This window comes from Jatropha curcas, chromosome 6, assembly GCF_041381405.1.
Source record: "Jatropha curcas cultivar XTBG-Jc1 chromosome 6, XTBG_Jcur_1.0, whole genome shotgun sequence".
NCBI lineage: Eukaryota > Viridiplantae > Streptophyta > Magnoliopsida > Malpighiales > Euphorbiaceae > Jatropha > Jatropha curcas.
This window is the reverse complement of record NC_143156.1, coordinates 18,779,077-18,851,165: the sequence shown is the minus strand read 5'-3', so window position 1 is coordinate 18,851,165 and position 72,089 is coordinate 18,779,077. Positions and strand designations below refer to the sequence as shown.

The 72,089-nt window shown below is 30.9% G+C and overlaps 5 protein-coding genes, 1 long non-coding RNA gene and 1 pseudogene across 7 annotated transcripts; 2 read left to right on the top strand and 5 right to left on the bottom strand.

Annotated features, from left to right (window-relative positions):
• Positions 1-4,769: 4,769 nt before the first annotated feature.
• LOC105628627 (putative glutathione S-transferase parC) lies at positions 4,770-5,715 on the bottom strand. Its single transcript, XM_012210070.4, has 2 exons — positions 5,289-5,715; positions 4,770-5,204 (listed from the first exon to the last, which is right to left on the bottom strand). Exons 1-2 carry the CDS (start codon positions 5,607-5,609, stop codon positions 4,860-4,862), a joined length of 666 nt encoding a protein of 221 aa, XP_012065460.3. The 5' UTR covers positions 5,610-5,715; the 3' UTR covers positions 4,770-4,859.
• Positions 5,716-9,099: 3,384 nt separating this feature from the next.
• On the bottom strand, positions 9,100-13,094 carry LOC149495664 (ferric reduction oxidase 6-like; annotated as a pseudogene).
• Positions 13,095-17,617: 4,523 nt separating this feature from the next.
• On the bottom strand, positions 17,618-18,571 carry LOC149495663 (putative glutathione S-transferase). Its single transcript, XM_089723330.1, has 2 exons — positions 18,137-18,571; positions 17,618-18,052 (listed from the first exon to the last, which is right to left on the bottom strand). Exons 1-2 carry the CDS (start codon positions 18,455-18,457, stop codon positions 17,708-17,710), a joined length of 666 nt encoding a protein of 221 aa, XP_089579456.1. The 5' UTR covers positions 18,458-18,571; the 3' UTR covers positions 17,618-17,707.
• A 2,817-nt stretch (positions 18,572-21,388) lies between these two features.
• On the top strand, positions 21,389-22,597 carry LOC110008889 (uncharacterized). Its single transcript, XR_002283693.3, has 2 exons — positions 21,389-21,527; positions 22,288-22,597. It is a non-coding gene; the product is annotated as an uncharacterized LOC110008889 (long non-coding RNA).
• Positions 22,598-34,036: 11,439 nt separating this feature from the next.
• LOC105628625 (ferric reduction oxidase 7, chloroplastic) lies at positions 34,037-44,517 on the bottom strand. Its single transcript, XM_089722192.1, has 9 exons — positions 44,263-44,517; positions 44,080-44,176; positions 42,352-42,552; positions 39,188-39,422; positions 38,637-38,751; positions 35,621-36,092; positions 34,938-35,193; positions 34,414-34,828; positions 34,037-34,331 (listed from the first exon to the last, which is right to left on the bottom strand). Exons 1-9 carry the CDS (start codon positions 44,498-44,500, stop codon positions 34,162-34,164), a joined length of 2,199 nt encoding a protein of 732 aa, XP_089578318.1. The 5' UTR covers positions 44,501-44,517; the 3' UTR covers positions 34,037-34,161.
• A 13,342-nt stretch (positions 44,518-57,859) lies between these two features.
• LOC149495662 (pentatricopeptide repeat-containing protein At5g04780, mitochondrial-like) lies at positions 57,860-59,574 on the top strand. The gene is given in 2 exon segments (XM_089723229.1): positions 57,860-58,808; positions 58,811-59,574. Coding segments are annotated over 2 exon segments (1,395 nt in total). The 3' UTR covers positions 59,257-59,574.
• A 107-nt stretch (positions 59,575-59,681) lies between these two features.
• LOC149495661 (ferric reduction oxidase 7, chloroplastic-like) lies at positions 59,682-66,067 on the bottom strand. Of its 2 annotated transcripts, XM_089723497.1 has the most exons (7): positions 65,774-66,067; positions 65,608-65,704; positions 63,666-63,866; positions 61,671-61,829; positions 60,980-61,235; positions 60,453-60,867; positions 59,682-60,370 (listed from the first exon to the last, which is right to left on the bottom strand). In XM_089723497.1, exons 1-7 carry the CDS (start codon positions 66,009-66,011, stop codon positions 60,201-60,203), a joined length of 1,536 nt encoding a protein of 511 aa, XP_089579623.1. In that variant the 5' UTR covers positions 66,012-66,067; the 3' UTR covers positions 59,682-60,200. The 2 variants fall into 2 exon arrangements, with proteins under 2 accessions (XP_089579623.1, XP_089579624.1); XM_089723498.1 differs by lacking the exon at positions 61,671-61,829 and having other exon boundaries at positions 65,774-66,064.
• Positions 66,068-72,089: the final 6,022 nt, after the last annotated feature.

Sequence of the window (72,089 nt, the reverse complement as noted above, 5' to 3'; positions counted from 1 at the left end):
CAACTTCTGTGCCATCTCCCAGAAAAATGCTTACATCTCCTTTATTTAGCTGACGAGTTACCTGAAACCCCTGCAATGAATTGCAGACATGATTAGTGGCTCCAGAATCTACACACCATTGGAGTATAGTCAACACCGCTAAACAAGTTTCAACTATCAGCACATAAAACAAAGACATACCTTGCTTCTTCTTGGCTAACCATGTTGGACATTGTGACTTCCAGTGCCCAGGTTGCTTGTAGTGAAAACACTTACCCTTAGGCTTTTTCACAGTAACACTTGCACTAGTAGATGCACCACTTGTTTTAGGCTTAGCCTTGTGAGCATTTTTCTTCTTCTTACCCTTATTCTGGGCAGAAGAAGAACCTCGCTCAACATTAAGCACAACAGGTGCAGCTCCTTGCTTAATGATAGTCTCAGCAGCCACCAGCTCATTCAGCAACTTAAACAGAGTGAAATCCATCTTATTCATGTTATAGTTCAAACGAAACTACTGAAAACTGGCTGGCAAAGTGTTCAAGATCATTTCTATCTGTGTAGCATTGTCAACCTCAGCACCAAGAACCTCCATGTCATTCAGAAGACTCATCATCTTCAAGACATGAGTTCTAACTGGAGTTCCCTCCTCCATTTTGGAAGTAAGAATCTCCCTCAGTGCATTTTGCCTTGCTGCACTAGTTTGATCTCCAAACATCTCCTTGAGATTTTCGAGCATGTCAAAAGCTGTGTCCATCTTCTGATGCTGATGTTGCAAAACATTTGACACAGAAGCCAAAATGTAACATCGCGCCATCTCATCAGCTTTAACCCATTTCTGGTAAGCTCTGGTGACCTCCTCAGAGGCACCCTCACCGGGTTTTTCAGGACAAACTTCAGTAAGCACAAACTTATACTCCTCAGCAGTAAGCAAAATGTCCAAATTCCTCTTCCAGTCAATATAGTTTGGACCCTCAAGTTTGTTTTGGGTTAAGATGTTTGCAAGGGGACTGAATGATGCCATTTCTATATCATGCATTAAACAAAAATAGCATATCAATAATAAACATTGAATAAATCAAAATTGCAAATATACAACATTGATATCACAATTCAAAAAAAAAAATACACATTCGCAACATTCATGAATAGCAACCTCGATGGGAGAATTCAACCAATCACATGTTTTGCATATTATAATTAGATAAGACCGGCACATACTACTCGATGGGAGATAACATGCCTCTTAAATTAACATTAATGTGTGAGAAAATATTACATCTGATTCATGTCACTAATTAATTTACTCAGATGGAGAGTTAAATCAATACAGACAAATTAAACTAGTTCAGTAATTATATTAAAACATGACATCTTCCGATGGGGAAGAAATGCAAATAATTACAACTAGAAAGTAATAAAAAACCACTCACAAATTAATTCATATAATTAAAATAAATTAATTATAATCAAAATTGCAAAATAATATATTTTTAAGACAATTTTGCAAATAAAATTAACAGTTTTGGTTGAAAATGTTAAAAATTTAGTGTTCTGGTCTATTTATGGAAAAAAAAATAAAACATTCTGGGTTTATCTTGCAAAAGCAGAAAAATTCTGGGCCATTTCGCAAATTTCAGAACTTGTTTGGACTATTTTGCATAAAACAGAAACTATTGGGCCAAAATTGCAAAACCGAAAATAGTCTAGACAATTTTAATAAAACCAGAAACAATCAGGGTCACTTTATAATTTAAAATAACTCTAGGGGGCCAAAACGGAATAATTGATACTTTCTGGGTCAAAATTTAAAAAATTAAAGTCCAGGGGTTAAAATATAATAAACAGAAAGATTCAGGAAAAAAAATAAAAACTTAAAGATCAGGGGTCAAAAATATAAAATTTTAAAAAAAATTGAGGGACCAGACGGGAATTTTGGCAAGCAGCAGCTTCTTCTTCACGAAGAAGCCCTAGCCGCCGCTGCCCCTTTTCCCTTCAACCTCCATTAACGCCTATGCTCGAGCTCCCGCCGCCACCGGCTCCCCGTCCGGATGCAGCAAGCTCGCTGACGAGCTTGAGTTTCGAAAAACAAAAATCAAAACAGAAACACAAAATTTTATCTTTTCTTGCCCCTCTACTGATCTTCAAAACAAAAAACAAAATATATATATATATATATATATATATATATATATATATATATATATATATATATATATATATATATATATTTTAATGCCCATTAAAAACCACAGTTTCAAAAACAAAGGTTGTATCAGGTACTGCACTTTTGTGCTACTGTCCTTCAAAAACTCTTGAAGCTCTTGTAACCATGTACCAATCAAACAATCAAAACAGATTATAGATACACGATTGAAACATGACAAAATAGCCACCATCATACAGTTTTGTATGGCTCTGATACCAATTGATGGGAGCAGGTATAAAGCGGAAACAACCCTTATCGAAACCATATGAGGCAAACTAAAAACATTATCGAATAAATCAATAAACTGACCTCTTGAAGCGCAAAATCGCTCACCGGTCTTCTTTCCAGATATCTTGGAGTCACCCACGATCTTCTGCAGTAATCCCTAACTATCTCTCTTTTGGAACTCTCTCAGTGGCAGAGAATAGAATAACGTGCGTCTCTTTATTCTTAGGGTTTTGCAATCTTATATTAAAAAACCTCTCTTCGATAGGAAGATATTTTTTTAATATAAAATAAATTAAATAAAAAATTATTTAATTAAAATAATTATCAATTATTTTAAAACTAAATAATTTATCTATTATTTAATACACCCTTAACTTTCCAAATAATTAGGGCACTACAGGGACCGCAGGAATAAAATAAATCAGGCTACTAATTATAATAAGAACCTATGTAGACCAACATATTCTTATTATAATTAATCATGAATTATTCCACTAAAAACTCATGACTGAACTCCTTATTTATTTTACAATTCCACAACATAATAAAATAATGTTCCCCACGTTAAGATTACAGATGCTGTCATTTAAATAACTTACTGACAATTTATTTAAATCACAATATAACTTTAAGATTGTCGCTCAACTTATTTCATGTGTCGGATTCAATATCCACCTGCAGGGTTTACACTATGAAACCTTATAAGCTTACTTAAAGTGCATCATCAATCTCTAAACCGAGACATGGATTCTATCATTAATTAATATTTCACAAACACAAAATATCTTTGCCCAATTCACTGAGAATATTATTCCAATAATGAAACTCACCCTTTAATGAATCAAAGCACAAGACAATCAATGTTTGCTCATATTAAAATAAATCAAGATTAAGAACAATAAACATTATTTCTAATGTCCTAGAGAATATGTTTAACAGTCAGTACTAAACATCCATTCTCTACTTGGTCCAATTAAATATATACAAAATGTACTAATCACAATTATTGTTCATATGCTAATAACATTTATTTAATGCAAATTTCCAATTAAATACAAAGAAATAATTGTCAATAGAAAATCATTCATAGCTATACTATTACATATGCATGGTTAATAGTATATCTCTATCAGTACTGTACACTGCATTTATTGGTATATTCAGATTACTATTCCAAAAACCCAGACTTTTTAATTGAGATGGATTTTCTTGTCATTTGTTCTATTTATATTTGAATTTATTATTTTTTTATTAAAAATTTATTTTATTGACTCGACCTTATATTTTTATAGCAAAAATAAAGTGACATTAATATTATAGCAAAAATAAAGTGACATTAATAAACTAAATAAAAGAAGTTACTTAAATATTAAAAACTATTTTTTACATATATTAATTAAAGAATAGAAATAGTAATTTGATTAAATTTATAGGTTATTTTTTAATGTATTAAAGAGATGTAATGAAAAGCTATGTATATAATATTTATCTTTTGAAAATTTTACATTTTTTCTTTCCTTTTTCTATATCTCTATTTCATTTTTCAAATTTTTCTATATCTCTTTAGTTTTTTATTAGAAATTTTACATTTCTTTAAGATAATTAGGCTTTAAAATACTTTAAATTATTGATTATTTATATCTCTCTACTTAACTCTATTTTTAAAATCATATAAGTTATATATGTCAAATTTGAACTAAATTATTTTTTATTTGAGATTAATATATATTAGTATAGGAATTTTTTATTTTTCTTTGTTTTTCTATGTTTCATAGAATTGATATTCAATATAAATAACTAAATTATATTTTATTATTAAATAATTAAATAATAAATTTTATTTACACTAATATTATCCATATTGAATGATTTGAATCTTAAAATTTTATCTTATAAGATGTTGTTTGAATTATAAACTTTAACTTAAAATCTAGACATTATTTATCAAATTTTATAATTATTTAAAATAAATTAATGACATTATAATTTCTATAATATGAGAATTTATTAAAATTTCTATATCACGATAATTTAATAAAATAATTCATGGAAAAAATAAATCTTTCATATATTAATATATTAAATATAATTTATAATATAAAATATTTAATATTAAAGTAATTGGCTAGAAAAATAAATTTTTAATATATATTTATAAATTATAAACTATCAAAGCAATTACCTAGTTATATATATATATATATATATATCGGTGAATATTTTGAATGCAAAAGAAAAGATTACTCTCAAATGCTTTTGTTGGAGTAGGGTCATTCGGTGGAAATTTGAATTTGAAGATTTTCTCTCGTTTTTGTACAAAAGAGAAAATAGGCAATCTCGCTTCTGTTCCCAAACATTATGCGTAGAAAAGAATAACCTTCTTTATTACAAAGAAAAAGCACATCACATTCTAATGATAAAACATAAAAGACTGACCCCAACTTTTCTAATCTATTCCATAGGCCTTTTTCAGCTCTAAAACGAAGCCATAGATCTTTTTCTGGTCGGGAAGAGAATTCGAGACAGTCTCCTTCTCTAAGCATCTTTTAACCCAAGCAATAAGCTTAGGACATTCAGCTTCTATACTGAAATTTCCAGACACTTCATAGGCATAAAACCAAGAATAGAATGGGATAAATGCCACATCCACATAGCCAAAACATTCTCCTCCAAAGTATGGTTTATCTCCAAGCTCTCCTTCCAAAATCTTGAGGGACTCCATAAATTCCTTCTTAGCTGCCTCTTGCTCTTCTCCTTTTGTCGCCCATGTCTTCCTGCCAAGGTCATATATCTGCATCACCAATTAACACTTTTAGATATAACGCAAATGCCACATATAGAATAATATATGCAACAGAAATTCAATGAAAATCACCTTCTTGTCAACAAAATCAGCCCAGAATTTAGCTTGTGCTCTCTGATAAGGATCGGAAGGAAGCAATGGAGTTTTGTCCTTCCAAACTTCATCAATGTACTCAACAGCAATAAGCGACTCCACAACTGGTTTGCCATTGTGGATTAGAACTGGGATTTTCTTATGAACTGGGTTCATTTGTAGAAGCAGAGCACTTTTGTTCCTCAAGTTCTCTTCTCTGAATTCATGTTTGATCCCCTTTTCTGCCAAAGCAATCCTAACCCTCATGCCAAAAGGGCTTGGCCAGAAATCTAGCAGAACCACCTCATCATCTATGGCCATTCTTCAACTGCTTGTTTAAAAGATTTATAACTAAAGAAAATGTATTTGATGCAAAAATGGGTCTATTGTTTAAAGATTTATAGCAAATGGGTTGCTGAGTAGTCGGTGCTCAGTACGCTAACCGGTCAATTGGTTTGCGCAAATAGGTGGGTCGTACAAATAAAAAATCCTTCCCATGGGGCTAGGGGCCGAAACCATGACGTAAGTGCATCCGTCACCAACACTAAACCCAACAGATATCAACTTGCATATCTAATTTATGGCATCCCATGTCAATTATAAATCATTTTAATAACTTTCTAAATTTCTTTTTATTTTATTTTTTTTGGGAGACTAAAACAATATGATAAGGTTGAATCATGAAAGAAAATAGAAAATAAAAAGAAATGATTTATTTTCTAATTTAATGGGAAAGAAAATAGACTAAAACAATATGATGGGAAAGAAAAGAAAGGTTTCTAAAAGATTAGTGAATTAGGTGAATTGACCAATTTATCAAATAGAAAATAAAAAGCTAAATAACAGGCATAAAAAATTGAGCAAACTTAAAATATTATTAGGATCATTAATTTTATTCTAATTTAATAAAAAAATTTCTTCAAAAGAGTTAATAAAATTATGTAAGAATTGATTTCCTTTTTTCATTTATTAATCAAGAAATAATGCAATTAGCCTTGATATTAGCATAATTTCTTGCACGATATTATAGTAAATTAGTATTAAAATCCACGTGATGTACAGAGTAATATTAAAGGATAAAATAATTTTTTATAATATCATTCAAAACTAATAAAATTGTATAATAAAATAATAGTTCACTAAGATATGCAATCGGAAAAACCATATATGGTATGACCTGCATCAAACAATAATACTTAATATCCAAAATGTTATAAAAATATACAAACACATATCACAGAGTTAATACATTGCTATTAAAAAAGATATCAATGGAAAGACTGGGTTGACAACTAACATTTTTGTTAACATAGTTGATAACTGTGTTGGGCAGTATGGTATATGACAGGTTTATAACTATAATAAATTGTTATAGCAAAATCATCTACATTGTGTTGAAAAAAAGCTTTAAAATATGGCATGAATCACAATGAACCAAACTCGGTTGAAAAAAAGCTTTAAAATCAATCGTACAACTCATGAAATAAAAATATATAGAATAATTTCCCACATAATGATTAACCCTTCGGTAATTAAATGGTCCTACACATAAATTACTTTTTTTAACTGCATAAATATCATTGAATTATAGTATTCAAATTCCATTCAATTCAAATATAATATTAAATACTCTTGTAAAATATCAAAAGATAACATGTAAAATATTAAAAGAGATTTAGTTAAAAACCATTTCGTCTGTAGCACTATCTCAAGAGAGAATGACTGCTTGGGTTATCGCATTCTGGAACCTGCCACAAACACATTTTCAGATTTCACTGTATCTTTTTTTGTTTCACCTCATTGATGAAATCAATTTGTGAAGTCATGATTTAAGGCAACCAAATTTTATGCAATTACTTAAAGTAGACAAAATTTTTGCACTTAAGAGTCATATTTAGAGATTTGAATCTTAAATTATGTTTTTACACACAACTAATAAAAGCATCTAGAGAAATGAACAAACACATTGATAAAATACAAAAATACAGTTTTTTTTTATTCATTTTACTTATTTACTACTTGTTCAATGACATTGTGGTGATGGAAATAGATTTCCTACAACTGAGATTACAAATATATATATATATATATATATATATGCACACAGACTGTCCCCGCAAATGTTAGTAAGACTTAACTAAAAATCATTTTGAGACGAATGAAATATAAAAATCATTGGACAATAATGCTGCAAGATCAAATAGAGAATAATTATATATATTTTTCGAATTAAAATGCATAAAAAATATAATTAAAAGGATATTCAAAATGATAAATGGAATATATTTCTCGACCTAAAAGGCATAAAAAAATATAAATAACACGATTTTCAAAAAAATAAATGGACTTATTTTTCTCCAATTAGAATGCATTAAAAATCTAACTAAAATGATATATTTAGAAATTTTAAATTAAACTAAGGTTAGTATAGAAAATTTCATTATTCCCATTTTTCCACATTTATATATACTAATATTTTTTAAAAAATTTAAAAACTAGATTTCTAAAAAGAAAAAATCTAAGCAATATAATATTTATTCCGTTACAATAGTATATATATGTATTTTTTTATAAAGTTTCAAACTGAAAATGTAGTTTATTCCATTTATTTATTTATTTTGAGTTTGACTTTGTTTCAAATATATGTATTGCCTCTTACGGGTCTCTCACAAAGATCCAAAATAATTATTTTTTCTAATACATTCTTTTTTCTAATTCAGTTCATGAAACATATAATATACCTTAACTTGTATGGCCACCGTCCTATCTTTTCTTTATTCATTTCTTTAAAAATATATCTAACCAAATTATACAAATATAAAGATTTTTTTCTTTTTTTATTTCTATCTTAAATAAAATATTTAAAATAGAATTAAATAAAAAATAATATATAAATATGTTCAAATGTCTCATGTATTTATTTAAGAGAAATTTATAAAGATAAAAACTTAAAAGTTTGAAATGCTTAATTATTTACGTGTATTTATTTGAAAATATTTTTATAAATTATATCCAATCAACTAATAAAATATAATTTTCTAATTGAGTATGACTAAGCTATTTTATAATATTCAAAATTTCATTAATGGCAATATATATATCCTAAATATACTAAATCATTTCACGCACATTCATCTGAGAACCTGCTATACATTGTGCAACAACATGTTAAAATCAATTAAGTAGATACGGAACTTCTTTTGACGGGCGGACTGGAATTAAGGTTTCTGCCCTAAACCTTAGAGATCTTACTTACAAGTTAACGGTCAATATTTTCAAATTTTCATTTCTCAAAATTTTTCTCCCTGATTTGTTTGTTGTTAGTGGGAAATAAAATTGGGAAAAGACTCTTAATAAGACTCAAGTTCAAGAGTGAAAGTTTGGTTGTGGATTTGCCTTGCGGTAAAAATGTTTTGCAAGGTAACAGAGGTAGGCCACTTGTAAATAGAAATAGTGCTTTTGAAGTCGCAACATCTATATTAGCAAGTGAAATTGGAGATGGCAACTAAAAGTTTACAGGTAAGCAAACTTCATTCTTGAAAGTGAGGGCAAGGAGATAGTTCTGCTGCTACGTAACTAACTAAATTAGCATAACTAACAACCTGCTTTTTGTATACTAATATAAGCTTGTTTGACAACATCTTGAGACTTCATCGGTAGAATGGCTTCCTGATTCCGCTTTCAGTTTATGTACTCCTCTTACTCAGGTGACAGTAACTTATGCGAGTATAAGAAGTTTCAAGTAATGTTGCATTCTGTGAGTAGTTCTTTCATAAACTATAGGTTTTGCTTTCATCTGCACTTAGATTCATTTATCAGACATTATTGGGCACTTAGATTCATTTATCAGACATTATTGCTAATAAGAGACATGGATGTTTGTAGTCCCAACAAAATAGGAAATAGAAACTAGAAACTGAAAGAGTGACTGTTGAAATGGAAAACCGGATCATCGGATTTTCTGCACATGTTAATTGATCTGCATTCTGCAGCAACACTAGACTCCAGATTTAGAGGACCACATACTATCACTCCCACATCAACATCGCCCCAGAGCTTAGATATGGATCCAAAAATTTCTGCAGGCAGAGAAGTCATTATTGACATTTCATTATTTTATTTAGTTCACTGTGATTTAAGATCATATGAATTTAAATGTACCTTTAAAGTCTGGTCTTGAACCATACTGAACAGTAGTTGAGCCGGCAAGATTTTCCAAAAATGAATCCTCGTTTACTGTGTGTTCATTTCCCTGTCCGCCATTGATCTTTACTAAGTTTCTCTTCTCCCAGATATGCCATAAAGCAACCACAGCACCACCAAAGATTACAACACCGCCAACCATGCAGGCTAGAAGAAGCAATCCTTGATGCCACCAATTAGTTATATTAAATGGGATTATATAAAAGACATTTAGTAAAGTCATTAACAGGACCAAGCCAACTGTTGATGATATCATATAAGCTCCAAACCATGTTTTATTCCCTGTGCTAACTAGAGCAGATATGGCATTTTCACTGGAGAAAGAAGAGATAGAAGAAGCAGATCTCTCAGTCTCTTACAATGCTCCGATTTCCTGAAAGTTACAATAATTTGTTATCGATCGAGCTAACTACTGAATTTGAAAGAAATTATTTTCTTGTAGAAGAAAATTAGCAGCAAGAATAACTAAATATGCAACTTACCAACGGAGATTCTTGTTCTCGAGTGACATAAATAAGTATCTCGAGATGAAGCACATCAAAAGGTAAAGGAACAAGTGAGTTCGTGTTAATTGTGGAAAGAAGAGAAAGCTCATCTGACTTTTTCACTGCCCAAACAAGAGTTATGTTTCTCGGAAGACATGTCTTTCCTTGATTAATACGATGAATAACATCACTCAGAACGGCAATGAATGGCGATATCCCAATTCCACCTGCTACTAAAACAAGAATTTCATACCTATGAAAATACAAAAACTTTAGTTAGCCCATATTATTTGTTCAAATAATGCTCAATTTACCCATCAACATTCATCATTTCAATGTACTCCAAAATGGAGTTCTTAATCAATTTAATAAGAATTTTCAACCCAAAGATGAATTTGATCCATTTTTTGACCCTAACGTGTGTGAAAGACATGGTTTTCTCTCAATTCAAACGCGTTTTCATTTTTGCTCAGTGACTTAACCAACTTCCTCATTTCAGTTAAAAAATGTATTTATTTAGTCTCTTAGTTCAAAATTCTTATTAAAATTGATCAATTTCAAATAAATTGTATATTAGGTGTGAATTTAAAGGCAAATTAAGTAAAAACGAGTACATACATCAAGTGGTATGGTAACCGATTACCATAAGGCCCTTCAACAGAAGCTCTAATCTTATTATTAGTCTCAACATTGTCGTTAAGTCCATTTGTCCAGTCTCCAGCAGCTTTGATGAGAAGAGATATGCGATTTTTACCATCCAGAGGACTAGACGACACACTGAAAGGATGCGATTGGAGCAAAGATAATTGGGGAATGCCAAGCAAAAGAGAGCTGAAAGCATTATAGTTAATTAGACCTGTAGTAGTAGGAGCTGACAGAACCAACTCTACCACTCCGCAAGGGAAGCATTTCGTTGAAACGACGTCAACAGTTTTCTGAGATTGGCAAAATCTGAGAAAACGATCAACCATGAAAAGAAATATGGCTCCGGCTGGTATGCACATAAAAAAGTTACCAACATGCATTGCCAAGAATATAATGAATATAATATAGAGATGGTGAGCGTAGTAAAAGAGCTCGAAAATCTTTCGTCTCACAAAAGGAAGTGATGTTATCCAAATTGACCAACCAAAGAAAATACTGATGATTCCTGCAAGGTTTGCTCCATCTGTAGCATCCCATGCTATTAGCTGCATATGCATATACACAACTAGGTTCAGAATATAAATTTACTAATATAAACGTGTCAAGTCACTCGTGATGAGCTACTCGAAACTCGGCTCATTCAATAAGTTTTAAGAATTGAGTTCAAGCCTGCTTACCAAAGTCGTTTAATTAATAAACCGAGCCGAATTATGAAATGAAACTTGTGAACCATAGTTCGAGTTCGAATTTAAGAAAATAAACAAGTCACAATATATATATATCTTTTTTTTTTTAACCATAAACTGTAAATGTGGTAATTTCAGAACTTAGCTCATATACAATGAATTAAACTTAGTGCCTAGTTTTTTAAAAATCTTTATAATATTTTTAATGAGCCAAATTTGAGTTCAATAAAACTTAACTCGGTTAGCTAGTTTACAATGCTGAATAAATTTAAACAATAAGCCAATATAATATAAAAATACTCACTTCAGAAGGAATTTCTCCAGACATGAACCATCCAATTACGTAAAAGAGACCATGGAAAGTAAAGAGAAGCATACGGAGATGGCCAAGCCATATGTGGTATCTAATGGCACGCTGCGATGGGATATTTACAAGGCAGAGGAGAAGCGAGCTTCTCGCCAGCGGAATAAACAGAAATGCCAAGCAGAATATCCCTGCCAATCCAAATCCACGGGCCGACATCTTAAACGTCCATAACCTAATAAAAAAGAAACCAATTGCTCTTCTCAAAAAAAAAAAAAAAAAAAAAAAAAAAATCTATTGCTATATATATCACTATAAATTAGTATTATTTGGTAAACGTAGTTAAAGCAACTCACCGATTTGTACTAAAAAAGACAAGTATGATTTTTATATTTAAAAAACAATATTATTTGGAGAAAGAAAAATGAATGTCATGGAGGCTCCGTTTGTTGTAGTTGCATTATTATTTTTTTTTTTTTATTTAGAAATTACTTCAGATTATTAATGTCTCCCCGTAGAAGATTATAATTAATAGTAACAAAGAAGGTAAAGAAATCAAGGTTGACATAAAAAATAAAAAATAAATAAACATCAATTCTTAAATTTCCAATAACTGTAAAATCATTTTTAAAAAATTGTGAAAATAATCATTTGTAAATAGTATTAAATTATGGTCCAATGCATAAATTTGATTATGTATTTTTAGCGATTATCTTTGTAGCCTCTTGAATTTCATAGTAAACTCATCATAACTCTACACTTTCACATTTTAATAATAAATATATCATTCGCTAAAATGCAGCGTTATAATTGAATTCCGCTAAGTTATTTTATTTTAGTGAGGAACATATAATGAAAATATAATTTTTTATAATGAAAGTTTTCTTTTAAATTTCTTGGATCCCTCAAGCTAAAAGGTGGATCTTCTCCTGTTTAGCGTACAAGGACTAGTTTAAATCAAGGGTGTATTATTAAGACTCTATTAGATTCTAAAATATCTTAAATTCAAATAGTGTTCAATCTAGATATTTTTTGGAGTCTATTAACATTTTGTTGTATTGCTTTCCGGCGAGACGGTTGCTAGGGGTGTGCAAACTTACCGACCAAACCAAACTGAAAACTAAACCGACTCATTTAGGTTCGATTCGATCAGCTAAATCAAGAAAAGTTCAATTGACGGTTTATTCAGTTTGAACCGAATTTATTATTCTGTTCAAGTGGATTTCATAAAAATCTATGAGTTATCCTTAAAATCGAATCGAAATGAAAAACGGATCAAAATTGACTGATTTGACTGATTTGATTCGATACGATTTGATTTAGAAGGGAAATTCGATTCGGTTCGATTTGTTCTGTTGATAAAAAACTTCAGTTTATATTTTTTTATTGGTTCGGTTCGGTTTGAACTGAATCGACTGTTTGCTCACCCTTAATGATCACTGTTCAGTTAAGAGATGAGAAGCCCGTGGTCTTCCAACCACATCACGACTGTTCTAGGAGGGCGGGATGGGCAACCACGATGCTGGCCATTGCAGTCTTTTACTGTCCATGACAATAAGGTTTTAACAAAGAAAAAAATGATTTTGGAGAATATGGCACATCTTTTTGTCCCTCGTCGTTTTTTAATTTTTCAATTAGAAATCTTTTAATTTATTCAATTATGTTATGAGATTAATTTTGATTGTATATATAAAAATCATTATGATTCCATCAAAGTCAATTAAAATCTATAAAAAAAAGTCTCACTAATTCTATAAAACTTTACATTGAATTCTAGTGGAATATGTGGAAATCCTAAGAAATGCTTGATACATTTACTTACAGAAAATAATTTTTTTTTCTATTTTCTGTGTTTTAAGAAAACATTTTTTTTAGAAAATGAAAATTAGAAAATGGAAAATCTGTTCCCTTAATAATAAAAAAAGTAATATTTTAATTTAACTTCACAAACATTATTTATAATTTTTATAAGTAAAAGAAATAAAATATTATAAAATAAATTTAGAAATTTTGTATGTAAAAGTTTTTAAATATTTACTATTTATTATTATAATAATAATATCATTTTTTACCATTTTGTAAATTTTTTTAAAAATAAAGGATATAATATATTTGTAATAATAAAATTAATTATTTATTAAAACATAATATAAAATTTTATTTTACTTAAAAAATATTTTTATTTTTTCAAATGAAAATATTTTATAGAAAAAATTATTTATAAATATTATAATTTTAATTATGAAAATCTCATTTTAAAAAGTGGAAAACATGTCTTTTATTAAAAAGGAAAACTCCGAAAATTCCAAATCTTAGTTAAAATTTGAAAACTAGAAAACTGCTTTTTAGTTTCCAAATAGAAAACTCTGGAAATTCCAAATCTTAGTTAAAATTTTGAAAACTAGAAAACTATTTTTTAGTTTTCCAAATAGAAAATTGACTGAATTGAATATAAAATTCAAATTTTCAATTTTCTTAGAAAAATTTTTTAGAAAATTACTCCAGTTTTCTACAAGTGAACACACCCTTTTATTTCCATCAAATTCAACAATTATTTTTAAAAATCTAACACAATTTTAACTCGATACACCCTGAAATTTGCAATTTTTTTAAAAATCTCACACGATTTTAGTGTATTTCTTGTCAAGGAAATTCTTACCTTTGACATTGGTTTATTATTTTTCACTTTTTTTTTAACCATTTGGTTTTTAAAATCCACTTGTCCGATTAATTTAGATTCACAATAAACAAGTTCACAAAAAAAGCAAAGCACTCTGTTCGAGTGTTTAAAAGGATTTTATATTCAAGTCTCGAATTCGAAATTTCTAGTTAAGGGAGAAAACATCCCTACCATTATCATTTTTCACTGTTTATTAGCTAGTTAACATGCATACTCTACCTTCAGATAGATATTTGAGAAGTCTAAGTAATTTTTGTTTTCCCTTTTTTTCCGGTTAGTTGGATATATTTTACTCCAACTCCAAGTTTGTTTTCCCTTTTTTTTCTGATTTGATTCATCATATTTTCTACAATTACGTACTCACAAATAAAATTAATATTTGTGTGATTACTAGATTTTTCTCTGTCTCCTTATTCGCATAGGCAGTTTTTAAAGGGACAGCTAAAATTAGGGTTAAGGATGGAGAGAGACCTAGCTTATTTATAGAAATTTCTATGGATCTTTCCATCACAAGTCCTTATCGAATTAAATCTACACTTTAATGTCTAACAATACTGGCCCACTAAAAGTGCATAAGCCTATTATACAAGTGATCACATAAATATAAATTGGGCTCCATATAAATATTTTTAAATTATATTCATTCAGTTTGTTTTCCAAATTAAAATAGCTCACAATTAATAGTAGCCCACATTAAATATTCTTACAACAGTATGTCAACTTCTTTAACACAGTCAGATAAATCTATTTATAAGGTTAAGCAAAGTTATATTAATTAATTCATTGCTATTTTTACATTTTTTTTTTTTACTTTTTCTATTTTGACTTATTTTTATGGTTTAGCTTTCTAGCATGATATATTCATATTTTACTATTTCCTCTTTTGTATCTCGTATAAGAAAAGAAAACCAATGTTTATAGAATGAAATGAAAAAAAAACAAAAAAAAAAAAAAGAAAAGGTAATTTTTTATAGAGGGACTATCTGTATCTTTTTGTTTTTGTTTTATGAATAAAAACGTAAAATAATATTAATAATTATATATATTACTGTCACCCTAATTTTTCAATTGTAATTGCACTGTTATTTTAGTTTTTCTTTTTATTATTAAGTGCCAGAAGAAAGAAATCTCCGTAGTAAACTTTAGATAAGATCAAGTTATTATTAATTAATAAATTAAATTTCTTTCTATAATTTATTTTTTTTATATACTTGAAAATAAAATATTAAATTATATTACTCTCTCCGTCCCAACAAGATAGTTCACTCTCTATTTTCACATAGATTAAGAAACAGTAGTTATTATGGTTAAAGGATAATTTTATTCATATAACTTTCATTTTATGTTCATCTTAAATAACACACAAGCAATTATTATATTGGAATCATAAGAAAGACTTAATAAGGGATATTGAAAATAATATAAAATTTAATAAGAGTATAGTAGACAATTAAGGATCAACTATAACCCCAAAAAGGAAAGTGGCTATATTTTGAGACAAACTAAAAAGAAAAAATAAATTATCTTTTTGGAATGAAGGGAGTATCAATTTATTAATCTTTCAAATTTTATGATGTTTTTATAATATATACAAAAACTAAATCAAGTATTTATAACATATGAATGGAAGTTTGAAAAAAAGCTATCTAAGTATTTAATATCTAAGTATTTAACACAAAAGATCTCTATTCTCTAATATCTCATCTTCTATTGAAATTCTTTCGTTGGAAGTTAAAGGTCTCTTTTCACTTTCTTGTCTTTTGAAAGTTTTTCTCTCTTGGTAATTTTCATTATCTTGGTTAGTGTTGATTAAACACATCTTTCTTACTGTGCTTTTTGTGTTTCTTTTTTTTTTTTATTATTATTGTTAATTAATGTTGATAGTGTAGTAAATAAAAAAGAAGCGGATAGTTTCATTTTGCTAGCCAACCCAAAGTTTCCTTTGAAAAGTAATCATTAAGGGTTTTTTTTTTTTCTCTTAATCATGATTGGTATTGCTATGTCAATCCAAAATGCATGTGTACGAAATTGTGGTAGGGGAGCGAGAAATACAGTTATCTAGGGAACAGAAGCAAAGAGTAGTCATAGCTCATGCCATAACGAAGAGTTGAATGATATTATTGCTGGATTGAAGCTGGGGTTTTATATTCAGATTATTATTCCAAAAACCTAGACTTTTTAATTGAAATGGATTTTCTTGTCATTTGTTCTACTTCTATTTATATTTGAATTTATTATTAAAAATTTATTTTATTGACTAGACCTTATGTTTTTATAGCAAAAATAAAGTGACATTAATAAACTAAATAAAAGAAGTTACTTAAATATTAAAAACTATTTTATATATATATTAATTAAAGAATAGAAATAGTAATTTGATTAAATTTTTAGGTTAAATTTATAGGTTATTTTTTAATGTATTAAAGAGACGTAACGCAAAGCTCTGTATATAATATTTATTTTTTGAAAATTTTTCATTTTTTCTTTCCTTTTTCTATATCTCTATTTCATTTTTCAAAATTTTCTATATCTCTTTAGTTTTTTATTACAAATTTTAGATTTCTTTAAGATAAGTAGGCTTTAAACACTTTAAATTATTGATTATCTATATCTCTCTACTTAACTCTATTTTTAAAATCATTTAAATTATATATGTCAAATTTGAACTAAATTATTTTTTTATTTGAGATTAATATATATTAGTATAGGAATTTTTTATTTTTCTTTGTTTTTCTATGTTTCATAGAATTAATATTCAATATAAATAATTAAATTAAACTTTATTATTAAATAATTAAATAATAAATTTTATTAACTTATATATTATCCATATTGAATGATTTGAATCTTAAAATTTTATCTTATTAAATGTTGTTTGAATTATAAACTCTAACTTAAAATCTAGACATTATTTATGAAATTTTATAATTACTTAAAATAAATTAATGGCATTATAATTTCTATAACATGAGAATTTATTAAAATTTCTATATCACAATAATTTAATAAAATAACTCACGGAAAAATAAATCTTTCATATATTAATATATTAAATAAAATTTATAAAATAAAATATTTAATATTAAAGTAATTGGCTAGAAAAATAAATTTTTAATATATATTTATAAATTATAAATTATCAAAGCAATCCGTAGAGATTTTACCTCTATATATATATACCGGTGAAAATTTTGAATACAAAAGAAAAGATTACTCTCAAATGCTTTTGTTGGAGTAGGATCATTCGGTGGAAATTTGAATTTGAAGATTTTCTCTCGTTTTTGTACAAAAGAGAATATAGGCAATCTCTCTTCTGTTCCCAAACATTATGCGTAGAAAAGAATAACCTTCTTTATTACAAAGAAAAAGCACATCACATTCTAATGATAAAACATAAAAGACTGACCCCAACTTTTCTAATCTATTCCATAGGCCTTTTTCAGCTCTAAAACGAAGCCATAGATCTTTTTCTGGTCGGGAAGAGAATTGGAGACAGTCTCCTTCTCTAAGCATCTTTTAACCCATGCAATAAGCTTAGGACATTCAGCTTCTACACTGAAATTTCCAGACACTTCATTGGCATAAAACCAATAATAGAATGGGATAAATGCCACATCCACATAGCCAAAACATTCTCCTCCAAAGTATGGCTTATCTCCAAGCTCTCCTTCCAAAATCTTGAGGGACTCCATAAATTCCTTCTTAGCTGCCTCTTGCTCTTCTCCTTTTGTCGTCCATGTCTTCCTGCCAAGGTCATATATCTGCATTACCAATTAACACTTTTAGATATAACGCAAATGCCACATATAGAATAATATATGCAACAGAAATTCAATGAAAATCACCTTCTTGTCAACAAAATCAGCCCAGAATTTAGCTTGTGCTCTCTGATAAGGATCGGAAGGAAGCAATGGAGTTTTGTCCTTCCAAACTTCATCAATGTACTCAACAGCAATACGAGACTCCACAACTGGTTTGCCATTGTGGATTAGAACTGGGATTTTCTTATGAACTGGGTTCATTTGTAGAAGCAGAGCACTTTTGTTCCTCAAGTTCTCTTCTCTGTATTCATGTTTGATCCCCTTTTCTGCCAAAGCAATCCTAACCCTCATGCCAAAAGGGCTTGGCCAGAAATCTAGCAGAACCACCTCATCATCTATGGCCATTCTTCAACTGCTTGTTTAAAAGATTTATAATTAAAGAAAATGTATTTGATGCAAAAATGGGTCTATTGTTTAAAGATTTATAGCAAATGGGTTGTTGAGTGATCGGTGCTCAATATGGTAACCGGCCCATTGGTTTGCGCAAATAGCTGGGAGCTAGATGGCCGAAACCATGACGTAAGTGCATTCGTCACCAACGCTTGTTTCACATACACGGAAGCACTTTAATTTTTGAGCAACCTATTATGGAAGTGAGGATCAGTACGGTTAATTTGATTAATTTAATTAAAAATTTGATTAAAAAAATTAAAATTTTAGTAATTGATTAAAAGTTTGGTTCAAATTTAATTTAAATGAATTAATTAAATTAATCGACTCTCAAATCTACTTTGCTTTGATTAAGTAGATAATAAAATTAAAAATATTTTTAAATTTTTATTTTGATTAAATAGTGATCAGTAACTTTAATTAATTTTTTATTTTGGCTAAAGTCGATTAATTCAGTTGGTTAATTAATTTTTTATTTTCTTTAACTTCAATTTAGTTAATAATTAAAATTAATTCAGTTAAAATAATTTGAGTGAGTTCAGTTAAAATAGTTTAATTAAATTTGATTAAAAGATTAATTCAGTTAAGTCAAAAAATTTTCATTTAATTAATTTCGATTAAAAATTTTCCTCAAACCCATCCAACCAATTGATCGAATTTCCACCCTTAACCTATTGAACGGTAAAAAAAGTTGAAGGTTGTGGAAACGTGAATTTAAATTTGAATTTGAATGTTCCACTAGTGTTGGGCCCGAGGAACCTATTGAACATGCATATGATGTTCCCACTCATGCTACTGGGCCTTATGAATCCACTCTCATCCTTAAAGGGCCTAATTTACTTTATAGTGTCTATTTCATTTCAATCGGACACCGACCAGTAAAAGTATTCATTTTACGGTGTAAACCATTAAATTTTATACAATTTATTTTAGTTTAGTTATTTAGAAAAACTATTTGGTTTATAAATTTTGAAAGAAAAAATTATAATTTCATTTCATTAATACTAGTTTTCTCAAACATGCATTGCTCGTTATTTGTACTTGTTGATTTTAAATATTGCAAATAAATGTAATTTAATTTATATATATATATATATAATTTTTTATCAGATTTTTTTATAAATTTTAATTTTATGAACAGTTCATCTATAATCCATGCTATATATAAATGTAAAAATTGGAGTGAATAATAGGATTTTTCAATAGCGCTCTTGATGAAATTTGAATATCTTAAAATAACGTTAATCATTATCGATTAGAAAATTATATTTTATTAATTTATTGTATATAATTTATTAAAAAAATATTTTTTAAATAAATACATATAGATAATTAAGTATTTCAAAATTTTAAGTTTTATCTTTTTTTTTAAAATTTATTTTTTAATATATTATAATAATAAGATATTTGTAAATTTTTATATTTTATTTTTAAATTTATTTTTTAAAATATTTGATTTTTTTTTACTAGAGATAAAAAAATTCTTTTTTATAATGTTCTTTATGTTCACATCAATTTCATATTAACTTTTATTTTAATATTATAAAAATCTAAATAATATAAGACAAAAATTATAATATTTTATTTAGAAAAGAGAGAAAAAAGGAAAAAAAAAATATTTTTTAACAATATTCTTTATATTCACATTAATCTCATATGAAATTTTGTTTTAGCATTATAAAAATCTAAATAATATTAAACAAAAATTATATTCAATATTTAATATTAAAAAATAAAAAATGAATATAAATAACAAGTAAAAGCGAGTAATGACATAACAAATTAAACCAGTATGAATAACGCCTATTGTCAATATGCAACGCATATCATAAAAAATTAGTGTGTGTGTGTATATACGAATTGAGGAAATTGGGTTCCTAAAATGCTCTTGCTAAGTTTATCGATTAACAAAAATATCATCGAGGACTTTAATAAAGGTAGTTTAATTTTGATTGATTATATTAATGTCTTATTTGAATCTAAATTCTATTAGGAAGTTTAATCTAATTTTAAATTGGAAAATTTATTGTATGTAATTAAATAATACAATTTAATATACTAATTTTTTTATGACGTGCGATGCATATTGATTATGCTCGTTATATGCTCATATTCGCACTCTTTTAATTTTTTTATCTATATAATATTAAATAATTAGTTGGCATACAAACTACTTATAATGATACTTCTTAATTTTTCAGTTCCTAATTTATAAATACAGATTTTGAGAACCCTAATAGGTGCTCAAAAAGGAAATCAAGTTATCACTCAATCTCCAACCTCTACCCTCAATCCCAAATCAATATATATATACAAATATAATGAAAAGTAATAATAAATTATTTTTTACTGATAGACAGATTTTTTTTTTGTTCTTTATAGAGCTAAATGAATCAAAGAATATATCCTTACATTTTAGGACCCATGACTTAGTCAGGAAAAATATTTATTTCATCCTTAATATTTACCATAATTAATCAAGTAGTCACCAACTTTTATACAAATATTTAAGATGTTCTTGAGATTTATCTTTGTCTTGTTAAATAGTTCTTCCGTCTATTTTTCCATTAAAATAGGTAAAATGACTTAAATGCCCTTAAATATCATGACACCATTAACTTTAGCTGCAGTCTTCTCTCTTCCTTCCATTAACTTCCTTTCAAAACTCTCACCGCCGCCTATGCCACCATCACCGACAGCTAGTTCCCAGAAAAACAAGAACAACAAAACCAATTAGCAAAAAGCATAAATAAAGAAGATTGATAACAGCTCTTCTTTCTACATAAAAACATCAAAATCGAAACGATTAAAAGGAAGCTAGTTACAAATCCAATCACAAATACCAACAATTACAAATATGGTACCTTCTCTCTTAAAACCTTATTTAAAAGTCAAATTTGCTACCTATAACTAATAACGTTGATGGAGTAAAAACAAGATCCTGCTTGTTGATAATAATCGGAGCGCCATTTTTATTAAGGATAAAGAGAGAGGATTCGAGTATTTAAAGAAGGATAATGATAAGGTAAGACAAGTTGTTGATGGTTTGTGTATTTATTAATGGGTGTGGGTCTGTTCTTCAGTTGACTTATGGAGTTAAGATTATGAATCTTTTTGAAAGAGGCAAGAGAGGAAATGGGTTTGATTTTTCAAATATGTTCAATTGATTTAGAATTTGTAAAGTTTACTGCTTGTAGTCCAATTTGATGGTTTATTGTGTACAGCTTGTGAGAGAAACCCATTTCAAAAAGATGACAAGGGAGTGAGAGTTATCGTGAGAATTAAGAGTTTCTCTTATGCCGAAATTTCAACTTTTGTTTGGATGGCTTCAAGCTTCTTGTGTAGTGAATTTTTCTTTTATTTATTATTTTTTTCAAGTTTTGGTTGTCTTAGAACTTCATTAAGGTAATCAATGGCATTTAAAAATATCCCTTCCACTTCTTTCTTGATTTTTATTTAATTTTAATAATAAAGGCATAAGAAAATGAATGGAATGACTATTAATAAGACGGAGACAAACCTCAAGGACGTTTAAATATTTATATAAAAATCAGGGACTGGTTAAATAATTATGGCAAATAACGTGAGAATTAAGAGTTTCTCTTACGCCGAAATTTCAACTTTTTTTTTGCATGGTCAAATATCAGAAAACGCATTTTAGCTTACTACCACTTTTGTTTTTGATCTATTTGTAAAAGTAAAATCAAGTTTTTCTCTTATCTTTTATTGGAAAAGCTTTTATTGGAAAAGCTTATGTTCCATTAAAGAAGCTTATTATTTTGTAGGATTGATGAAGAGTAGACCCCAGAAGATGCTGAAGATGGTCTTCTAGAACTGCCTTTTATTGATGGAGAACAAATAGAGCTGATTTTTATTTATGGAGAACAAACATTAGAATTGCCTTTGTTTGATTGAGTGTTTTTCTAGTGGAATATTTTGAGATTATTGTTGTTGAAGCTTAATATATTTTTTGTTTTTTTATTTTTGAAGACCTTTTTAATGATTGTTTATCATGAAAATATGTGTAATGACTATAATTTCGGTGAACATTTATTTCGGTTAATCATAGAAGTTCAGTTAAGTTTGGTTGGTTAATTAGTTCTCCATTTTCTTGAACTTCGGTGCAGTTAACAATTCAATATCAGTTCGGTCAAAATGATTCGGTTAAACAATTAGTTTAGTTCAATTAAATAAAAAAAAATTCGGTGAAAAAAATTGGCGAATGCTTACACCCTAGCAGAGAGAGAGAGAGAGAGAGAGAGAGAGCTTAGTTTGGATGGCTAAGATTTTGGTGGAGAAGATGAATTTGTAGCATTTTGATTGTTTAGGTTTTAGATAAAATTTTGGCACTTTGGTCTTTTTTCCAAATAGATCGTGGAGATTAGATCTTATAATCTCATCCAAAAGCTCATATTGTTTCACTAATGGTACTGTGGTAATTTGCTAGGCAAGGTTGACTTTGTCAGAAGTCTTATAAATGGAGGGCTAAGATTACTTTAGGTTCCTCTCATCCTAAGGCTAAAAATTGACACTATAGTAAATCCAAATACATATTATTAAATCCCTATATTTATACATATCATTACATAATTAATTCTCTACACATAATTTAAATTTAATAAAATAATTTATGACATTCTAAATAATCTATGTGAGCAAAAATAATATTTTTATCAATTAATTCGCTATAACTTATTTTCTAGACTAAAAATTTCAACATGGCATATTTCATGACTTAATTAAATTAAATCATTATGCAACACTTAAATTTCAAAACACATTTAATTAACATAAATTTATGAATTATTTCACCACTAGATTAATTTAGAATGCCAAACCTTCTCAGGCTGTACCAAAATTGACTTAGTAATGACTTAATTTAGGACCGAAAAATTGAGACGTTACAATCTAGTTGCGGAACAAATCCCCTCAAAACCTCTTTTTTTTTCTTCTCCTTCTTCCTTTATGCTTTAGATGGGGAGACGAGTGATTTCCTTAGAATCTCTATCAAGGGGCTAGAGGCAATACTCCCTTGTTTTTTACAATTTACTTTATTACTTTCTTTTATTGCTTTATTTAATACTTCATTTATCGCTTTATTTTACTGCTTTCCTATAAATATCATCCTTCATCTCAAATTCTTTTTCATTTAGATTGGACACTAATTAAAGCCAATTAAACTGAACATTGAAATTGAAAATCTAGTTCCAAAATCCTCCTTGGTTTCATTGATGATTAGTAATTGGAGTCAAATAAATGTTTTTCTTAAGTTTATCTCAAAATGGAATTTAAGTGGTGACTCTAGAAAACTCATTCGTGAACCTTATCCAAATGAGCATTCTGGTTTCATTTTTAGAGGATTAGACTTGGTGCTCAGGTCAGGATCTCACAGTTATAAGTAGTTTCAACTTACATGATATCTTTTTTAGTAAACAATAGCAAATTTTTTTTTAAAAAAAGAGTAATAAAATATGAAGGTTGTTGCAAACTATATAATATATCTAAAAATATGTATTTACAAATTGATTTTTGGTTCATTATGATTTGGCATGATTACAACTTAGTTCTTCGTAAGAATCATAAATGAAACTGAAATAGTAAATTGAATTTAGTTTTATAGTTTTGATTTTGAATTAATTTAATATAATGTTCAATTTGATTCGAGTTCTTAAAAACAGTCCGCAACCCTAATTACAATGAAAATTCTTATCAAAAAAAAAAAAAAAAAAAAAACCATATGTACTCAATTTTTTGATAAATGACCTACCAAATGCCCCTTTCACTACCCAATATCAAAAGTATGAGATAAATTTATCCAGCACAACTTGCAATCCCTCTTGATTTACAACAACTTTGAAAACTACACACCATAAAAAAAATAAAAATAAAATGAAAGAATAAGTCATGCGTTTGGGATATCTCTTGTTTGGACCTTTCTCTTGACTTTCAGTTGAGATCCGTTAATCTTTGAAGGACTTTCAGTTCAAAGTCGAGAATATGTATGATAGGGCATGGGAGTTTGATCTTGTAATTTTCAAGGAAAGAACATAAAGGGCCCACAGTAGTTGGACTTTTCTGAATTTGCTGATCCTTTGCATTAGTTTCATGCCTCCTCTCTGTGTATTTGCCACATCATCATGACAATATGTGTCAGGACTCCACACATATTCAAGTCTCAATCGTACGGTACCTTAAACTCAACAGATATCAACTTGCATGTCTAATTTATGGCATCCCATGTCAATTATAAATCATTTTGATAACTTTCCAAATTTCTTTTTATTTTATTTTTTTGGGAGACTAGAACAAAATGATAAGGTTGAATCATGAAAAGTTAAAAAAGTGATGGGAAAGAAAAGAAAGGTTTCTAAAAGATTAGGGAATTAGGTGAATTGACCAATTTATCAAATAGAAAATAAAAAGCTAAATGACAGGCATAAAAAATTGAGCAAACTTAAAAATATTATTAGGATCATTAATTTTATTCTAATTTAATAAAAAAATTTCTTCAAGAGAGTTAATAAAATTATGTAAGAATTGATTTCCTTTTTTCATTTATTAATCAAGAAATAATGCAATTAACCTTGATATTAGCATGATTTCTTGCATGATATTATAGTAAACTAGTATTAAAACCCGCGTGATGCACAGAGTAATATTAAATGATGAAATAATTTTTTATAATATCATTCAAAACTAATAAAATTGTATAATAAAATAATAGTTCACTAAGATATGCAATCGGAAAAACCATATATGGTATGACCTGCATCAAACAATAATACTTAATATCCAAAATGTTATAAAAATATACAAACACATATCACAGAGTTAATACATTGCTATTAAAAAAGATATCAATGGAAAGACTGGGTTGACAACTAACATTTTTGTTAACATAGTTGATAACTGTGTTGGGCAGTATGGTATATGACAGGTTTATAACTATAATAAATTGTTATAGCAAAATCATCTACATTGTGTTGAAAAAAAGCTTTAAAATATGGCATGAATCACAATGAACCAAACTCGGTTGAAAAAAAGCTTTAAAATCAATCGTACAACTCATGAAATAAAAATATATAGAATAATTTCCCACATAATGATTAACCCTTCGGTAATTAAATGGTCCTACACATAAATTACTTTTTTTAACTGCATAAATATCATTGAATTATAGTATTCAAATTCCATTCAATTCAAATATAATATTAAATACTCTTGTAAAATATCAAAAGATAACATGTAAAATATTAAAAGAGATTTAGTTAAAAACCATTTCGTCTGTAGCACTATCTCAAGAGAGAATGACTGCTTGGGTTATCGCATTCTGGAACCTGCCACAAACACATTTTCAGATTTCACTGTATCTTTTTTTGTTTCACCTCATTGATGAAATCAATTTGTGAAGTCATGATTTAAGGCAACCAAATTTTATGCAATTACTTAAAGTAGACAAAATTTTTGCACTTAAGAGTCATATTTAGAGATTTGAATCTTAAATTATGTTTTTACACACAACTAATAAAAGCATCTAGAGAAATGAACAAACACATTGATAAAATACAAAAATACAGTTTTTTTTTATTCATTTTACTTATTTACTACTTGTTCAATGACATTGTGGTGATGGAAATAGATTTCCTACAACTGAGATTACAAATATATATATATATATATATATATATATATATATATATGCACACAGACTGTCCCCGCAAATGTTAGTAAGACTTAACTAAAAATCATTTTGAGACGAATGAAATATAAAAATCATTGGACAATAATGCTGCAAGATCAAATAGAGAATAATTATATATATTTTTCGAATTAAAATGCATAAAAAATATAATTAAAAGGATATTCAAAATGATAAATGGAATATATTTCTCGACCTAAAAGGCATAAAAAAATATAAATAACACGATTTTCAAAAAAATAAATGGACTTATTTTTCTCCAATTAGAATGCATTAAAAATCTAACTAAAATGATATATTTAGAAATTTTAAATTAAACTAAGGTTAGTATAGAAAATTTCATTATTCCCATTTTTCCACATTTATATATACTAATATTTTTTAAAAAATTTAAAAACTAGATTTCTAAAAAGAAAAAATCTAAGCAATATAATATTTATTCCGTTACAATAGTATATATATGTATTTTTTTATAAAGTTTCAAACTGAAAATGTAGTTTATTCCATTTATTTATTTATTTTGAGTTTGACTTTGTTTCAAATATATGTATTGCCTCTTACGGGTCTCTCACAAAGATCCAAAATAATTATTTTTTCTAATACATTCTTTTTTCTAATTCAGTTCATGAAACATATAATATACCTTAACTTGTATGGCCACCGTCCTATCTTTTCTTTATTCATTTCTTTAAAAATATATCTAACCAAATTATACAAATATAAAGATTTTTTATTTTTTTATTTCTATCTTAAATAAAATATTTAAAATAGAATTAAATAAAAAATAATATATAAAAATGTTCAAATGTCTGATGTATTTATTTAAAAGAATTTTATAAAGATAAAAACTTAAAAGTTTGAAATGCTTAATTATTTACGTGTATTTATTTGAAAATATTTTTATAAATTATATCCAATCAACTAATAAAATATAATTTTCTAATTGAGTATGACTAAGCTATTTTATAATATTCAAAATTTCATTAATGGCAATATCTGTAATTTCATTATTTTTCCCTTTATTACCGTATATATATCCATCCTGAGGAATGATCACGCATTGATGTAATATAAAGATGCAATTTTTTCTTTTAAAATATGGCTTATATTTACAAAGTAATACAAAATTAATGTGGGCAAGGATAAATATCAGCCACCTCACAACTAGTTGGTCTCATTGTATAAAATCATTCAAGTGGTCCCTCGATAGGTTGAAGGATAGGGCATTACCCTAAAGCCATTTATTTTATATATAGTGTAATTGTTGGCAAATGGATAAATTCACCTATATATTTTTATGTACAAAATTTTGTGGCATCCTTAACTTTTATATTGATTTATTGAACACTTTAATTTATTAAATTATATCTATTAAGTGCTTCAACTTACAAAATACTTATTAAATAATTGAAAAATGTGAAAAATTATTGTTTCAAAAATTATACTTATACCGCCTCAAGTATATATTTTGCATATAAATGTCAAAACACGAAAAAAACAGTTATTACTAGTATAGAGAATGATACAATGTTATCAAATTCGTAATTTAAGGAGCATAATAGGTCCCTCGAAAGTTTGAAGTGCAACACTTTTATTTTTGATAAAATGCAAGGGTCAATTTATGGATTTGACTTGTAAATATTGTCCTATTAATAGAAATGCTAATATATTCACTTCAATAAAGTAATTATTTTATTGAATATAAATCTTTAAGTAGCTCGTTAGAGAATATATTTACAAGTATTGTGAATGAAAGAAGATGTATTCCGTATCTCATATTGTACAATGACTTTCCTATATATAGTCATACAGCTCAATACCCTAACTATATACAATTAGGAAACTAATCTATATAAATCAGATCAAACTAATTATACCAACAGAATATTACATATTCTATTACACCCCCGCAGTCTGAGGGTTAGAAGGACGAACACTAAGACTGGCTCTGAAATCTTCGAAGAGAACTTTAGGCAAACCATTGGTGAAGATATCAGCAATTTGAAACCTGGAGGGGAGATGACTTACACGGATTTCGCCCTTCTGAACCTTTTCGCGAACAAAATGTATGTCCAATTCTATATGTTTAGTTCTTTGATGTTGTATCGGATTGGCTGATAAGTAAACCGCACTTATATTGTCACAATGAACTAAAGTAGCCTTCGAAATGGGACAATGAAGCTCTAACAACAAATTCCTTAACCAACAGGACTCGGATACAGCATTCGCAACACCCCTGTATTCAGCCTCCGCACTAGATTTGGAAATAGTAGGTTGGCGCTTGGAAGACTAAGATACAAGATTATCGCCAAGAAACAAACAGTAGCCCGAAGTTGAACGGCGGGTATCCGGACAGCCGCCCCAATCAGCATCAGTATAGGCTAGAAGAGTGTTTGTAGCAGATTTTTGCAAATGTAAACCATAGTCTAGCGTACCTTTAATGTATCGCAATATCCGTTTCAAGGAATTCATATGGCTTTCAGTTGGAGAATGCATAAAGAGACAAACTTGCTGGACCGCATACGAAATGTCTGGTCGCGTGAAGGTCAAATACTGAAGAGCTCCAGCTAGTTGGCGGTACTGCTTAGAATCAGAACAAGGTATACCCGTTGTGGAGCTCAATTTTCCTTTGGTATCAACAGGTGTAAAACTGGACTTGCAATTGGTCATCCCTGCTCTTTCTAAGATATCTTCGGCATACCTCTTTTGAGAAAGAAAAATAGCATTTTTAGAATGAGTAACAGCAATCCCCAGGAAATAATGTAAGCAACCCAAATCCTTCATTGCAAATTCCTGTGCCAATAGATTGATTATTTTCTTTCGAAAAGCCACAGAGGAAGCAGTGAGTATGATGTCATCCACATAAAGTAATAAATAGGCAATGTCAGCATTATGGCAATAGACAAATAAAGAAGTATCAACTCGGCTTTGTTTAAAACCAATAGTGGTGACATATTCTGTAAATCGTTGATTCCAAGCTCGGGGGGCTTGCTTAAGGCCATAGAGAGATTTCTGTAATAAGCAAACATGATCAGGGTGACTTGGATCTCTGAATCCCCGCGGTTGATACATATATACGGTTTCAGTGAGCTTGCCATGAAGGAATGCATTCTTGACATCTAGTTGATGTATTTGCCATGAATTAGCCAATGCAAGACTAAGCACAGTTCTAATAGTAGCAGGTTTCACCACAGGACTGAATGTATCAGCACAATCGATTCCTTCACGCTGAGAACGACCATCACCTACAAGACGAGCCTTATACCTTTCAAATGAACCATCAGAATTTAGTTTATGCCGAAAAATCCACATAGACCGAATAACATTGACGTTAGGAGCACGAGGTACTAAAACCCACGTCTTATTCTTAAGGAGAGCCTTATATTCCTCAATCATGGCATTTTTCCAATTCAAATCATGAAGAGCTTGTGTTGGATTTTTAGGAATGGGAGACAGAAGCAACTTGTCAACATGATATGAGTGTTGATATTTAGGATTGGGTTTGACAATTCCATGTTGATTCCTAGTTACCATTCGGTTTGGAGGAGGTGGAGGTGGAAGAGGTGAAGAAGGTGAGTGAGAAGACTGTGACTCGACAATGGAGGAAGTAGAATCGGCTGGATTACTTTGAGAGTAAATACGATGGATTTCTATTGGTGTTAAGGTGTCATCGAGAAAATCAGAGGAGTTAGAACATGGGAAACAGACAGTAGAGAATGGAAACTGTTGTTCATCAAATTTAACATGGCGACTAAGAATGATTTTTCCAGAAGACATGTCAAAACACTTGAAGCCCCTGTGACAAGAGGAATTTCCCAGGAATACACAAGGCAAGGATCTATTGGCTAATTTATGAATAACAGAAGTAGGACGCAGTGGAAAACAAAGACAGCCAAAAACCTTAATGTTTGTATACGAAGGAATTTTGTGATACAAAACTTGAGTTGGTGACTGAAATCCTAATATTTTGGTGGGTAAAATATTATGGATATATGTAGCATGGTGAAGAGCATGATGCCAATACTGATGGGGTGTGGAGGAATGGGCTAGAAAAGTGCGAATAGCATTATTAAGTGTTCTGATTTTTCTCTCAGCTTTACCATTTTGGGAAGAAGTATAGGGACAAGAAAAATGAAATGTTATCCCATGCTGAATACAAAACTGATGCAACAGTTGGTTATCATATTCCTTGCCATTATCACATTGCAATTGTTTAATCGAGGTTTGAAATTGTGTAGTAACAAAAACATGAAACTGAATAAATTTCGCAGTAACCTCAGACTTGCGTGAGAGGGGAAAAACCCAAAGGAAATTCGAAAAATCATCCAGAAATAACAAATAATATTGGTGCCCTGAAGAACTAAGAACTGGTGAACACCACAAATCACTATGAATTATTTCAAAAGGTTTATGAGTAACATTAAACGAATCCTGAAAAGGCAACCGAACAAATTTACCAAGAGGGCAAGAATGACAAAATTCTAACTTGGCCTTATTACAATCAATCAATTTATTTTGTCTAAGAGATTGAAGAATGACTTTGCCAGGGTGACCCAAACGAGCATGCTAAAGATTTGGCGAAACAGCAGAGAAAGCAGACTCATGACCAACTCTAGGAAGATGGAAAGGATATAAATCCCCAGAACTCTCACACCGCAGAATTTTGTTCCCCGTCGGAAAAACCTTCACAGAAAACCCAAACGGATCAAACTCAATAGACACCCAATTATCAGTTGTAAATTTACGAACAGAAATAAGGTTTTTAATCATGTTTGGAGCATGCAAAACATTACGAAGGTGTAAAGTGGGATTAGAAGGAGACAGCTGAACATTACCATGACCTTGAATTGGAATAATATGCCCATTACCAACAACAATACCGTCTTTGCGGCTCAATTTAGAATAAGAGGTGAGCGTACCTGGATTTGCAGTCATGTGAGAAGTGGCAGCTGAATCCATATACCATTGTCCTTCCGGCGACTTTAAAGACATGTTGTGCAAGGCCTGTTCGATATCAGTCGGAGCATATTCAGTAGACTGAGATGGGGCAGCAGCAGTGTAAAAAGATTGCTGTGAAGGATGAGACCCTAAAAGTCCTTGCTGCCGTGCTCGCGGTGGACGTTGAGGCCAAGGATTTGTTGGATAGGGACATGGTGGCGCCATCCACGGCTGTGATGGGTACCAGCCATTCCACGAAGGAAAATTCCAACCAGACGGCGGCATGTAAGGAGGAGGCTGCGGATAAAAAAATTGTTGTGAGTTCCGAAAATTGCCTCGACCCCCACCAGAATTCGGATGATTCTGATTAGTCTGATACCCACGCTGATTATTACCACGCTGTTTCCCTTGCCGCCGTTTGCCTTTGAAAGTGGCTGGCACTGGAGCCGGATCCTTGTAAGAAACAGATGGAGGATTAGTAGCAGCAGTCCGCATAAGCAACGCAGTATTATTCGTTGCCTCTGATTTAGCACGTTCGGCTTTCGTAGTCTCATCCAAAATAAGCATAGAACAAGCTTGTGCAAAGGTAGGCATAGGTACTTTGTTCTGAACAACAGTAACAAAACCATCATACGCATCGGTAAGGCCGGTGAGGAGTCGAAGAACCATCCTTTGATCACTAACCTTTTGATCAACATTGGCTAGTTGATCAGCCAAAACTTTAAGACGACGAGTGTAAGCCTTTGCGTCCGGAAAATCTCTCAGATGAGTATTGGCAAACTCAGTTTCGAGATGAACTGCACGAGCAGTTTTATTATCCTGGAATAAGTTGGCAAGATGATTCCAGGCATCAAGTGCAGTATCCTCTGGATTTATAATGGTGTTGAGGAGATCATTAGAGATCGTACCATAAATCCATTGGCGCACGATGTTATCAATATGAACCCATTGCGCTTGTTCATCAGCCGATCGTGATACGGCACCCGTTGGAGAAGTAATATGATCATGTGTGAGTGTAGCTTTGGCATGAATGGTGAACAAGGTAGCCCAATTGTGATACTGGGCAGATTCATAATCAAGGGTTAAGGGAATGGCTAATTTGATATTCGTGATGGTGGTGGCTGGGTGAATTTTGTCCGCCATCAGAAAGGAATAAAATTGGCGATGAAGAGAATAAGAAGGAATAGAAATAGAAGAAGAAAGAAGATCGACAGAAGAAGAAAGAAGATTGATAGAAGATAGGTATCGTTCACGGCTCTGATACCATGAAAGAAGATGTATTCCGTATCTCATATTGTACAATGACTTTCCTATATATAGTCATACAGCTCAATACCCTAACTATATACAATTAGGAAACTAATCTATACAAATCAGATCAAACTAATTATACCAACAGAATATTACATATTCTATTATAATAGAATATGTAATATTCTGTTGGTATAATTAGTTTGATCTGATTTGTATAGATTAGTTTCCTAATTGTATATAGTTAGGGTATTGAGCTGTATGACTATATATAGGAAAGTCATTGTACAATATGAGATACGAAATACATCTTCTTTCAGTGAATATGAGGGACAAACTCTCTAGTACAAATACTTTAAACTGTTTATGGTCGGAGGAACTTTCATTTGGTACATTTTATTTAGAAGATCATTACATCTATTTGTTTTTTCATTATCAGTATGATGTATTAATGAAGATGAAGGTGGTAAGTTTTATTTTACCTGATTGGAGAATTAGAATAAACACATTGACACTCATAGAAATGAGTAGGTCCAACATATTATATATGTAACACTCATTATTTAGTCCTAAAAGATTAGACAACGGATGTCAATTTTGAGCCAGAGGCACATGACTAAACATGCTAAGATCATAAACTTAATCTAATATACATCATGCACTCTTATATATCAATTCTTGTGGATCCTCAAACTGTGACTTAAAAATTTTTCCGAAAAATTCTACAGAAAAACTATAATAGCTTCCCTTACGTTACAATAGTCCCAAATTAAAATCTTGATAGCCAAAACTCTTCTATATTTCAGCATCATCGCTCATACATTGAAACTCCAATATTATCATAAGAATAGATTTCATATATTGCCATGCTATCATCTCTTTAATAAATAAATCATACTATGTCAAAATTTTTCAAAATCCATACTCATAATGCGGACGCATTTTTCATAAATATACTAAATCATTTCACGCACATTCATCTGAGAACCTGCTATACATTGTGCAACAACATGTTAAAATCAATTAAGTAGATATGAAACTTCTTTTGATGGGCGGACTGGAATTAAGGTTTCTGCCCTAAACCTTAGAGATCTTACTTACAAGTTAACGGTTAATATTTTCAAATTTTCATTTCTCAAAATTTTTCTCCCTGATTTGTTTGTTGTTAGTGGGAAATAAAATTGGGAAAAGACTCTTAATAAGACTCAAGTTCAAGAGTGAAAGTTTGGTTATGGATTTGCCTTGCGGTAAAAATGTTTTGCAAGGTAACAGAGGTAGGACACTTGTAAATAGAAATAGTGCTTTTGAAGTCGCAACATCTATATTAGCAAGTGAAATTGGAGATGGCAACTAAAAGTTTACAGGTAAGCAAACTTCATTCTTGAAAGTGAGGGCAAGGAGCTGCTTTTCTACCTTGAGATAGTTGTGCTGTTACATAACTAACTAAATTAGCATAACTAACAACCTGCTTTTTGTATACTAATATGAGCTTATTTGACAACATCTTGAGACTTCATCGGTAGAATGGCTTCCTGATTCCGCTTTCAGTTTATGTACTCCTCTTACTCAGGTGACAGTAACTTATGCGAGTATAAGAAGTTTCAAGTAATGCTGCATTCTGTGAGTATTCTTTCATAAACTATAGGTTTTGCTTTCATCTGCACTTAGATTCATTTATCAGACATTATTGGGCACTTAGATTCATTTATCAGACATTATTGCTAAAAAGAGACATGGATGTTTGTAGTCCCAACAAAATAGGAAATAGAAACTAAAAACTGAAAGAGTGACTGTTGAAATGGAAAACCGGATCATCGGATTTTCTGCACATGTTAATTGATCTGCATTCTGCAGCAACACTTGACTCCAGATTTGGAGGACCACATACTATCACTCCCACATCAACATCGCCCCAGAGCTTAGATACGGATCCAAAAATTTCTGCAGGCAGAGAAGTCATTATTGACATTTCATTATTTTATTTAGTTCACTATGATTTAAGATCATATGAATTTAAATGTACCTTTAAAGTCTGGTCTTGAACCGTACTGAACAGTAGTTGAGCCAGCAAGATTTTCCAAAAATGAATCCTCGTTTACTGTGTGTTCATTTCCCTGTCCACCATTGATCTTTGCTAAGTTTCTCTTCTCCCAGATATGCCATAAAGCAACCACAGCACCACCAAAGATTACAACACCGCCAACCATGCACGCTAGAAGAAGCAATCCTTGATGCCACCAATTAGTTATATTAAATGGGGTTATATAAAAGACATTTAGTAAAGTAATTAACAGGACCAAGCCAACTGTTGATGATATCATATAAGCTCCAAACCATGTTTTATTCCCTGTGCTAACTAGAGCAGATATGGCATTCCCACTGGAGAAAGAAGAGATAGAAGAGGCAGATCTCTCAGTCTCGTACAATGCTCCGATTTCCTGAAAGTTACAATAATTTGTTATCGATCGAGCTAACTACTGAATTTGAAAGAAATTATTTTCTTGTAGAAGAAAATTAGCAGCAAGAATAACTAAATATGCAACTTACCAACGGAGATTCTTGTTCTCGAGTGACATAAATAAGTATCTCGAGATGAAGCACATCAAAAGGTAAAGGAACAAGTGAGTTCGTGTTAATTGTGGAAAGAAGAGAAAGCTCATCTGACTTTTTCACTGCCCAAACAAGAGTAATGTTTCTCGGAAGACATGTCTTTCCTTGATTAATACGATGAATAACATCACTCAGAACGGCAATGAATGGCGATATCCCAATTCCACCTGCTACTAAAACAAGAATTTCATACCTATGAAAATACAAAAACTTTAGTTATTCCATATTATTTGTTCAAATAATGCTCAATTTACCCATCAACATTCATGATTTCAATGTACTCCAAAATGGAGTTTTTAATCAATTTAATAAGAATTTTCAACCCAAAGATGAATTTGATCCATTTTTTGACCCGCTAACGTGTGTGAAAGACATTATGGAAAAAAAAATAATGACATGGTTTTCTCTCAATTTAAACGCATTTTCATTTTTGCTCAGTGACTTAATCGACACACTCATTTCAGTTAAAAAATATATTTATTTAGTCTCTTAGTTCAAAATTCCTATTAAAATTGATCAATTTCGAATAAATTGTATATTACGTATGAATTTAAAGGCAAATTAAGCATTATTCTCCTTATTCATTAGACATAGCATCTTAAGTAAGAACGAGTACATACATCAAGTGGTATGGTAACCGATTACCATAAGGCCCTTCAACAGAAGCTCTAATCTTGTTATTAGTCTCAACATTGTCGTTAAGTCCATTTGTCCAGTCTCCAGCAGCTTTGATGAGAAGAGATATGCGATTTTTACCATCCAGAGGACTAGACGACACACTGAAAGGATGCGATTGGAGCAAAGATAATTGGGGAATGCCAAGGAAAAGAGAGCTGAAAGCATTATAGTTAATTAGACCTGTAGTAGTAGGAGCTGACAGAACCAACTCTACCACTCCGCAAGGGAAGCATTTCGTTGAAACGACGTCAACAGTTTTCTGAGAATTGCAAAATCTGAGAAAACGATCAACCATGAAAAGAAATATGGCTCCGGCTGGTATGCACATAAAAAAGTTGCCGACATGCATTGCCAAGAATATAATGAATATAATATAGAGATGGTGAGCGTAGTAAAAGAGCTCGATGTTAGCCACTTTTGTTGAAAATAAAAGGAAAAAAATATTAAAAAATGTATTTGCTCAATCCCACATCGGTGAGATTGAGTTATGAGGGTTGTAGGTTTGGTTATAAAAGAAAGCTAATGTTTAGCTTTCTAATCACACCAAAACACACTAAAAATACTTGAATGTGTTTTATATTAGGGATTTAGAGCAAGTCTCTTGGAGTCCCTTGGAGTATAAAATATTTGGGGTGTTTTGAGGGTGTCGGGTAGAAAAATATTTTGTAATTGTGGTTGTAACAATTTGCCGCATAGTGAATATTTTTTCTTGGTTGTCATTTGACAACGGTCGTGGTTTTTCTCCACTTGGGGAGTTTTCCACGTTAAAATATCGTGTTCTCTTTAATTTCTCAGTCATTATTTTATTTTCTCATTTGTTCCTGCTTGAAGCCGATCCGAAGGGCGGGAAAAATAGCGATTTTCCCAACAAGTGGTATCAGAGCCTAGTTGTTAGGCAGAGCTTTTAGTGTTAAAATAATTTCTTGTAATTATAAGTATGCTCTGTGGTTGCGGCTTAGTCTGATCTTCCACATCAGAAATACTGTTGTTAGAAATTATTTTATTTTAAAAGCAGGTGGAGTTTTGGAAGTCTTGAAGCGGGTGGAGCTTTGCTTTGGTGTGCTTGAGTATCGGTGGTGAATGTCCTGACGATAATTATTGAAGTTATTCTATTTTGATAATATACCGTGCACGTAACTTCTGTCTAGAAGGCCGGATTTTAAGTGGGACCACTTGTGACCCCTCCGTCCAACTGAGATTTTACGTGGAATGGTAATATTGTCTAGGAGATCATTGTGATCTTTTCTGGGTATTGCCGAATCGGTTTACTTCATTAATTATTAGATTCACTGTTATAAGCACAAGTAAGCATGTCGGCTATGAGATGTGAGATTGAGAAATTTGACGGGAGAATGAATTTTGCACTGTGGCAAGTGCATGTCAAAGACGTGTTGATTCAGTCTGGACTGCATAAGGTTTTGAAGGGTAAACCAGTCAGCGGAAAGAATTCAGGAAAAGACAGTAGCAGTGGAGACTCAGAAAAATCCAAGATTAGCGATGAAGAATGGGAGGAGCTGGATATCAAAGCGGCAAGTCAAATTCGCATGTGTCTAGCAAAAAATGTTCTTGCTAATGTGCTTGGATTGTCCACGACAAAGGAGTTGTGGGAAAAACTGGAAGAATTGTACCAGGGCAAAAATATATCCAATAGGTTATATTTGAAGGAGCAATTTCATACGTTGAAAATGGCGGAAGGTACAAAGCTGTCAGATCATCTGAGTGTTCTTAATGGTATCGTCTCTGAATTAGAAACTCTTGGAGTGCAAACCGAAGATGAAGATAAAGCTCTCCGACTCATCTTGTCACTTCCTTCGACATATGAGCACATGAAACCTGTTCTGAAATATGGTAGTAAGGAAGTGGTGTATGCAGATGTGGTTAGTAAGCTCCTTACCGAGGAGAGAAGACTGAATGAAATGAAAAATAAATCATATGAGGATTCAGCTTTATTTGTCGGTACCAAGAAAAAGAATAAAAGCTCCGGAAAGAGGAAGGTTGTCTGTTGGGTTTGTGGTCAAACTGGACACGTGAGGAAGGATTGCCCGAACGGTGGAGCTGATTCGGCTAGAAGCTCTAACGTTGTTGCTGCCAATGTGATCTCCTGTGGCGAAGGAGATAATGTGTTCTCTCTGTAATTGAGAGATGTGTGTTCTCATGGCATGATTGCTACCCGTTGAGATGCCATGGAAGAGGACGGATTATTGGTAGCTGGTCCACGAAAATGCGCACGGCATTGGTTGACAGTTGATGCAAAGTGTGTGGTGGAAAAAAAATATGTCGATGGCTAATGAACTCTCGGAAAAGTCAACAGGAGGGTTGCACCATAAATTATTAGCGGTATCCGACATGGCCGATGGAAAATTCTTGGAGTCTGTAAAGTGGTTCCAAGTGGCGATACTTTTTTATGGTGGAGTATGATAATTCTTGACGATAAGAATTATGATTGTCGGTAGCAGACAATGTTGTGTTTTTTTTTTATTTTCAAGGTGGAGATTGTTAGCCACTTTTGTTGAAAATAAAAGGAAAAAAATATTAAAAAATGTATTTGCTCAATCCCACATCGGTGAGATTGAGTTATGAGGGTTGTAGGTTTGGTTATAAAAGAAAGCTAATGTTTAGCTTTCTAATCACACCAAAACACACTAAAAATACTTGAATGTGTTTTATATTAGGGATTTAGAGCAAGTCTCTTGGAGTCCCTTGGAGTATAAAATATTTGGGGTGTTTTGAGGGTGTCGGGTAGAAAAATATTTTGTAATTGTGGTTGTAACAATTTGCCGCATAGTGAATATTTTTTCTTGGTTGTCATTTGACAACGGTCGTGGTTTTTCTCCACTTGGGGAGTTTTCCACGTTAAAATATCGTGTTCTCTTTAATTTCTCAGTCATTATTTTATTTTCTCATTTGTTCCTGCTTGAAGCCGATCCGAAGGGCGGGAAAAATAGCGATTTTCCCAACACTCGAAAATCTTTCGTCTCACAAAAGGAAGTGATGTTATCCAAATTGACCAACCAAAGAAAATACTGATGATTCCTGCAAGGTTTGCTCCATCTGTAGCATCCCATGCTATTAGCTGCATATGCATATACACAGCTAGGTTCAGAATATAAATTTACTAATATAAACGTGTAAAGTCACTCGTTATGAACTACTCGAAACTTGGCTCATTCAATAAGTTTTAAGAATTGAGTTCAAACCTGCTTACAAAACTCGTTTAATTAATAAACCGAGCCGAACTATGAAATGAAACTTGTGAACCATAGTTCGAGTTCGAATTTAAGAAAATAAACAAGTCACAATATATATTTTTTTTAACCATAAACTGTAAATGTGGTAATTTCAGAACTTAGCTCATATACAATGAATTAAACTTAGTGCCTAGTTTTTTAAAAATCTTTATAATATTTTTAATGAGCCAAATTTGAGTTCAGTAAAATTTTACTCGGTTAGCTAGTTTACAATGCTGAATAAATTTAAACAATAAGCCAATATAATATAAAAATACTCACTTCAGAAGGAATTTCTCCAGACATGAACCATCCAATTACGTAAAAGAGACCATGGAAAGTAAAGAGAACCATACAGAGATGGCCAAGCCATATGTGGTATCTAATGGCATGCTCCGATGGGATATTTACAAGGCAGAGGAGAAGCGAGCTTCTCGCCACCGGAATAAACAGAAATGCCAAGCAGAATATCCCTGCCAATCCAAATCCACGTGCCGACATCTTAAACGTCCATAACCTAATAAAAAAAAAAAACCAATTGCTCTTCTCAAAAAAAAAAAAAAAATCTATTGCTATATATATCACTATAAATTAGTATTATTTGGTAAACGTAGTTAAAGCAACTCACCGATTTGTACTAAAAAAACAAGTATGATTTTTATATTTAAAAAATAATATCATTTGGAGAAAGAAAAATGAATGTCATTGAGGCTCCGTTTGTTGTAGTTGCATTTTTTTTTTTTTTTTGTATTTAGAAATTACTTCAGATTATTAATGTCTCCCGTAGAAGATTATAATTAATAGTAACAAAGAAGGTAAAGAAATCAAGGTTGACATAAAAAATAAAAAATAAATAAACATCAATTCTTAAATTTCCAATAACTGTAAAATCATTTTTAAAAAATTGTGGAAATAATCATTTGTAAATAGTATTAAATTATGGTCCAATGCATAAATTTGATTATGTATTTTTAGCGATTATCTTTGTAGCTTCTTGAATTTCATAGTAAACTCATCATAACTCTACACTTTCACATTTTAATAATAAATATATCATTCGCTAAAATGCAGTTTTATAATTGAATCCCGCAAAGTTATTTTATTTTAGTGAGGAACATAATTATTAATGAAAATATAATTTCTTATAATGAAATTTTTCTTTTAAATTTCTCGTATCCCTCAAGCTAAAAGGTGGATCTTCTCCTGTTTAGGGTACAAGGACCAGTTTAAATCAAGGATGTATTATATTAAGACTCTGTTATATTCTAAAATATCTTAAATTCAAATAGTGTTCAATCTAGATTTTTTTTGGAGTCTATTAACATTTTGTTGTATTGCTTTCCGGCGAGACGGTTGCTAGGGGTGTGCAAACTTACTGACCAAACCAAACTGAAAACTAAACCGACTCATTTAGGTTCGATTGGATCAGCTAAATCAAGAAAAGTTCAATTGACGGTTTATTCAGTTTGAACCGAATTTATTATTCTGTTCAAGTGGATTTCATAAAAATCTGTGAGTTACCCTTAAAATCGAATCGAAATGAAAAAACGGATCAAATTGACTGAACTAACTGATTTGATTCGATATGATTTGATTTAGAAGGGAAATTCGATTCGGTTCGGTTCGTTCTGTTGATAAAAAACTTCAGTTTATATTTTTTATTGGTTCGATTCGGTTTGAACTGAATCGACTGTTTGCTCACCCTTAATGATCACTGTTCAGTTAATTAAGGGACGAGAAGCCCGTGATCTTCCAACCACATCGCGACTGTTCTAGGAGGGTGGGATGGGCAACGACAATGCTGGCCATTGCAGGTCATTTACTGTCCATGATAGTAAGGTTTTAACAAAGAAAAAAACGATTTTGGAGAATATGGCACATCTTTTTGTCCCTCATCGTTTTTTAATTTTTCAATTAGAAATCTTTTAATTTATTCAATTATGTCATGAGATTAATTTTGATTGTATATATAAAAATCATTATGATTCCATCAAAATCAATTAAAATCTATAAAAAAAAGTCTCACCAATTCTATAAAACTTTACATCGAATTCTAGTGGAATATGTGGAAATCTTAGGAAATCCTTGATACATTTACTTATAGAAAATAATTTTTTTTCTTTCTATTTTCTGTGTTTTAAGAAAACATTTTTCTTAGAAAATGAAAATTAGAAAATGGAAAATGTATTCCCTTAGTAATAAAAAAGTAATATTTTAATTTAACTTCACAAACATTATTTATAATTTTTATAAGTAAAAGAAATAAAATATTATAAAATAAATTTAGAAATTTTGTATGTAAAAGTTTTTAAATATTTACTAATTATTATTATAATAATAATATCATTTTTTACCATTTTGTAAATTTTTTTAAAAATAAAGGATATAATATATTTATAATAATAAAATTAATTATTTATTAAAGCATAATATAAAATTTTATTTTACTTAAAAAATATTTTTATTTTTTCAAATGAAAATATTTTATAGAAAAAAATTATTTATAAATATTATAATTTTAATTATGAAAATCTCATTTTAAAAAAGTGGAAAACATGTCTTTTATTATAAAGAAAAACTCTAAAAATTCCAAATCTTAGTTAAAATTTTGAAAACTAGAAAACTGTTTTTTAGTTTTCCAAATAGAAAATTGACTGATTTGAATATAAAATTCTATTTTTCAATTTTCTTAGAAAACTTTTTTAGAAAACTACTCCAGTTTTCTACAAGTGAACACACCCTTTTATTTCCATCAAATTCAACAATTATTTTTAAAAATCTAACATAATTTTAACTCGATACACCCTGAAATTTGCAATTTTTTTAAAAATCTAACACGATTTTAGTGTATTTCTTGTCAAGGAAATTCTTACCTATGACATTGGTTTATCATTTTTCACTTTTTTTTTTTAACCATTTAGTTTTTAAAATCCACTTGTCCGATTAATTTAGATTCACAACGAACAAGTTCACAAAAAAAAGCAAAGTACTTTATATTCAGTGTTTAAAAGAATTTTATATTCAGGTCTCGAACTCGAAATTTCTAGTTAAGGGAGAAAACATCTCTACCATTCTATTTTATCCCTCAATTATCATTTTTCACTCTTTATTAGCATGATACTCTACCTTCAGATAGATATTTGAGAAGTTTAAGTAATTTTTGTTTACCCTTTTTTTCTGGTTAGTTGGATATATTTTACTCCAACTCCAAGTTTGTTAGCTATAACTAAGGGAATGGCAACTGCCGACTAATCTACTTGCCTTGGACTGGCAGTTAGTTACGTAGGCCACAACGAAAATAATACAATATTACAAAATAAAAGCCACAAAGATAAGGTCAATAAATAATCAATATTTACTAACCGTAGCGTAATGATTAGGCTGAGATATAAAATAAATTATATATAAAATAAAATAGAATTAAAAAGAGAAAGACAAAACCGTACCATTTGTCTCCAATAGTATACTCAGGATTTGTAAAAATGACACTGATCTTCTGCACAGCGTAAATGCAAGCAACCCATGCGATATATCCGAGAAAGACTAGAATCCCAATGAACTCTGCCGCAGAAACTACACCGAAAGGTCCATCCACAACAACTGGGGATGTCCCCAGTCTGTGACCTCTTCTTTTTGCTCCCTCTTTCCTGTTAAAAGAAAAAACAAAAAAAATTTATCATTTATTAAATAATATTTTTTCAATATTATATAAAATAATTACATTATTTTTAATTTTGAGATAAATAATTTATTAAAATTTAAGAAAATTGCTTCATTAATACATATGCAAATACCTCAAATGTCTTATTATATATTGAATCAATGGATCGAATGATTCTAGAGGTATTATATGGCTAAGATGGGAAGTTATGTGTTGCCCAAAATCTTATGGAGGCCTTAATCTGGGTTTTTATGGGAAAACGAGTCTGGAGACTACTCAACCAAATTCTATTATGGCACGTGTTTTCTCATTACTACCCTTCTTCTTCTTTGTTAAATGCTGAATCGAGGTCTAACCCCAGTTATATCTGGAGTAGCATTCAAGCAGCATTTAATCTTGTTTCTTCAGTTGTGATCAAGAGGTTGCCTTGGTGATTCTGTCTCTATCTAGAATGATGTGTGGCTTTCGAACCATGCTAATCCTATAATTTCTTTGCATATGCCTAGTAGATGAAATAGCAGTCATCCCAACTAAAAGCCACTCTATCAAGTGGGCCAGGCCAGATTGCACAAGTCAAGTGGGCTTGAACTGGGCCTTGACCCCTCTGAAGCCCACGAAGCCTCATGGACGAAGGCTAGCACACATCCGTTGACCCCGAGAGCAAGCACTTACCTGTAAGCTGGTGTTTAGAGTCGAGGCGTGACAAAACGTTATTGGACTCTGTTTGGAACTTGAAACTTCCTCCGAAAATAAAAAATCTAATATTGAGGGTGGGTGTTGAGAATTTCGATGAATCTCTACTGCACTTGTTTGTTGACTCTAAATTTGTGAGAGAACGTTGGAACCATGTTCTAGTTGGTGTTATCGACATTTATGAGTTGCAACATGATTTTACAGTGAACGGTTTGTTGAATGTGTTCAATGTTTTCTCCGACTCGGATGTTCAAGTGTTTTGCATGGTTATCCCGATACTATGGAAGCATAGGAACTCAATTGTTTGGCAGAATTGTAGATCATCCGCTGCTTTTGCCTTAAATATAGGTTTTACCTAGTTTTATTCTTGGTAGCAGGCCTAGGTTTTACAGGTCAAATCTAATGTGAATGGAAATGCTCGAGCTGTTTTATTGAAAAGGCTTGCTGTGGGATTTTTATAATGTAGTACAAATGCATCTTTCAAGCATAAATCTTCATTTGCAGGTGCAGGTTGGGAGTTAAAGGACTTTCAGTGTGCTTTGATATCTGCTTGCCAAATGTCTATCCTTAGGGCTCATGATTCATTGCAGTAGAGACTATTTCATTAGGAAGCTTGGGGAAAAGGCCCCCTGCCCCCCTTTATCTTTGTCAATGTAACTATTCAAACCCAGAAAAAACGAATCAGAACACAGTGGCACACTGAAAACCCTACTCCCTCTCCCTGCATTCTAACTCCCAATACCATAAGAAATTAAGATGAAGTTGACATAAAAACATAGGAAATTTTGTCCTAATGAATTGTGTGTAGCTAAAAACATACTTTTGGAGCTCCTCTTCCCTGGAGCAAAGGGTAAGGTATGGTATAGAAAGTAATGCAATAATGATGAGTGGCCCATTGAATATCAGAAATACACCTCCTGCAAATTGCAATACAAAATTTTAGAACTAATTAACCAAAGAAAAGAAGAAAAAAAAAAAAAGAAAAAAGAAGAAGCTAATTAACCTGTAAAGCCAAGAAAAGAATCAGCAAAGGCTTGATTCCAATTTTTAAGCCATGTTTGAAATGATTCTATCGGATACATGAAAACAACAGTAAGCCAAGCAATGAAAGCTGCCGACATTGCAATCTTAAGAATCCATTTGAGTATTAAAGAGAAAACGACAGCTTTTTTACTAACATAATCTGTCGTTTGGAGATTTCCATTTGAAAGAAGAAGCTCTTGAGTTGAGTGTTTATCCATACCGAAGATCACTTAACTTATTAACTAAATTGTGCTAAAAGCCATTATGTTCCAAACTGCAAAAATATAGGAGAAAAATTTAGCTGTAAGTCAAAATATTGACTACCTAAACCAAATGAATTGAGAATTTTGATTAATTGCAGTTGTTTTTTTTTATTTCCCCAAGTTTTTGATTACCTAAACCAAATGGTCCGACCCGACCCATATGGTATTTCAAGAGTTATTGCACTAATTATACATAATAAAATAATATAAACTGTAACATTTCACACGTATTTTAATTTTACTGTGTAGGTCCTCATGCGTTATATACAAGAGAGGGTGAATTGTGATTTATAAAAATTTAGAGTTTTAAAGATATTTTTTCAAGCAAAGCAGAAGCACAATTTTATTCAAATAATTTTCAAATTTTAAAATTATATAACTTACTTAAGCAGAAAGATTATCTAAAAATAAAGATTATTTAAAAATAGCTCACTAAATTAGGTAACCCTGCAACTCATAAACATTTTTAATTTAAATCAATATTAATTACAAAGATTCGACAAATCAAAACATGGAATGATTGAATAATTAAGATAACACCATATCATTAAGATTTAAAGTGTGTGAGTGTGAAAAGTCAAGCAATATCATAAAGACGGAAAATATGAGAAAATCAACAACAAAAATTATAGTGGTTATGTACTTCTCACGCCTACATCTTCTCCTCAAGAAACCATCTTGAAATCCTCCATTATCAAACTCTTTTTAAGGGCAAGAGCAAAATCTATTACAATGGGAATAGTCCTAACACTTGGCACTAACCATAACTCACGAGTTTTTGCAAAGAACTAAAAACTTAACCATGTATTTAACTTGGCAAAATAAGTTTTATTTATAAATTGTTTAGGTATTTGATAATTAGTTATAGAATAATTAATAATAGCATTGGAACATGCTCGGATGTTAATACAATTTGTTAATTAATTGCTATGAAATTATTAAGTGTATATATGTGTGAATTAAGAGATCAAATGATTGATGAATATGGTTATGGCGGATGGGATGAGCTGAGGTGAATTGCCCGATGGATGGACTTTGAGAATTTATTATTGAATTGTGGATTAATCAAATTTTAGGGGAGGTTTTGTAACGCCCCAAAATTTTCGAATCTTAAAATGATATTATTTTATCGGGTCATGAATGGTGTTACAGAGAGAGGAAATATTTTATTTAGATCTGAGGAAGATATTGAGTATAATTATGAATAGAAAGTGATTTACCGGTCTGTGAATAGTACTACCGGTCCGGGAGCTAGTCGGTATTATTTTGGTCCGGAAAAATTACTATATATGTTTTATATTTTCTTTAATATTTTTGGAGTATGTATGCATGATTTTTATGGATAGAAAGTAAGTAATGAATATTTTTTGAGAATTTAGATAATTAGTGAATAGTGAATTATGATGCTTTATTAATTAAGGAAATTTGATGAATTATTTTTATGGAGTAATTTGAGAAATTTGTGGAGATAAATAATATTTTGAAGGAATTGAATTGGAGAATATTTTTAGCCATTAGATGAGATTACTTTTGACTTAATCTTAGCCCTCCAAAATCCTTACAATAAGGATTTTGGGCTCTAATATACTTGGCGTGAATTTGATGTGAGATTTGATTTTAGTATGTATGATGAGCATGCTCGACATTTGATGCCATTATGATAAGAAGCTATGATCATATGCTAGGGTTATCAGCCCTTATAAATAGGCGGACGCGCTTATTTGTGTGATGGGGGGTGCTTTCATAGGCCACGATTGTGTGATGGGGGTGGCGCTTTCATAGGCCACGATTGTGTGCTATGATCATATGCTAGGGTTATCAGCCCTTATAAATAGGCGGACGCGCTTATTTGTGTGATGAGGGTGGTGCTTTCATAGGCCACGATTGTGTGATGGGGGTAGCGCTTTCATAGGCCACAATTGTGTGATGGGGGTGGCGCTAACATAGGCCACAATCAAATCTGCTTATATTCTCTTTCTCCTAAGTGTATGCAAGCTCCTTGGAAAATATTTGTAAGGCAATTAAACGAATGAGATCATATTATTTTAGTAAACTTATTGTGGAAATTAATGATTATGTTATCAAATGAATTTTCAAAGCATGATATTCCGGTACATGGTTTTAAAAAATAAATAGTATATGTATTGGTATAATAAATGGGCAAGTAATGAATTTATGAGTTGAAAGAATTAAATTCTTTATATTATTAATTAATAATTTATTTGATATTTCTTTTGCTATAAATGTAAATGTATGTTGAAATTTAATGATTTTAAGTAATTTGTGTTTTAAGTAAGTTGTCATCGCAAATTTAGTAAGTATGTGAATTATGAGCACCACTGAGTTTTACACTCAGCGTGTTGATTTTTATCATGTGCAGGTTAAAGACTGTGGTTGCTGCTTGAAGACTAGAAGAGTAGCATCAGAGCAGAAGTGACTATTATGGTAGTTGTAGATTGAGATTTATGTAATTAAGAATTATGGCATGTATAAGTATTATATTTTCGGAGATTGTGTTATTTGAATTATAACTTAAGCATGTAATTAGCAATTATGTTGGTATATTCGGAGATAAGCATAAGATTCATTAAATGATTGAATATAAAATATTTCAAGAGAGTTGGTATGATTAGTTTATTAAGACTTGATATATATACTGAATGCAATTAATTGATGGAGGATTTATATAGTTATGAAAATATGGAGGTGTTGTTGTGTTATGATGATTATTTGGAGATGTTGGGAGTTTGGAATTTAATTGGGAGTGTTTTGTATTCACATGTTTAGCGAGCTCAGTTTTTAAAAGGAAATTCTTACAGTATTTCTGTAGGATTTTTCCCAATCTATTTTTTTTTTTAAAAAAAAAGAGATGAAAACGAAATGAAATGATTATCTAATAAAAAAAAAACATATTACTCGCTAAACTTGTGAATACTCAATTACTTCTAATTCATAATCTAATTTTATGATTTGTATGTTAAGTTAAGACGGTGTCTCCAGCACCGAATGTGGCATCCGTCGTCGAGTCTCACGGGACTGGGCGGAGGGTGTTACAGGTTTTGCTGGAATATTAATGGAATCTAGGCGAGTCATAATTAATAATTAAGTTAGTAGGTTTATTTAGATAAATTCTTTAACTTGATATATATTAATGAAGTTCTTTATTTGCTTTATTATTATTTTATTATTTATTTATTTATTTTCCAAGGATCAATTGTTATATTATATTGTTATCTACTCCTTCATCTAATTGTAATTGAAAATGAATGTCTAATTGTGCACTTGCATCACGATATTTAATTGTTTGATGTGCCTGCATTTAATTGCAATGCTTGATTATTTGTGTTATGAAAATGTTATGCCTTGTTTGTGTGGAATTGGGATGAAGTGGGTCACCATGGGTTTGTGAGGACGGTCCTGAAAATGATGAAAATATGGAATGCAACCGTCGGCCACGTATGGGGAGATCGGCGTCCTATGTGCCCTGATGATAAATATGGATGATATGGAAAACCACAGGGTGGCCTCCTGTTGGTATGAAAAAGAAAAGAGAGTATAAAAAAAATGATGAAATGAAATGAAATGAATGATGAGAGGGTTGGTCAAGTGAGGTTGAGACCGGTCGGCCATGTATGAGAGATCGGCTCCCTGGTGCACACATCATGAGAGGATGGGTCATGTGGGAGGACGGCTCATCGGGGGTTTTGGTGACACCATAGACCAATTTTCACGTGATGTAATTATGTGAAGTTGTTAATAATTGTGAGTGCTGTTGTTATGCTATTTGTAGGACTGTCAGTGTGATCATACACTATAAAAAAACGCGCTTTTAAGACCGATTTTTGCGACCGACGCACATTGGTCCCAATATTGCGATGATTGGGAGGTTGAATATCCAGCGATGGATTTGCGATTAAACGGCGACAGATTTGCGACCGATATAATATCTGTCGCTAATTCTAGTGCCAATAATTCCCGCCAGTTTGGTTTTCATTTTGCGGCCCCATTGTGACGCATTTGCGACCTATTATACGATGAATTTGCGACCGTTTAAAAGCTTGTAACAAAATTGGGCATTGCAGTTCAGTGCCAAATTTAGCTTTCATTCTGCAACCGATTTGCGACCGATTGTATTGGTCGCAAGTCAGTCGCAATTTTTATCTCATCATTAAAAATTACAACTGACTTTTTAATCGGTCGCAAAAAAATAGGGCTTTATAAGCCCTTGGTCGCCTTGCGAGCACAGCTCTCCTCCTTCCTTCTCCTTCTCCTCTCTGTCGTAGCCGTTCCCAGCCCAACCGCCTCCTTTGCTGCTCTCCTACAGCGTCGATTGCTGGAGAAGCCCTTGTTGCCTGAGATTCTTCCTCCTCTGTTCGTATTTGTCTGGTCAGGTACGCCTCTTGCTGTCTTTTTTTTTTTGGTTTTTTTTTTTGTGGATTTCATTTTTTATGTGAATGTATTTCGTTTTTTTGTAGTTATTATTGTTGGTTTTTTTTCTTTGTTTTTTTTTTCAATCTGAATGTAATTGTAGTGTAATTTATAGTGTTTGTAGTGTAATATGTAGTGTTTGTAGTTACTAAATAAAAAATTAAAAGTACTTAGTAAATATCAATTGCAAATAATATAAGAAATACATAGTTAAGTAAAGAAATGACATATTTTTAAGAAATAACAATTATTTAACTAAAAAAATGACTAAATAAATTAGTAATGAATAAAATTGAAATAATATTATACGTTTATTTTCTTTTATTAATAACTTAGTATAATTACTTAGTAAACAAATGACTTATTTTATTAATTATTTAGTATAATCAATAATACATAGTATTTATAATAATAGTATATAGTATGGGTATACAACTAGTATTTATATAGTATTTATATATAGTTTGTTTCAATTAACATAGTTTGCATTGGATTATTGACTGTAGAAATTATCTAATATTTTTTTCAATTTTAAAATATAATCCGAAATATAAATGTGAAAATATTAATTTAAGTTTTATTTTTAAAATTATTAAAGGAATATAATGGATCTCTACTCTGTAGTAATTATGTAAGGACCGAAAGATAAGCCTGAAAGAGAGTAAAATAAAAATGATAATATTTCGTTAATTGTAATTTGTAAAAAAAAATTAATGACTGTAATTTATAACACTAGTTATAGTATTGAAATAATTGTAATTTATATATAAAAAATTAATGAATGTGATTTAATAGTAATCAAAAATTATACTAATCAAATTTAAAAAACCAACTTCTATATTCTATATTGAAATTAATTTTTTTTAAAATTAGTTTATGTTGATTTGTGTTTTCATTTGATTGGAAATCACATGAATGATGCGTTTCAGTTGGAGGCCTAGTAATGACCATTTTGACTTTGGTGGATGTTGGGATGATATAGAAGTGTTTATATTAGTGTGTTTTGACTTGAAAATTAATTATGTTATGCCGAAGTGCTGCCGAAATCAAGCCCAGATCAATTGTGATTGGATGGCAATATGTAAAATCAAGCCTAGATCAGTTGTTCATGTAGTTGAAAACAAACAATCTGCTTTACTCGCAATATCTGAGCCATTTCAAGAAGTTGCGGTTGATACGCAACCGATGTAAGTTGTTGAAGATTTAACAAATAGATTGGATGATGAAAGCGGAACTTATGTTGAAATAGAAGCATCGGATGATGACGAGGAAGAAGATCAAATCATCATGGGTACCTCAGAAGATGAATATCAAAAAGAGGAAGAAGAAGAAGAAGAAGAGGAAGCAAATGATGATGAAGACACTTAATAGTTCGAACCACATGTATTATGGATAATAAATTAATAGATGTATATATAATATTATTAATGAAGAATTTTAATGTTATTCACTTTCTTTATACATATTTACCACATTTTCTACAATTCATATAATTGTATACACACATATGTAGGTTCTGTTATCTGTGGTATAGATGGCTAGAGGTAGCGCGTTTGATTCAGACGCGTCCGGCAGTGGTCCACATGGAGGTCGTGGCTGAGGATGCAGTACACATGGACGAGAAGGGACTATCCCTCCTCCTTCGTCTTTAGCTATGTCTGGGGCTTCATCCTCTGCTCAGCCTCCCGTGCCGCCAGCACTTCCTTCTGTTCCTTCCTCTTCTACCCTACTTCCTGGACCAGTAGAGTCTTCACCAGCTTCACAGTCACCTAATGCACCGGGTAACCATAAATGTCATTTACTGTTATTTCAATTATATATTAATTATTTATCAATATTGATAGCATTTGTCATTTCTTTTGTAGCTTCATCAGAGCCACGTAACAAGCTCAGTTTGGTAGCGGGACAATAATTACTTATTTACTTTTTCCTTTGAACTTGGTTTTGTTCAGATTTTTATGCTTTCGTCTACTTATATTTCACTTATGTTTTTTTTTCTCAGCATATATCCATCCTCTCGAGCATCAAGGCAAATTATGAGGATAATCAAGCTACATCTCAATAAAGATGGATACACATACGATGCTGTACCACAGGAGGCGAGAGACTTTTATTGGAAGAGTTTCAAGTACGATTTGGTTCAAGTTATATCTTCATTCAATGTAATTAATAATCAAGCTACATCTCTTTATTGAAATTTTATTTTTCATTCTTGCAGAAGCATTTTGTATGGGAAGAGGCCATTACGACTATGCTAAAAGTGGTATGGGAGATATTGTGTGTTCTATGGTATGCTGACTTTTATTGGAAGAGTTTCAAGTACGATTTGGTTCAAGTTATATCTTCATTCAATGTAATTAATAATCAAGCTACATCTCTTTATTGAAATTTTATTTTTCATTCTTGCAGAAGCATTTTGTATGGGAAGAGACCATTACGACTATGCTAAAAGTGGTATGGGAGATATTGTGTGTTCTATGGTATGCTGACTTCACCTATAGGATGCGAAAAAGCGACAAGAAGCAGCAGTGCGTGTCTCAGGAGATGTGGGAGAGTTGGCAGAAGGCTTGGGACGATCCTGCATTCAAGAGAAAGTGTGACATATTTGCATGAAACAGACGCAGTGAGACTAGCGGTGACGGAGCGGGACCTTCTCGACACACAAGCAGATTAAGATATGCTATAGAGACATCTCGATTATTAGTGAGTCAACTAGTTACAGTTACATTTACTGATGTTTAATGAAATGACACCATATTAATATCTCATGTATAATTAAATTCATTACAGGCCAAAAAATATGGTCGTGAGCCCACACCGATGGAGGTGTTCACTTACACTCACACAAAGGACGACGATGGAAATACGTTTGTCGACAAACGTGCATTGGGCGTCAATGTAAGTAACTGTGAAGAATAAATACATTTACCTTTTAGTCTTCTCTTACGTGTACAAGTTCAATATAATAAAGCTTGCAATTGTATTGATGAATTAATTTTGTTGTTTTCAGGAGAACTACAGTGCAGCTCGCAAGCGTGTTATTTCTTCTCAGGCTGGATCTGAAGCTGAGTCAAGAATTGATGAGCTAGTACTTTATCTGGAGGCTATAGGGGGCTCAAAGAAGAGGAAAGTATATGGCATCTGGTCTCAGGAATCACAGTTTTATTGCAGCTCTGCCTCAGCATCTGACACTTCTACAGCTTCCTCACGACCATAGCCTGACCACAGTGTTAAGGAGATTAATGCATTATGAGCTCGTATTGACAAGTAGGAGAAACAACTTGCAGAGCTTCGAGCGTATGTCATGCGGATGTCCAGTCAGCATGGTGCTGGTACTTTTCCCTTTGATCCTTTGCCTACTATAGATCAAGATGTTTCTATAGCTCTGCATCAGCCATTACGTCTCCTCTTGATACGGATACTGTAGACGATACGTTGGTCACTCCTGCCAACACTATGATACATCCAGCAAATACTCTTGCCGATGCTACAACACAGGATCGTATAGAGTACCGACTTCATAAATTTGATTTCGGACCTTTTTAGCTATCTGTGATTTTTTCATATTTTGTATAGTACATTACATTAATAATTCTATTCTTACATTATTATTGTGTTGTGATCTTGATGATGATGCTTGTGATTGTGATGTATATATATACAGAATTTTGACAGTGCAAAAAAATATTGGTTTTAATATTATTTAATTTTTTTCTGTAATTACATTTTGCTACCGACTTGCGACCGAATTGCAACCAAAATTATAACCGTTAAATTCAAATTTGCGACAGATCACCAACCAATCACTTTCAAAATTTGCGACCACTTTACGTAATTGCAATTGAAGAAATCTGCGACCAATTTGCGACAGGCTTTTCAAAATGAAAACACGACAAAAATTAGCGACCGATAGTCAGAATTTTGCGGACCGATTAGTCGGTCGCTAATTTTCGACCGCTAAATAAATCGGTCGTAAAACTGTTTGCGATGAGCACTTTTGCGTCCGATACATATCCGTCGCAAATCGATCGCTGATGTCATTTAGTGACCGATTTCTCTTATTTTGCGACGGATTGGTCGGTCGCAAAAAAAATTCTATTTTTTATAGTGATATAACTAGTCGAATAACTAGATTCATATATTTACACATTCGTGTGAATGCATCTGTTGTGCAATAATTATTATTCCTTATAAAACTGACATATCTTGTTTAATTTTTCAGGAAGTAGATTCTTCTAAACCCCAGTTAAAGCTTTGTTTCCTTCACCGCAAAGCTAGAAAAGAAAATATTTAATTTCAGTATTTAGTGTAATTATGAGTTTACAAAATCTAAATGTTCTATTTAATATTGAACTCCGCAGTTGTAGGAATAAAATCCATAAACTGATAAGGATATTCAATTAATCATTTATGAAAATGCTTGAATCTGTTAGCCCATATTATGTGTCTATTGTTTTATTTTTAGGCCCGAGTTATAAATTGTTTAAGATGTTATATTTAGGCTAAAGAATAATAAAATAATGAGATTTATAATGCATAACAATATGGGCTGAATGCTTGAAACAGACATTGATATAGTTAAGTCTTATAGTTTAGGCTTACTACAGGCCTCGAGGGCCTTAAGCTTACCTCGGTAGGCCCTAGCGTCGATCCGACCCATGAAAACGGATCGTGACAATAAAATAACTAGAAATTTACATTTACCGTATTGCAAAATATTTTATAATTTGGCGATGCTATGACATTAATCTAATAAATCAATACTTACTTTATATAGCCACAGTATAAAATATGAATTTGATATTCACATTAATTATTTTTGTCAGATAAAATTAAATTGAAATTTTATCAATAATATGTAATATTTTTTATTCCATGTCTTTTATATAATCTAAAAATAAATTACTTAAAGTTCTCGGCTTCATATATGGATTAACGTATAAGTAATAATATTGGTAGTGGGATGTCCTTTCTCATTTTATAGATAGATATAATAAGATTAAATTCAAAAATTTTTAAGTCCTATATATTTATTTGAAAAAAATTAAAATCTCAAAGGTCTAATTATCTTTATATCTATTTTAGAAATTATTTAAAAAAATACATCCAATTAAATTATAGAAAATTAAATAAAATTCGACAAGTTCTGGAAAAAATAAAATAAAATATTAAATCAAAACAGAACTCTTGAATTTTCTCTTTATTTCGTCTTTAATATATAAAAGCCAAAAATAAAAATATAGCAACTATGCTTAAATAACCATTTTTTCATTAATTCAAACTTTTATAGTCTATCTTTTTCAAAAATATTGTATTAGACTAAAAAAAGAAAAAATTTCGTATTTAATATATTATTCAAATACTATAATTCCATCTTTTTTTTTTTGTTAAATTAGAGTTATAAAAAATTTTAAAATACAATAATGTGTAAGTAATCAAAATACGTATAAATCAAAGAGAAATAATATATTTAAAAAAATATCATTATTTAACTAATAGACTCTAATAGTAAATTATTTAACCATATTTTATTGTATTTAACTAATAGACTCTAATAGTAAATTATTTAACCATATTTTTAAAAATTTAGAACATTATAAATTAGAAGAATTTAAGTTTTATTTTCAATACTTAAATTAAGATTTTCAATTGACCTCTTAAAATATTACCTGAGAACTTATAATTAAAAACATCAAAATCTATTAATTATTCCTCATCCCAAGAAGATAGTCTACTTTTTTTTTTTTTCACACAGATTAAAAAATATAGTTAAATGACAATTTTATTCATATACTTTCCTATTATGCCCATCTTAAATAACAATGAGTGTTAAAATAATAACTAAGAATTAGTGAGGGGTATTGAAAATTTGGTAAAATTTAATAAAGACATAGTAGACAATTCAAGAATTAACTATAATACAAAAAATGAAAGTGGACTATATTTTGAGACAAACCAAAAAGGAAAGATGTATTATCTTTTTGGGACGGATGAGTATAAAAATCATGGGACAATAATGCTGCAAGATCAAATAGAGAATAATATCACTTCACACTTCCGGAACAAATAATCAAACTGCCATTTAATCTGTTTGGATATTTAAATTGCTTACATGCCTTATTTTGTTATAGGAATAAAACTCAATTTGGTCCTTGAACTTGTTTAACATGATCAAAAAGATCCCATATCACTTTTTAGGTCAATTTAACCCTTGAACTTATTTTATTTTTCTAAATTAATAATTGATTTAATTTAACATGATTTACTTTTTATCCCTTTTTGTCCTACACTAAGAACACTCATATCAAACTTTTTCAACACTTATAAGTATAAATTTAAAATTCATCTTATAACATAATAAATTTATAAACATGCTTTAAAACTTTAATTTATTTAATATGAAAAATGTATAGATTTCACAAGCTATAATCCAATAATTGAGATTAATTTTAAAATGTTCAAATTAATACATATTTATAAATCAAAACCATCAATCAAGGTAAAGAGAAATACAAATATACTTCATATATCATTTTTCTATATTTTATAATTAATTAATTTTTTAAAAAACAATTCCAACTACAATTTTAATAAATGTTTATATAATGATTTTCACATTGTAAGTACAATGAATAATTAGAAGTTGAATTGACTCAAAATATCAAGTATGATTTTTTAATTATAATGATTTTTCATGTTATAAGTACAATGATGAATTAGAGGTTAAATTGACTCAAAATGTCAATTATGATTTTTTAAATCATTTTAAATAAGGGGTTAAATTAGCCTAAAAAGTGAAATCGAATGTTTTTAATTATTTTATACAAGTTCAAGGGCTAAATTGGCATAAAAAGTCAAATCTGACCTTTTTTTATTCTGCTAAACAAGTTCAGAAATCAGATTGACCTTTATTCCTTTTGTTATACATCAATATTTTACTTGTACAATAAATCTTTTTTTTTTTTCAAAAAAACAAAGGCATAACTTCTGAAATTATGTAGCTTCATTATGTATTGGTCTATCCTGAAAATAGAATTTATATATGCAATTGATATATTCTAGTTATGCTTAGAGAAAAAAAAAAATTCATAACTCAAATCTTCACGGCAACAAACGGCTAGTTTAACAAAATAAATATTATATGATAAGAAATTCCAAATACTTTAATATATAAAATAAATATATTAAAATATAGTATTTAATTACATAATGAAAAATGAAACTAACCAATTAATTAAAACTTTAAATAATATATTAGATTAAACTTCCTAATAGAATTTAGATTAAAGTAGAAAATTAACATAATCAATTAAAATTAAACTATTTTTATTTTTCAGTAAAAAAATTAAAAATTAAACTAAGCAATTAAATTAAACTTTTAAATAATATATTATATTAAAGTTCTCAATTAGAATTAATGCCATAAAAATAGGGAAGTAAGAACATACTCAATAATAGTATAAAATTTTGCGAATATGAGTTTAAAAGACGAATAATCATTGGACATATAGGCTTAAGGATAGGGCATTACCCTAAAGCCATATATTTTATATATAGTGTAATTGTTGGCAAATGGATAAATTCACTTATATATTTTTATGTAAAAAATTTTGTGGCGCCCTTAATTTTTATATTGATTTATTGAACACTTTAATTTATAAAATTATATCTATTAAGTACTTCAACTTGCAAAAATTATTTTATTGAACATTCAATCTTATAAAATTAGATCAATTAAATACTTATTAAATATTTGAAAAATGTGAAAAATTATTGTTTCAAAAATTATACTTATACCGCCTCAAGTATATATTTTGCATATAAATGTCAAAACACGAAAAAAATGGTTATTACTAGTACAGAGAATGATACAATGCTATCAAATTCATAATTTCAGGAGCATAATAAGTCCGTCGAAAGTTTTAAGCGCTACACTTTTTTTTTTTTTTTTTTTTTGATAAAATGCAAGTGTCAATTTATGGATTTGACTTGTAAATATTGTCCTGTTAATGGAAATGCTAATATATTCACTTCAATAAAGTAATTATTTTATTGAATATAAATCTTAAGTAGCTTGTTAGAGAATATATTTACCAGTATTGTGAATATGAGGGACAAACTCTCTAGTACAAATACTTTAAAAGGTTTATGGTCGCAGGAACTTTCATTTGGTACATTTTATCTGATCATCACATCTATTTGTTTTCTCATGATGAGTATGATGTATTAATGAAGATGGAGGTGGTAAGTTTTATCTTACCTGATTGGAGAAATGAGTACGTCAAACATGTAATGTTATATCTGTAACACTCATTATTCGGTCATAAAAGATTAGACAATGGATGTCAATGTTGTGCTAGAGGCACATGACTAAACATGCTAAGATCATAAAATTAATATAAGATACATCATACACTCTTATATATCAATTCTTATGGATCCTCAAAGTGTGACTTAAAAATTTTTCGAAAAATTCTACAGAAAAACTATAATAGCTTTCCTTACGTTACAATAGTCCCAAATTAAAATCTTGATAGCCAAAACTCTTCTACATTTCAGCATCATCGCTCATACATTCAAACTCCAATATTATCATAAGAATAGATTTCATATATTGCCATGCTATCATCTCTTTAATAAATAAATCCTATGTCAAAATTTTCCAAATGGCCAGACAATGAACTCTTGTTAATTATTGCATACTCTTTTAATTTCGGTGGAGGGAAAATTTTATCTAAATTGGGTCTATAACTTTATTCATAGACCAAATCAATGAGAATAAAAGTTTCTTATTGAAATGAAAGTATTTCTGATCATACACTAGGAACAAAAAGGTAAAGTCAGAACAATTTTTAAAATATTCTTACTGTCATTGATTTGGTGCAAATGTGTGCTGCAAGAAGCAATGCTTTTGCGTGTAAGCAATTACATGCATTTGCGACGAAGGCGGCAATTGATGCAGATGTTTTCGTGGGTACTGCATTAGTTGATATTTATGCCAAAAGTGGTTTTATGCAGGATGCTATCTATGTTTTTGAAGCGATGTCAGATAAGAGTGTTGTTACGTGGAGTTCAATGGTGGCGGGGTTTGTGCAAAATCAGCTTTATGAGGAGGCTCTGGAATTTTTTACCAGAGCTCAAGCAACTGGGATAGAATATAACCAGTTCACAATGTCATCTGTTATTTGTGCTTTTGCAGGTTTGGCAGCCCTAATTGAAGGAAGACAGGTGCATTCTATTGTTTTTAAAACTGGGTTTGGTTCTAACAATTTTGTGGCTTCTTCTCTTGTTGACGTGTATGCTAAATGGGGTGTTGTAAAAGAGTCTTATATTGCATTCTTGGATGCTCAAGGGAAGAATATTGTTTTATGGAATGTAACGATTTCTGGGTTTGCTAAGAATTCTTACTCTTGGGAAGTAATGATTTTGTTTGAAAAAATGCAGCAGGTAGGTTTGTGCCCAGACGAAATGACCTATGTTTCACTATTGTCAGCATGCAGTCATAAGGGTCTCGTTGATATGGGACGGAGCTATTTCAAGCTTATGACAGGAGAGGACAATGTGTCGCCAAATGTCCTTCACTACGCATGCATGATTGATATTCTTGCTAGGGCAGGTTTAATACACGAAGCTCATGAGTTGATAAAGAATTTGCCATTTGCTGCTACAGCTTCCATGTGGAGATCAATTTTGGCATCTTACGGGACACATGGGAGCCTTGAATTAGCTGAAATTGCAGCTGAGAATTTGTTTGAGATGGAACCGGATAATGCTGGAAACTATGTTTTACTGTCAAATGCATATTCTGCTAATAAGAAGTGGAAGAAGGCTGCAAAGTAAAGATGCTCCTTAAAGAAAATGAGATGAAGAAGGAGACAGGTAAGAGTTGGATTGAAATTAAAGACAAAGTTCATGTGTTTATTGCTGGAGAGAGAAAACATCCTAGAATGGCTGATATTTATTTAGAGTTAGATAAGTTTCTGGAAGTTATGAAGAAACTAGGTTACAAGGCTGAGATAGACTATGACTTCCATGATGTCAATGAGAACAGAAAAGAAGAACTTTTAAGACACCATAGTGAGAAGCTAGCACTTATTTTTGGACTCATAAGCTTACCACCCGCTCTGCCAATCAGGATTATGAAGAATCTTCGGATCTGTGGGGATTGTCATTCTTTTATGAACCTTGCATCAAGCATTACAAAGAGGGACATTATTGTTAGGGATGTAAACAGATTTCATCATTTTAAGGATGGATGTTGTTCTTGTAGGGAGTTCTGGTGAATGCTAGTAAGTAACTCGGTCATGGCGGTTGTCAATCAAACTAAACATTGTTGAGTGACTGTCCAAGCTCTTTGTAAAAATTCAGGATTGAGAACAAATTTCAGCAATCACCATCTCATTCATCTGAGAACCTGCTATACATTGTGCAACAACATGTTAAAATCAATTAAGTAGATACGGAACTTCTTTTGATGGGCGGACTGGAATTAAGGTTTCTGCCCTAAATCTTAGAGATCTTACTTACAAGTTAACGGTTAATATTTTCAAATTTTCATTTCTCTACATTTTTCTCCCTGATTTGTTTGTTGTTAGTGGGAAATAAAATTGGGAAAAGACTCTTAATAAGACTCAAGTTCAAGAGTGAAAGTCGGTTGTGGATTTGCCTTGCGGTAAAAATGTTTAGCAAGGTAACAGAGGTAGGCCACTTGTAAATAGAAATAGTGCTTTTGAAGTCGCAACATCTATATTAGCAAGTGAAATTGGACATGGCAACTAAAAGTTTACAGGTAAGCAAACTTCATTCTTGAAAGTAAGGGCAAGGAGCTGCTTTTCTACCTTGAGATGGTTGTGCTGTTACATAACTAACTAAATTAGCATAACTAACAACCTGCTTTCTTTCAAAAAAAAAAAAAACAACCTGCTTTTTGTATACTAATATGAGCTTATTTGACAACATCTTTAGACTTCATCGGTAGAATGGCTTCCTGATTCCGCTTTCAGTTTATGTACTCCTCTTACTCAGGTGACAGTAACTTATGCGAGTATAAGAAGTTTCAAGTAATGCTGCATTCTGTGAGTAGTTCTTTCATAAACTATAGGTTTTGCTTTCATCTGCACTTAGATTCATTTATCAGACATTATTGGGCACTTAGATTCATTTATCAGACATTATTGCTAATAAGAGACATGGATGTTTGTAGTCCCAACAAAATAGGAAATAGAAACTAGAAACTGAAAGAGTGACTGTTGAAATGGAAAACCGGATCATCGGATTTTCTGCCCATGTTAATTGATCTGCATTCTGCAGCAACACTTGACTCCAGATTTGGAGGACCACATACTATCACTCCCACATCAACATCGCCCCAGAGCCTAGATATGGATCCAAAAATTTCTGCAGGCAGAGAAGTCATTATTGACATTTCATTATTTTATTTAGTTCACTGTGATTTAAGATCATATGAATTTAAATGTACCTTTAAAGTCTGGTCTTGATCCATACTGAACAGTAGTTGAGCCGGCAAGATTTTCCAAAAATGAATCCTCGTTTACTGTGTGTTCATTTCCCTGTCCGCCATTGATCTCTACTAAGTTTCTCTTCTCCCAGATATGCCATAAAGCAACCACAGCACCACCAAAGATTACAACACCGCCAACCATGCAGGCTAGAAGAAGCAATCCTTGATGCCACCAATTAGTTATATTAAATGGGGTTATATAAAAGACATTTAGTAAAGTCATTAACAGGACCAAGCCAACTGTTGATGATATCACATAAGCTCCAAACCATGTTTTATTCCCTGTGCTAACTAGAGCAGATATGGCAGTCCCACTGGAGAAAGAAGAGATAGAAGAGGCAGATCTCACAGTCTCGTACAATGCTCCGATTTCCTGATAGAAGTGACAATAATTTGTTATCGATCAAGCTAATTACTGAATTTGAAAGAAATTATTTTCTTGTAGAAGAAAATTAGCAGCAAGAATAATTAAATATGCAACTTACCAATGGAGATTCTTGTTCTCGAGTGACATAAATAAGTATCTCGAGATGAAGCACATCAAATGGTAAAGGAACAAGTGAGTTCGTGTTAATTGTGGAAAGAAGAGAAAGCTCATCTGACTTTTTGACAGCCCAAACAAGAGTAATGTTTCTCGGAAGACATGTCTTTCCTTGATTAATACGATGAATAACATCACTCAGAACGGCAATGAATGGCGATATCCCAATTCCACCTGCTACTAAAACAAGATTTTCATACCTATGAAAATACAAAAACTTTAGTTAGTCCATATTATTTGTTCAAATAATGCTAAATTTACCCCAACAACATTCATGATTTCAATGTACTCCAAAATGGAGTTTTTAATCAATTTAATAAGAATTTTCAATCCAAAGATGAATTTGATCCATTTTTTGACCCGCTAACATATGTGAAAGACATTATGGAAAATAATAATAATAATTACATGGTTTTCTCTCAATTTTAACGCATTTTTCATTTTTGCTCAGTGACTTAACCAACACACTCATTTCAGTCAAAAAATATATTTATTTAGTCTCCTAGTTCAAAATTCCTATTAAAATTGATCAATTTCAAATAAATTGTACATTATGTGTGAAGTTCAAAGGCAAATTAAGCATTATTCTCCTTATTCATTAGACGTAGCATCTTAAGTAAAAAACGAGTACATACATCAAGTGGTATGGTAACCGATTACCATAAGGCCCTTCAACAGAAGCTCTAATCTTATTATTAGTCTCAACATTGTCTTTAAGTCCATTTGTCCAGTCTCCAGCAGCTTTGATGAGAAGAGATATGCGATTTTTACCATCCAGAGGACTAGACGACACACTGAAAGGATGCGATTGGAGCAAAGATAATTGGGGAATGCCAAGGAAAAGAGAGCCAAGAGCATTATAGTTAATTAGACCTGTAGTAGTAGGAGCTGACAGAACCAACTCTACCACTCCGCAAGGGAAGCATTTCGTTGAAACTGTTCAGTTAAGGGATAAGAAGCCCGTGATCTTCCAACCACATCGCGACTGTTCTAGGAGGGCAGGATGGGCAACGATGATGATGGCCATTGCAGGTCTTTTACTGTTCATGACAGTAAGATTTTAACAAAAAAAAGAAAAAACGATTTTGGAGAATATGGCACATCTTTTTGTCCCTCATCGTTTTTTAATTTTTCAATTAGAAACCTTTTAATTTATTCAATTATGTCATGAAATTAATTTTGATTGTATATATAAAAATCATTATGATTCCATCAAAGTCAATTAAAATCTATAAAAAAAAGTCTCACCAATTCTATAAAACTTTACATCGAATTCTAGTGGAATATGTGGAAATCTTATGAAATCCTTGATACATTTACTTACAGAAAATATTTTTTTTTTCTATTTTCTGTGTTTTAAGAAAACAGTTTTCTTAGAAAATGAAAATTAGAAAATAGAAAATGCTTTCCCTTAGTTATAAAAAATAGTAATATTTTAATTTAACTTCACAAACATTATTTATAATTTTTATAAGTAAAAGAAATAAAATATTATAAAATAAATTTAGAAATTTTGTATGTAAAAGTTTTTAAATATTTACTATTTATTATTATAATAATAATATCATTTTGTACCATTTTGTAAAATTTTTTAAAAATAAAGGATATAATATATTTATAATAATTAAATTAATTATTTATTAAAGCATAATATAAATTTTATTTTACTTAAAAAATATTTTTATTTTTTCAAATGAAAATATTTTATAGAAAAAATTATTTATAGATATTATAATTTTAATTATGAAAATCTCATTTTAAAAAAGTGGAAAACATGTCTTTTGTTATAAAGAAAAACTATGAAAATTTCAAATCTTAGTTAAAATTTTGAAAAATAGAAAACTGTTTTCTAGTTTTCCAAATAGAAAATTGAGTGATTTGAATACAAAATTATATTTTTCAGTTTTCTTAGAAAACTTTTCTAGAAAACTGGAGTAGTTTTCTACATATGAGCACACCCTTTTATTTTCATCAAACTCAATAATTTTTTTAAAAATCTAACACAATTTTAACTCGATACAACCCGAAATTTGCAATTATTTTTAAAAATCTAACACGATTTTAGTGTATTTCTTGTCACGGAAATTCTTACCTATGACATTGGTTTATCATTTTTTACTTTTTTTTTAAACATTTGATTTTTAAAATCCACTTGTCTGATTAATTTAGATTCACAATGGACAAGTCCACAAAAAAAAGCAAAGCACTCTGTTTTCGAATGTTTAAAAGGATTTCATATTCAGGGCTCGAACTCGAAATTTCTAGTTAAGGGAGAAAACATCCATGCCATTCCATTTTATCCCTCAATTATCAATTAGAACTCGAAGTTTAAGTAATTTTTTTTTTTCCCTTTTTTTTTTTCTGGTTAGTTGGATATATTTTACTCCAACTCCAAGTTTGTTAGCTATAACTAAGGGAATGGCAACTGCCGACTAATCTACTTGCCTTGGACTGGCAGTTAGTTACGTAGGCCGCAACGAAAATAATACAATATTACAAAATAAAAGCCACAAAGATAAGGTCAATAAATAATCAATATTTACTAACCGTAGCGTAATGATTAGGCTGAGATATAAAATAAATTATATATAAAATAAAATAGAATTAAAAAGAGAAAGACAAAACCGTACCATTTGTCTCCAATAGTATACTCAGGATTTGTAAAAATGACACTGATCTTCTGCACAGCGTAAATGCAAGCAACCCATGCGATATATCCGAGAAAGACTAGAATCCCAATGAACTCTGCCGCAGAAACTACACCAAAAGGTCCATCCACAACAATTGGGAATGTCCCCAGTCCGTGACCTCTTCTTTTTGCTCCCCCTTTCCTGTTAAAAGAAAAAAAAATTTATTAAAATTTACGAAAATTAATTGCTTCGTTAATACCTATGCAAATACCTCAAATGTCTTATTATATATTGAATCAATGAAAGTAATAAATATCCATATCTTTCTTAAATAAAAGTTTGAGAAAAAAAAAAGCCAAAAATAAAAGAAGCTATTTTAGAGAAAAAAGCTATTTTAGAGAAAAAGTTATTTTCTCTTCTTCCCAATTTTAGAAATCCTTTCTTAAAATTTTATACACTCTATGTATTTTATGCTTTTGTTTTTGTACGTTTTCATTAAGAAAACCTTCTCCTATAAAATAAGAGAAGGGGATGCGTTTTAATCAACGCATCCACCAACTTTTGTTGAAAAGGAACGCGTACTCTTTTTTAATTTTGCTGCCTCTTTTGAACAACAAAAACGTGCTTCTTGTTTTTTTTTTTTCAAACTTTTTGTGAGTCCTATATGTCGGAGTGACCCACAACACCACTCATTTTCTCTTTTTTTTCTTTTCAAATGTATGTGGGTCCCACGTGTTGGAGAGACCCGCAACAATAAAGTCTGTCATCTAATTCGTTTCGACCTATACAATGAGTATCTTCTTGCTTTCCAATACTTTTTATGTGGCAATGGCTGGAATGACTCTAGAGGTATTATATGGCTAAGATGGGAAGTTATGTGTTGCCCAAAATCTTATGGAGGCCTTAATCTGGGTTTTTATGGGTTTTTATGGGATGAAATAGCAGTCATCCCAACTAACCGCCACTCTATCAAGTGGGCCAGGCCAGATTGCACAAGTCAAGTGGGCTTGAACTGGGCCCTGACCCCTCTGAAGCCCACGAAGCCTCATGGACGAAGGCGAGCACACATCCGTTGACCCCGAGAGCAAGCACTTACCTGCAAGCTGGTGTTTAGAGTCGAGGCGTGACAAAACGTTATTGGACTCTGTTTGGAACTTGGAAATTCCACTGAAAATAAAATATCTAATATCGAGGGTGGGTGTTCAGAATTTCGATGAACCTCTACTGCACTTGTTTGTTGACTGTAAATTTGTGAGAGAACGTTGGAACCATGTTCTAGTTGGTGTTATCGACATTTATGAGTTGCAACATGATTTTACAGTGAACGGTTTGTTGAATGTGTTCAATGTTTTCTCCGTCTCGGATGTTCAAGTGTTTTGCATGGTTATCCCGATACTATGGAAGCATAGGAACTCAATTGTTTGGCAGAATTGTAGATCATCTGCTGCTTTTGCCTTAAATATAGGTTTTACCTAGTTTTGTTCTTGGTAGCAGGCCTAGGTTTTACAGGTCAAATCTAATGTGAATGGAAATGCTCGAGCTGTTTTATTGAAAAGGCTTGCTGTGGGATTTTTATAATGCAGTACAAAAGCATCTTTCAAGCATAAATCTACATTTGCAGGTGCAGGTGCAGGTTGGGAGTTAAAGGACTCTCAGTGTGCTTTGATATCTGCTTGCCAAATGTCTATCCTTAGGGCTCATGATTCATTGCAGTAGAGACTATTTCATTAGGGAGCTTGGGGACAAGGCCCCCTGCCCCCTTTATCTTTGTCAATGTAACTATTCAAACCCAGAAAAAACGAATCAGAACACAGTGGCACACTGAAAACCCTACTCCCTCTCCCTGCATTCTAACTCCCAATACCATAAGAAATTAAGATGAAGTTAACATAAAAACATAGGAAATTTTGTCCTAATGAATTGTGTGTTGTTAAAAACATACTTTTGGAGCTCCTCTTCCCTGGAGCAAAGGGTAAGGTATGGTATAGAAAGTAATGCAATAATGATAAGTGGCCCATTGAATATCAGAAATACACCTCCTGCAAATTGCAATACAAAATTTTAGAACTAATTAACCAAAGAAAAAAAAAAGGAAGAAGCTAATTAACCTGTAAAGCCAAGAAAAGAATCAGCAGAGGCTTGAGTCCAATTTTTAAACCATGTTTGAAGTGACTCTATCGGATACATGAAAACAACAGTAAGCCAAGCAATGAAAGCTGCCAACATTGCAATCTTAAGAATCCATTTGAGTATTAAAGAGAAAACGGCAGCTTTTTTACTAACATAATCTGTCATTTGGAGATTTCCATTTGAAAGAAGAAGCTCTTGAGTTGAGTGTTTATCCATACCGAAGATCACTGAACTTATTAACTAAATTGTGCTAAAAGCCATTATGTTCCAAACTGCAAAAATATAGGAGAAAAATTTAGCTGTAAGTCAAAATAGTGACTACCTAAACCAAATGAATTGAGAATTTTGATTAATTGCAGTTGTTTTTTTGATTTCCCCAAGTTTTGTTGGTTCGACCCAACCCATATGGTATTTCACAAGCATGTCGTTTTCAGCACCTTCTGATTTTGTCACGAGTTCTTGCACTAGTTATACATAATAAAATAATGTGAGAGTTATTGCACTAATTATACATAATAAAATAATATAAACTGTAACATTTCACACGTATTTTAATTTTATTGTGTAGGTCCTCATGTGCTATATACAAGAGAGGGTGAATTGTCATTTATAAAAATTTAGAGTTTTAAAGACATTTTTTCAAGTAAAGCAGAAGCACAATATTATAATTTTCAGATTTTAAAATTATATAACTTACTTAAGCAGAAATATTATCTAAAAATAAAGATTATTTAAAAATAGCTCACTAAATTAGGTAACCCTGCAACTCATAAACATTTTTTATTTAAATCAATATTAATTACAAAGATTCGACAAATCAAAACATGGAATGATTGAGTAATTAAGATAACATCATATCATTAAGATTTAAAGTATATGAGTGTGAAAAGTCTAGCAATATCATAAAGACGGAGAATATGAAAAAATCAACAACAAAAATTATAGTGGTTATGTACTGCTCACGCCTACATCTTCTCCTCAAGAAACCATCTTGAAATCCTCCATTATCAAACTCTTTTTAAGGGCAAGAGCAAAATCTATTACAATGGGAATAGTCCTAACACTTAGCATTAACCATAACTCACAAGTTTTTGCAAAGAACTAAAAACTTAACCATGTATTTAACTTGGCAAAACAAGTTTTATTTATAAATTGTTTAGTTATTTAGTAATTAGTTATAGAACAGTTAATAATATCATTGGAACATGCTCGGATGTTAATACAATTTGTTAATTAATTGCTTTGAAATTATTAAGTGCATATATGTGTGAATTGAGCGATCAAATGATTGATGAATATGGTTATGGCGGATGGGATGAGCTGAGGTGAATTGCCCGATGGATGGGCTTTGAGAATTTATTATTGAATTGTGGAATATCAAATTTTAGGGGAGGTTTTGCCGGAATATCAATGGAATCTAGGCGAGTCATAATTAATAATTAAGTTAGTAGGTTTATTTAGATAAATTCTTTAACTTGATATATATTAATGAAGTTCTTTATTTGCTTTATTATTATTTTATTATTTATTTATTTATTTATTTTCCAAGGATCAATTGTTATATTATATTGTTATCTACTCCTTCATCTAATTGTAATTGAAAATGAATGTTTAATTGTGCACTTGCATCACGATATTTAATTATTTGATGTGCTTGCATTTAATTGCAATGCTTGATTATTTGTGTTATGAAAATGTTGTCCCTTGTTTGTGTGGAATTGGGATGAAGTGGATCAACATGGGTTTATGAGGACAGTCCTAGAAATGATGAAAATATGGAATGCAACCGTCGGCCACGTATGGGGAGATCAGAGTCCCATGTGCACCTAATGATAAATATGGATGATATGGAAAACCACAGGGTGGCCTCCCGTTGGTATGATAAAGAAAAGAGAGTATAAAAAAATGATGAAATGAAATGAAATGAATGATGAGAGGGTTGGTCAAGTGAGGTTGAGACCGGTTAGCCATATATGAGGGATCAGCTCCCTGGTGCACACATCATGAGAGGATGGGCCATGTGGGAGGATGGCTCATCAGGGATTTTGGTGACACCACAGACCAATTTTCACGTGATGTGATTATGTGAAGTTGTTAATAATTGTGAGTACTGTTATTATGTTATTTGTGTGATTGTCAATGTGATCATACACTACAAAAAAAAACCCGCTTTTACGATCGATTTTTGCGACCGACGCACATTGGTCGTAATATTGCGATGATCTTACAACCAATTGCAATGATTGGGAGGTTGAATATCTATCGAAGGATTTGCGACCAAACGGCGAGAGATTTTGCGAGGGATTTGCGACCGATATAATATCTGTTGCTAATTCTAGTGCCAATAATTCCTGCCAGTTTGGTTTTCATTTTGCAGCCCCATTGTGATGAATTTACGACCGATTCTACGACGGATTTGAGACCGTTTAAAAGCCTGTCGCAAAATTGCTGCTGCAGTTCAGTGCCAAATTTAGCTTTTGTTCTGCAACCGATTTGCAACCGACAACCGACAGTTTTGCTATCGATTGTGTTGGTCGCAAGTCGGTTGCAATTTTTATCACATGATTAAAAATTACGACCGACTTTTTAATCGGTCGCAAAAAAATAGGGCTTTATAAGCCCTTGGTCGCCTTGCGCAAGCGAGCTCTCCTCCTTCCTTCTCCTTCTCCTCTCTGTCGCAGCCATATCCAGCCCAGCCACCTCCTCCTCCGCTCTCTTGCAGCGCCAATCGCAGGAGGAGCCCTTGTCTCCTGAGATTTTTCCTCCTTCGTTCGTGTTCGCCTGGTCAGGTACGCCTCTTGCTGTCTTTTTTTTTTTTGGTTTTTTTTTGTGGTTTTCGTTTTTTATGTGAATGTATTTCGTTTTTTGTAGTTATTATTGTTTTTTTTTTCTTTGTTTTTTTTTTTCCATCTGAATGCAATTGTAGTGTAATTTATAGTGTTTGTAGTGTAATTTGCAGTGTTTGTGGTTACTAAATAAAAAATTAAAACTACTTAGTAAATATCAATTGCAAATAATATAAGAAATACATAATTAAGTAAAGAAATGACATATTTTAAGAAATAACAATTATTTAACTAAAAAAATGACTAAATAAATTAGTAATGAATAAAATTGAAATAATATTATACATTTATTTTCTTTTATTAACTTACTTAGTATAATTACTTAGTAAACAAATGACTTATTTTATTAATTACTTAGTATAATCAATAATACGTAGTATTTATAATAATAGTATATAGTATGGGTATACAACTAGTATTTATGTAGTATTTATATATAGTTTGGTTCAATTAACATAGTTTGTAATGCTCCAAAATTTTGGAATATTAAAATAGTATTATTTTATCGGGTCATGAATGGTGCTGCAGAGAGGGGCATAATATTTTATTTAGACCCAAGAAAGATATTGTGTATAATTAACTATGGATGGATAGTGATTTACCGGTGTATGCATAGTACCACTGGTCTGTGATAGTACCTCCGGTCCGGGAATCGGTATTATTTTGGTTCGAAAAAAATTACTATTTATGTTTTATATTTTATTTAATATTTTTGGAGTACGCATACATGATTTTTATAGGTGGAGAGTAAGTAGTGAATATTTTTGGAGAATTTAAATAATTAGTGAATAGTAAATTATGGTGTTATATTAATTAAGGAAATTCGAGGAATTATTTTTATGGAGTAAATTTAAGAATTTTGTGGAGATAAATATTTTGAAGGAATTTAATTGGAAAATATTTGTAGCCATTAGATTATATTACTATTTGACCAATCCTAGCCATCCAATTATGGGAAAAGACCAAAATACCTTTTGAGGTCAACTCCAATTATTGAGCAACCACTTTTTCTCTTTTTCTTATTCTCTTCAACGCCAACTTCATCTTCTTCTTCTCTTCTTTGTTTTTCTCACTTCTTACTTTTTAAATCCACCAAATTGAACCCACCCAACTTGATTTAAGTAATTAATTTTAGAGAATTAAGCTTGAGAAGTGATTTGTGGTGATTATTTTCAAGAAATTTGGAGATTCTCTACTTAAGCCAAAGGTTGGGGAAACTTCTACCATGGAGTAAAGGAAAATTTAGAGCTTAGAAAGCTTTAATTTAAACTCGCTAAAGCTTATTTTTAAGGTTAGTGTTCATAAACACACTTACCTTACTTTAATTTTTGATTTTGTGCATTTATACTATCATATATGTATTTTGGGATTTTGTATGAAATAATTGATTTGTTGAACTTTGATTGCAATCACATGCTCTTGGGTGATGTTTGATGAGTATTTAGTATGTGGTAGAAATCTCTACCATGTAACTTTGTCTTTCATGTTCTTTCATGGTTAAAGCAAGCTGAATTTGGGGAAAATGTGTTATTGGGTGAGCTTAAGGACTATTTTTCACTCCTTTTTGTTTTCTATTTGTGTTTGAGGTCTTCATGAAAGTTGTAGGTCTACTTCTTAGCTTTCCAGCCCATCCTCTTGTGTCCAATTTGGATAAATATAGCTCAACTTATGGCTGAAAAACCCAAACTGATTCTGTTATACTGGGCCATGTGCATCTTTAAATTGAGTGCCCATTTTGACCACTATAATGGAAAGATTATGTTCTAAGTTCTTCATAAGAGTTGTTTCCATGTGTCTTGAGACTTCCCTGGTTTTGGATTGGTTTAATTTGAGTGTTTGGATAAGTAGGAATTTAATAAACATTGGGTTTGGTTCTGCTAAATCAGGTTTGGACTGTTGGTCTGTATTCCTAGCCTCTGTTTAACATCTTACAAATTGATCTGGGCCATGATCCCTTCATAATATTTGTAGCATTTTGTCTTAGCTTTCTAGTAAATTTAACTTCACTCAATTTGGAGACCTATAACTCAAGTTATTTCTTAAGAACTCAGCAAAGGTCAAATTTATTTTAATGCTGAAAAATTTCTATATCTTGAAACATAGGTTTATTTAGATAAAAGGATGTAAGAATTAGGTGTGAGGAAGTTTCTCTTGATTATTTGTATGTGTTAGGATTTATTTGATAGAAAAAGAAGACAAGTTTGAAAAGTATTATTGTGGATATGTTTAAATGGATATAAATGGGGAAAATTGTTGGAAATTTCGAGAAAAAGTGTGGAATTGGTTTAGATAATGCATGATAAGGGTTGAAATGGATACTTTGGTACATAAGAGTTATGTTAGTATGCTTGATTAGAGAAGAAAATCCCTCCCCTTGGTTTTCATATAGAGGCCGAACCATTTTAGGGTGGTAAGGCTTCCTTAATTTTTTTTTTTTTTTATGTTATGTTATATATAGATATATAGGACATAAGTATGATTATTTTGATAACTTTCATATGTTTAGAGTTTTCAAAAAAATGGGTATTTAAGGTGTATGTGCTTTGAATTTTGAATAAGGAAAGTATGATTTTATATGATAAGAAATTTCCTATAATAAATTTCATTATGACTTCAAGAAAGTTTTATAAGAAAAGGAATTTATGAGAAATTTCCTATATTAAGTAATTATGTTTAAGTATGAAGTTTTCATGAGTCACTTAAGTTCTAAAGTAAGCTTACATGTATGATTTCATATCATAAGAAATTTTCTATGTTAAGTAATTATGTTTAAGTATGAAGTTTTCAAGAGTTACTTACGTTCTAAATAAGCTTACATTATGAATTTAAGAAGACAAAAGAATAAGACAAGTTTTATAAGAAGTGTTATACTTTAAGAATTAAAACAAGGATTTTGGGCTCTAATATACTTGGTGTGAATTTGATGCGAGATTTGATTTTATTATGTATGATGAGCATGATTGGCATTTGATGCCATTATGATAAGAAGCTATGATCATATGCTAGGCACGTGGGTGTCTTATGTTAGGGCAGACGTGCTCTATATGTTATGAAAAGGTTGGCGACCTAAGGCCATTATGAATAAGTTATGAAAACCTATCTGCTTCTCCTTCTCCTAAGTGTATGCGAGCCCCTTGAAAAATATTTGTAAGGCAATTAAACGAATGAGATCATATTATTTTAGTAAACCTTACTTTGGAAATTAATTATTATGTTATCAATTGAATTTTCAAAGCATGATATTTCGATACATGGTTTTAAAAAAATAAATAGTATATGTATTGGTATAATAAATGTGCAAGTAATGAATTTATGAGTTGAAAGAATTAAATTATTTATGTTATTAATTAACAGTTTATTTGATATTTCTTTTGCTATAAATGTAAAATGTACGTTGAAATTTAATGATTTTATGATTGTAAATGATTTTATGTAATTTGTGTTTTAA

What these genes read in the sequence shown, in the direction of transcription:
- LOC105628627 (XM_012210070.4), bottom strand. Translation starts at nt 5,609, where the DNA reads ATGGCCATAGATGATGAGGTGGTTCTGCTAGATTTCTGGCCAAGCCCT. An exon ending in CTGATTTTGTTGACAAGAAG is followed by an intron (nt 5,205 to 5,288) that starts GTGATTTTCATT and finishes TTGGTGATGCAG; the next exon opens with ATATATGACCTTGGCAGGAA.
- LOC149495663 (XM_089723330.1), bottom strand. Translation starts at nt 18,457, where the DNA reads ATGGCCATAGATGATGAGGTGGTTCTGCTAGATTTCTGGCCAAGCCCT. An exon ending in CTGATTTTGTTGACAAGAAG is followed by an intron (nt 18,053 to 18,136) that starts GTGATTTTCATT and finishes TTGGTAATGCAG; the next exon opens with ATATATGACCTTGGCAGGAA.
- LOC105628625 (XM_089722192.1), bottom strand. Translation starts at nt 44,500, where the DNA reads ATGGATAAACACTCAACTCAAGAGCTTCTTCTTTCAAATGGAAATCTC. An exon ending in GAGACGAAAGATTTTCGAGT is followed by an intron (nt 36,093 to 38,636) that starts GTTGGGAAAATC and finishes TTTCAACAAAAG; the next exon opens with TGGCTAACATCGAGCTCTTT. An exon ending in TTCAAGACCAGACTTTAAAG is followed by an intron (nt 34,332 to 34,413) that starts GTACATTTAAAT and finishes CTCTGCCTGCAG; the next exon opens with AAATTTTTGGATCCGTATCT.
- LOC149495661 (XM_089723497.1), bottom strand. Translation starts at nt 66,011, where the DNA reads ATGGATAAACACTCAACTCAAGAGCTTCTTCTTTCAAATGGAAATCTC. An exon ending in TTCTTTTCTTGGCTTTACAG is followed by an intron (nt 65,705 to 65,773) that starts GTTAATTAGCTT and finishes TGCAATTTGCAG; the next exon opens with GAGGTGTATTTCTGATATTC. An exon ending in CGGTTACCATACCACTTGAT is followed by an intron (nt 61,236 to 61,670) that starts GTATGTACTCGT and finishes GTATTTTCATAG; the next exon opens with GTATGAAAATCTTGTTTTAG.